This window comes from Chiroxiphia lanceolata, chromosome 14, assembly GCF_009829145.1.
Source record: "Chiroxiphia lanceolata isolate bChiLan1 chromosome 14, bChiLan1.pri, whole genome shotgun sequence".
In the NCBI taxonomy this organism is placed as follows: domain Eukaryota; kingdom Metazoa; phylum Chordata; class Aves; order Passeriformes; family Pipridae; genus Chiroxiphia; species Chiroxiphia lanceolata.
In genome coordinates, this window is record NC_045650.1 from 16428084 (window position 1) to 16500172 (window position 72089).

At 40.1% G+C, this 72089-nt stretch overlaps 1 protein-coding gene and 1 long non-coding RNA gene across 3 annotated transcripts in view; one reads left to right on the top strand and one right to left on the bottom strand.

The window, feature by feature from the left end:
• The window catches only part of SLITRK2 (SLIT and NTRK like family member 2), a 4524-nt gene extending 648 nt beyond the window's left edge, over positions 1–3876 (bottom strand). The window contains exons 1-2 of one of the 2 annotated variants that reach the window (XM_032701745.1): positions 3776–3876; positions 1–2802 (exon numbers count right to left, since the gene is read on the bottom strand). The exon at positions 1–2802 is cut by the window's left edge and continues 648 nt beyond it. In XM_032701745.1, coding sequence (XP_032557636.1) covers positions 186–2759 — 2574 coding nt within the window. In that variant the 5' untranslated portion in view covers positions 2760–2802; positions 3776–3876 and the 3' untranslated portion in view covers positions 1–185. Of the gene's footprint in view, positions 2803–3267; positions 3470–3775 lie in introns of those variants that run through there. The other variant, XM_032701744.1, reaches the window with a different exon arrangement.
• Positions 3877–20823: 16947 nt separating this feature from the next.
• LOC116793717 lies at positions 20824–52088 on the top strand. The gene is made up of 4 exons (XR_004359572.1): positions 20824–21379; positions 31763–32072; positions 39338–39424; positions 49855–52088. It is a non-coding gene; the product is annotated as an uncharacterized LOC116793717 (long non-coding RNA).
• The last annotated feature ends 20001 nt before the right edge of the window (positions 52089–72089 follow it).

Sequence of the window (72089 nt, forward strand, 5' to 3'; positions counted from 1 at the left end):
TTGCAAAAGCAACACCATATCCCTGCTATGCTGCAAGGGTTCCTTTTCTCTCTCTCTCCCCCTGTCTGATTTAAAAAAGTGGAAATGTTGGGAATGCGACAGATGATATCAGCACTGAGTTCAGACTCAACGAAATGTGATGTTGAGCTCATTTAAAAAATTTCCTTTGTCTCCCACCTCCCCCCTCACAGCTGACTGATTGCAGTTTGTTTTTCCAGAACTTCGAGGTAGTCTGGTTCTGTTTGTAGCTTTCCTTGGAGTAAAGGATGCTCGGGTTTAGACTGTTCTGCAAAATATTTCCTGGGAGTTCCATATAAAACAGTTTTATTTATCCTGTCCTGGTTTTGGCGTCTTGATTCATATGAAGGGGCAAACTGCCTTTTGGGTAAGGTACAAAAGTTATAATGAACTAATCCTCCAGTGGGCAGTTCCTTGACCCTTTCTGCAATATTTTGATACAGAAGCTCTGGTTCCCTCGGCGAGGATTGCTTTTCCAGCAATTCAGCTGCACTGATGGTAAATGCAAGACTGGTGGGGTCTTCCTTTTTGTGGTCAAGACTGCTATAGCTAAACTCATGGAGATTCCTGTAATAGGCAACTGGATCCCCTTCCTTTTGCATGTAAATTGGGTTTTGGCACATCTGTCCAACGGGAGGGGGAATGTAGTTATAAACGTGTCCTTCAGTTTTATCGTGGCTCTCAGTGTTGTAAGACCCATACTGGAGCTGAAAGGAACTTATATCTACGTTGTTGGCGCTGCTGGGCATGCTTTGCACCCCCTTCCGGCGCTTAAGGACGAAGACAAACAGGCCTGCCCCAAAACAAACTGACAAAATAAACACAACCAGCAATCCTAAAATTAAGACAGAGAGTGGAACTTCAGTGTGCAATTCTGGGTAGGAGCTGGGTGAGACACCGAGGAGATGGGGTGTATCTGTGTTCTGGTTCATGGAGAGGAGAGAAGAATCTGACAGGTTGGGGTTCTCTGGGCAGATGGCTTCTTTGCTCAGGAATTTCAGATGCTCTCCAGAGTGCTTGGTGGGAGACTCACATATGACTTCATTGATAACTACGGGGGGATTTGACTGCTGGTTGTTCTGGTCAGTGACTTTCTCTATCCAGTTCCTCAGCCCCAGGATGTCACACGTGCAGTCCCAAGGGTTCTCCTGGAGGTCTATCTGAATTAGAGCTGAGAGCTGGTCCAAGACTCCTCTCACAGGCAGGTGTGAGAAATGATTGTTTCTAAGGTTGAGTCTGGTGAGGGAAGTGCCGCCAAAGACATTGTCAGGCAAGGATCTGAGCAGGTTGTTGTTGAGAAACAACAGATGAAGATTACTCAGAGCATCAAATGTGCGTGGTAGGATCTCCTTAATGACATTGTACTCTAGGTAGAGATATTGCAGGCTGTGCAGCCCTTCGAACATGGACCGGTACAGGATCTCAAGGTAGTTGCCATTAAGATAAAGTCTACGTAAACTTGTGAGGTTTGTAAAGGCACCTTCTTGTATCACTGCAATTCTGTTATTTCCTAGATGTAGCAAATCCAGAGAGCTGTACTCTGTGAGATCGGTTCTATAAATGACTTGCAGATAGTTACTGGTAAGGTAAAGTTTCTTTGGACTGGTTGGCCTGGGGTGGAGATCGGAGATGTTACTTATCTTTTTCTCTTGGCAGTTAACATTTAAGCCATTGTCTGAGCTCTGTGATGTACAGATGCAGCCAGCTGGGCAGGTGATGGGCACTGGAGACTTTGTCTGGTAAACCATGATAGGTCCGAATATTTGTCTGTCTTTTGACACAGAGACACGGGGGGTGGGGCGGTTCCTGGTTTTGGGTGGCCGACTGGCTTTTGGGGCTCTGGTGGGATTCATGGCAGAGTTGGCTGTGGGTGATAGCCTGGAGATGTGCGGGTCTGAGAGGACAGGATGTTTTTCCCTCTGGTTCGAATCGCTGGAGCTTTTCCTAGGGCAGAGATCTTGCCTGGTGAGCTGGGTCACATCTTTTCCATGAAGCCTGAAGGGGGTTTCGCAGACTATCTCGCCCACAAACACGGTGATGGTGTCCAGCCAGGCCTTGAGTGGGAGCAAGTCACAGGTGCAGTTCCAAGGATTCTCCTCGAGCTGGATTTCCATGATGCCTCCAATGTGCTCCAGCACACCAGCGAAAGGCATCATCTTCAGCCGGTTCCCCCGCAGGTCCAGGTGAGTGAGGAGCACAAAGCGGAAGACATTGCTGGGCAGGGACAGCAGGAGGTTGTCATTTAGAATCAGCACCTTGAGTTTGTTTAGCTTGCTGAATGCCCCCGCTTCAATGGCACTGATGTAATTGTAATCAGCCTGCAGGTACTCCAGGCTCTCCAAGCCCAGGAACGTGTCTTCCTTCAGCACTTCCAGCTTGTTGTTATTGAGGTGCAGCCTCTTGAGGGTGCGAAGGCCGCTGAAGGCCCCTGTGCGGATCTCCTGCATGTCGTTGTTGCCCAAGTGGAGGGTCACGGCATTGGAATAGTTGACAAACTCATTGGGGAACAGGCGGGTCAGTGCGTTCCCATTGAGAAACAGCTGGTAGATCTTGGACGGTGGCGGTAGGAGGAGGCTGACGGTTGTAAATCCTTTGTTTTCACAATTAATGTTCAGCACGTTCTCCTTCTCCTCACAAGGGCAGCGGCTCTTGCTGCAAATGTCTTTGGCAGGTTTGCGACTCTCTGTCCGCGAGATCCCAGCCACTGTTAACAAACTGAGCAACCAAACACCCTTCAGCATCTTTATGCGCCGTGGATCCCCGCTTTGGTACCTACAGTCAAACCTTTTGAAACAGGTAAGGAGAGAAAGAAGAAATCCCCAGTGAAAACGGCCGGGACCAGAGGCGGCTCGGGGAGGGGGAAGCAGGTCGGAAGGTTGACGGGGTGGTGGAAGGAGAGCTGCAAGGCAGCGACTTGCAGAGTCCTCTGGAATCCCCCCTCCTCCTCCTTTCCTTCTGCTCTCGGAAAGCGCCTGCGGAGCTGCTGTGGGGGAAGCCCCGTCGGGGAGCTCCCCGAAAACCGGGGTCCAGGAGCTGCGCTTCTCCCCCGACCTCTCCGCCCGCCGCCGCCGCCTCCCGCCGGCACCGCGATCCCGTCCCCGCTGCCCGTCCCGATCCCGATCCCGGCTGCCCTGCTCCCGGTCACCGCCAGCATCTTAAACTGGGGCTGGGAGAACAAACGCCGGCAAACCCTCCCTAAGCCGCTCCCCGCCGCAGGGAGCCCCCGGCCCGCGCCCCCCGCGCTCGTACCTGCTCTCGGGGCGCCCGAGCGGGCAGCGGGGGCAGGGGCTGCCGCCGAGAGCCGCCGCGCCCCGGGAGCCAGGAGCCCGGCGGCGAGAGGCATCGCCCGCACAGCGCCTCAGGAGGAGCCCAGCGGGGCGCCGCCGTTCCCGTCCAGTCCCGTCCAGTCCCGTCCCGTCCCGGCGGGAAGTTGGGCCGGGCGGGGGCCGAGGCGGCGGCGGCGCCGCTGCGGGAGCGCGGGCTCAGCGCGGGATCTGCGCGGGGCGCGGCGGGCGCGGCGCTTTTGCGGGTGCCCCGCGCGGAGCCGCGCTGACGTCAGCCGGGGGCGGGGGGGACACGTTTTTCCCAGCCCACCCCCCCTCCATCCTCTGTCCCCGTCCCCCCCCTCCCTTCGCGGCTCTCGCAGCCGGCTCCGCTCCCGGCTCGGCTGCGCATCGCGGGAGCGCTCTGACAGCACCTGCAGGACAGCGCGGGCACTCGGAGCCGGGAAGGGGAATAAGGTAACGAGCGGATTTACCTGGGTCCGGAGAATTTTGTAGCCCCGGGTCCCTAAATCCGTGCCCTCAGAAACAGAGAGCAAGTCAAGCAGCTTCTTCGGCACAAGCCAGCCGGCGAGCGCGCCCGCCCCGCACACACGCTCACCGCACACACGCGTATCCCACCCAGGCACACGCACACCCCACACACGCACACCCCACACATGCACAATCTGGCTCTCGCAGCAGCGGTGCTGCAAATCCCGGGTCTGGCATCAGCATCGATCCCCCGCTCCGGCTGCAGCAATCCCCTTCCCAAACTGCCGTGCCGAGCTCTGCCCAGCGCGTTGGTGTTTTCTACACGTTCAGGGAAGTTCAACACCTTCCACCAAGCCGGGCTGGCAGGCAATGGCAGTCTCATGCCTGAATCCCTACACTCTCTGGAATGCTTCCCCGAGTGCTGAGCAGCCAAGAGCACATCTAACGCCATCATTCCCACTGGTTGGACTAGTCTCACTGCCCCATTGCAATATCGTGGTGTAGCGTTTGGCTTCCTTTATAAAGAACAGGATGGTGGATGTGGGTTATTGTGACTTCGCTTAAGCCCCGTGCCCCGGGCACAGATCTGATGGGAAAGGCTGGCTGCTCTTGATCTCTATCTGAAAGGTAAAACTTTGGGTTCACACTGGGAAAAAAAGGCAAAAGACACTCCACAATGAATTTTTAAAGTGCTAGTATGGCAGGGTGCATTATTGACAGATTCTTATCGGAAACTGTATGCACTTAGTCTTGAGAATGTAAAGGTTTGCTGCCAAAAGAGTGTTGGACTTGGCAAAAGTGGCACTGTCATCTCGTGGTGTTCTTTAGCCATTACGTATCAGAGCCTACATTTTAGGAGCAGCAGAAATGTGCTGTCTGTTCTTATCTCTCTTCTTGAGATTGGAAAAGGTAACATCCTGCAGCAGCCAGTACAGATGCCTTTGCAATGCTCCTGGGCAGGAATAGTGTTGGAGTTTGCATTTGGGATTGGAGCAGTTGCAGTTTTTCCTATCTAAAATTTGGAGAGCTTGTGGAAAGAGCAGGAGCATCCCACATTGGAGCATGCTTTTGCTGTGGTGCTGTGTGAATTTCAACAAGATTAGGATTCTGAAATGCGCTCAGAGCTCCTCCATTCTAACTCTCTTTATCCAGCTGAATTCAGGAGCACAAATTGCTAAGATCAGGAAAGATGTTTGTGGCAGATCTGTGGTTTTACAACACTAATACACCAGCAGACAGATTATTATTCAGTGAAATTTTTTGCTTGTTTTCAGCTTTAAACAGTAGGATATGGTGTTTGGGGAGCAGAATTGGACTAGTTACAGGATGTAGCAAATCCTGTTTTCAGCTTTTTCTGACACATTCTGGGGGCACGAGCCTAAAAAGAGGAGGTAAAAGTAGACCTAGGTTGATTTTTTTTGTTTTATCTCTTTCTGAAAGTAGCATGTTCACACACACCTGCCCAAACTGACACAATCACAGAGGCACACACACGTTCCTGTAACCTGCCTGAGCAGCCCTGCACGGTGTTGCCAGCACTCACAGGGCTCACTCCAACACACAGCAAAAATGAAGGCAGAAGGAAGTCCAGTGCATTTTCCCCTCATCTCACGCTGTACATTTGTTTCATGTCCATGAGTCTTCAGTCACGTGCAGCTTTCTGGAGAGCAAGGATCATGCCCTGGAACTGGCTTATGAGGCAACATGTACTGTCCCACTTGCTGGTGTTTACTAGTACGTAGGAAATGTGTTTGTGGTAACTGCTGATGCTGCCTTGGAAGGGAAAGTGTACGCATGGCATGGCTCAGCAGTAATTACCAGATTCATGTGGGATGGAAGGAACAGCATGTTAGGGGATTGCAACAGTAATAAGACACAGAGATGATACTGATTCTATTACACTGCAAATGCATGTATATAATAACCACTGTTGTAGGAGGAGGAACAAGGGTTTAAAAAAGAAATAATAGCTACAGCTTTTTATTTAGGAACAAAGTCATGATTTCTCAGCATGCCTGAAGTGTTTTATAATCCCTTCAATTAAAAACAGAGTATAAAGGAACAGCTTTGTTCCTCCACCTGTTTTACTGCCTTTTTATTTTGCATGTTGAATGCAGGAATGTTTTCAGGCTGTGAATATCTGGGAGCTTCCAGGAATGGAAGGCCAGGAGGCAGGTTGATACAGCAGCCCATGAGGGTTTGGGGAAACTCTGTTATGCCTGATTTATAAGCATTGTGAAGGTTTCCTTTTTACTAAACACTTTGCTGCATTCCCTCATTCCCCTTTCTATGCTATTATGAAGACTGAGTACAGACTCACAGATTATGAGGCTTAATAGAACCATTGTAGCTTTTGGGTCTTGCATAACCCAGGCCATCAGCTAAATTGAAATTAATTCCAGTTTAAACTAGATCATACTCACAGGAAGAAGGAAGAGAAAAACATAAAACTGAAACCCAATAACACATCCACGCATATTTTAGCAATTGCCTATGGCGAAAATCTGCCATAATGTTTGGTAAATTGTTCCAATGGGTTTCATTTCCCACGTGTAAAAAATTGTGCTTCCTCTACAACTCTGCATCTATGTACCTTCAGTTTGAAATGTTTATCCTTGTAATATCCTTGTCTGCTGGCTTAAGAGCCCTTAATTATCCCATACCTGATTCCCATGGGACACTTCCAGACTGCTGCAGAGCAAGTATGAACTGAATACTTGCCTGATACCAGCCTTATCCCACTTCAAGTAGTCTGTTAGTCCAGTTCTGCTACAGACACCAGAGCAGCTCTTGGCTCTGCATGGTCCTGAAGTCACAACTTTATTGATCTGCTGGCAGGGGAAAAAAAAAGCCAGACCGTGGCACGAAGCACAAGCACATAAAATTTGGCACAGATCATTACCCTTCCTGCCTAGTGCACATCTTGCTGTTGTCCTTCTGGGAGAGTAAACATCAAGAAACAGAAAAAGTCTGGAAGTGTGGGGATAATTTTCTTTCTCCACATTGTATTTGCAGGTGGATGCTAAACACTACTTACACATCTTTATATATAAGCTTGTCTGGTTTTGTTTCTCTGTATATAAATGAAGAAGGAACAAATACATCCACAAAGTCTCATGGAATAAAGAAAAGAAGGCAGAAAGAAAGGAAGTAAAAAATTTTGTGAATTGGATGGAGGGAAGGATTTAATTTTATTGATCATTAGAAACTATTAACATAGCCTGGGTGCTGCTAACAAGTAAAGAAGAGTTTATTCATATAACATAAACAGATGCCAATGTTTATTTCGGTGAACAAAACATCATTACTGATGTCGTAAAATAATGGGAATTTGTAAATTTAGGTATTTAGTGATCTAATGTGTTCCTTCTTCAGTAATCCTGAACTGCATGTGTGAGGTGCCTCCTCTGTGTCAGGTTTTAGGTTCTGAGACAATCATCACTGCTCTTCAAAAAGTACCCTGTGTTCTTGCTTTCTCTGTATGCCTCTGTGTATATGTGTGTCTATTTGGAGCTGGAGACATTCTCCCTCCATAACTACGTACATTTCTGGGATGTTTCCTATACTGTAAAGTGGGATATTTTTAAGCCTCACTTAAAAGTAATTGTTAAGGTAATAAACGGTTTCCAGATTTAGAAGTGAGCAGTATGCAAAATAATTGTTACTTGTAATCCAAGGTTTTATCTCATCCAGCAGCACTGGGAAGTATTCTGTAAGGGACAGGATGAAAGAGGAGTCTCTGGTTTTCACTTTCTTTGGGCAAGGAGCGAGCAGGGGATGGGTGAAGGAGTGTGAGCACACAGGACAGGGAGGGAGGAGCTGGCAGGCTCTGCCCACCATGGCCCTGGTTCCATCCCTGCTCACCCCTGCCCAGCAACAGCAAACTGGAGCAACGTGTGCCCGGGAGAGCCAGAGGAGGGACATGTTTGTGATGAAGTCTGTGTGGAAGGGGAGCTGGTGGATGAGCCAGTCTGTGGGCACAGAGGCGCTCCAGAGTATGTGGTGCCTGCTGAGTTGCCTTTTGCTGGCAATCAGTAACTGCCTTTGCCATCGACTGTAACAAATTTCTTTGTTTTCCAGATGAATTTTTTAGCTTCATTTCTCCCAACCATTTAAGCATATGGAGAACTGGCCTACTTCAGAATACTGTTTACTGACACATCATGACTACCTACCGTATAAATAAAAAAATTTAATGAACTATGACTTAAAATCAACAGGCTTTCTAACTCTTCTCTCAGTTTCTGCTTCCTCCTAGGAAGCAGTTTTGAGACCCATTATCTCACTGCAACATAATTTTTTTGCAAAGAGACTTTATCATCGTTTGTTTCAGTATATCTGGGATAATCTGTTTTGTAACAGCACAGTGTGATTCTACACTGGTGGTACGAACCACAGCAGTAGAACTATCAGTTTCTGGTGTTTTGTATCATTAATCCTAACTGTCTAAAGAAGAGAATTTTGTGTGTTATAATAGCAGTAATATTGGTTTCAGCAGGAAATATGATAGAGAAGCTGTGTGTCAGAAAGCACTCCAGGTAACCTGTGTTTTGGGGACACTGACAGACTCATGACTATGTAATTAAGACTGAACATTATTTTAGATTTAGCTTAATTTTTTTCTTTCTTATATAGAAAAATAAATCTCCATTCCCCTTCTACACTCACACCTTTTATCATAGGACCCAGCAAAGTACTACAAGACAGTTGATATTTATGGATGTCTTCATCCTATTCAGCAAAGTAGTATGTCTGATCCAAAGCCCTTTGGTGTCAGTGGAAGGACTCCTACTGATTTCAGTGGGATTTGGATCAGATCCCTGAACAAATGTTTAACTTCAAAGCCTGCACTTATGTTTTACTGAGTGGTTTAAATATTTTTGGAAGTGCTTTGTTTCATCGTGTCAATGGCTCTCTTTCTCTGATAGGAACAACGAGATGAATCTTTCTGATGATAGATATTCTGTGCTGGCATTTCTGAGCATCAAGAACAAAAAAAAAAGCCTGGGTTTTTGGTTTGTTTTTCTTTTTTTCCTCCCTTTAAAATGACAATGAGTTATCATTTATTGCATTCCAAGTGCCTGAATGTCTAGAGTAATATCTACCACTCCCATTTATAAGTGCAATTTTTCAGATTTCCTCAGAGTCATAATCTGTGTGTTACATCCTGTGAATGTTTTTAACTGGAAATGTCCCATCATGCAAGCACAAGTGCACACAAGTGTTTTTAGTGATTCAGAGAGCCTTGTTTAAATTATTGGGTCTTCTTGCTTTACTTCAATGGATGTGGGGCTCGTATTTGCATAATGCAGTTGATGTATGGGTATGATGAATATTCACTGCTGAAAGTCTGGTGAGTTGATGTGAGAGGTTTCTTCCCTTTATTTATTAGTAGTAAAAGAAACATAATGAAATCTCTCCATATCACTATTTTTATGGCAGTCATGTTGAAAGAACACAAATCCCACTGTGCTTATGGCATATCCAGCAATATGTGAGGAGCAGGAGCAATGGGTGAAATTCAGTCCTGGGCAGAAGGCCAGCCTAGAGTGATTCATCATGAAAGCCCCCAATTAAGACCTCAAAACAGGACTTAAGTGAGACTTCAGTGCCCTATGCCTTGAGCTGGCTTTCTGCAACAGTGGGAGAAAGTTCCTTCAAATGAATTATTCATCATAAATAATGCATTCTATTAGTTTAGCCTATTTTTCTTGATTCCTTGAATTTATTTAATTGAAATTACTCACCAAATAATTTCTATGAATAATCATGGCCTGAGGATTATTTCTGAGCAGTTCACGGTGAGCGTTTCATATTCCACATGCAGAGTGAGAGCTGTGTCATTGAGTTGTCATTCTGCACAGAGGTCACATAGTTCAGGTTTTGCTCTGGAAAAAAATGAGATGAGTAGAAAAAAACCTAGCATTTTTTTAAAACTCCATGTGTTCACAAAAGATCTTTCCACTAAGTTCATTCCATGAGATGTTTACGAACAGTTGCCGACTGAAGAAAAGTGTTGGGTTGTCACTGACTTTTGTGTTTTCCACCTGGTTTCTAACAGGAATTTAGTGATGTGTGTGCATGTCTGGCTGCCAGTCAAGGTCCCCTTCCTTCACAAAATTTTGAACCAGGTCTGATGAAAGCTGGTGCTACTAGAGATTTTATTTTCCCACTTCTTCAGCAGAAGTAAGTGACTGAGAATTGCCCCAAGCAGCTGAAAGCTTTCAGCCTGGCCTCATTGCGTTGGGTCTGGCCGAGATGGAATTCATTTTCCCCAGTGCAGCCCTCCCAGTGCTGTACTGGGTATTAGCACCTAGAAGGGGTTTGATGACACACCAGTGTTTTGGCTACTGCTGAGCAGTGTTCCCACAGCATCAAGGCTGTCTCTCCAACATTCCCCCCTCAACAGTAGGCTGGGGAGGAGCAAGGTCTTGGGAGAGCACAAAGCCAGGACAGCTGACTCCAAGTGGCCAAAAGGGTGTTTCAGACCATATGATGTCTGCTCAGTAATAAAAGCTAAGAGAAAGAAGGACATTTGTCACTAGGATGTTTGTTTTCTGGAGTAACTGCTAGTGAAGACCTACTTCCCTGGTATTGGCTGGACAACTCCTGCTGAGAATAAATCTTTTGTTTTCCTTTGCTTACACATGTGACCTTTGCTTTTGCTTTATTAAACTGCCCTTATCTTGACCCATTAAGGTTTTTTTCCATCTTAATTTCTCTCCTCTGCCCCATCCCATCCTGCTGAGCAGGGCAGTGGTAGAGTAGCTTGGTGGGTACCTGACATCCAGCCAAAGTCCACTCATCACACTTTCCCACTGCTGTCTATCAGAAAAATCCACAGCAGAGTTTGGCTCAAAATCTGTGGTTTGACTGCTCACCCAACTGACTGCCAGGAGCAGGGAGGGGGACGAGTTGCTCCTGCAATACTGAGTAATAATGGATTGGAGGAGCCCACTGGTTTGAAAATGTTTTCACTTCAGATCAGATACCATTGTTTGCAGGGCTGTTCCAAGGTTTCTGCATAGGCTCAGTGTGATAACTTCACCTTGTAAAGTCATGTAGGTGCAAAAGAACTTGTGGGCCCAAGATGGTGATTTCTGGTGTCAGAGGTGAAACCAGTTTATGGCTACTCACTCAACACAGTGCAGGCCAAGAAGCCACCTTGAGTTAATAGGGAAGAAGAGATTACACTGAAAAAGCAACCAGCTTACCTCTGAAATGGGGGTATAATAAATCAGGGAAAAAAACAAAAAAACAAAAAAACCCCAAAAAACCCCACAGTGATTAGCTTTTAGGAAGAAATAGTTTCTGTTTTGTTTTTGCAAGAATAGAAAAGTCAAGTTTCTGACAATTAAAGACTTCATTTTTTGACTAAGGAAAAATATTTCCTGCTCTCCTGCAGTCTTTTCCACATCACTCTAGCCAGAAACTTTGCTGTCTCTGAGCAGTAATCATTTACGTGAAAAATACCCTATAATATTTCTCTTTGTGGAGGTTGGTAGTACAGGTGCTGACTTTGAAGCGTGATGTATGACTCCAAGTGGCATGAAAAGAAATTGATGAGACAATTAGAACTTATGAGAATGGTGCTTGCATTAATATGTTGGGGAGAATCACCTAGAATAAAGTATTTCAAACTCCACAGAAGCCTTAGAATTTATTTGGCATCTCAAGTAGCTCCCTGAGTTGTTATTGCACAAAGCACAATACAAACATACATAAAATCCTGACCTAGACTTCAGCCACTGACTAATCTCCCTTTGAGAGGAGGGATCAGGATTCCAGCAGACTTCTACTCCAGGGAGTTACACAGAAACACAACAAATCTTGAGCATCTAGTATGACTTCTGCTTTATATTGTTGTCATTGTGGTCTAGGATGCTGAAGATATTTAGTCATCTCCCTTCTAACCTATATGCCAGGGTAGGCCAGGGAACACCCGAATCAACTGTCTTCTTTGGGTGTGACAGGCGTTGGGAGTTGTTGAACCCCTTCCCTGATCACCCAGCGCTGATTTTGCTTTTATCATATAATAAATTCTGATTGCAAATTGCCCGACTGGGTTTTCATTTCTCACATTTAGTCATCTCCCTTCTAACCTATATGCCAGGGTAGGCCAGGGAACACCCAAGTCTGGTGAGTACTCAGAGGATAAGTATGTACCTGACTGCTACACAGGGGGATCTTGTTCCTTGTGTGGTGTCTTTCTAGTCCGTGAGATTCCATGTGAGGTGGAACAGCTATGGCAAGAGGGCATGAATATTTGGCCTCAATATGAAGTGTCTTTATGCATTCCATAACACTTGTGGCATTTCTTTCCATTCCAAAGCATATAATTTTTTAATAACCACCCGTCCTTTACATGGCCTCTTCTTTTACCCTCTATCAGTCTACTTCCTGTAAAGCAATAAAAGCCTTTGCACAGCTGGAGATTTTTATGTCCACTCTGTGACTGAGCAGCAAGTAAAGCTGGGAGGAGAAGAGGACAGCTCAGTCAGCCTTGGTAATCAGCTCTGTCTTGGAACCTGGAAAACCCATCTGAGCACGCATTTGCTCCCGTGTTTTTGCTTTGCAACCACTACACTGGTTAGCATTTGAGATTTCTGACTAGAAATATTGTTCCTTTTGCAGATATAAGTGTTTAGCTTTATTGTTTCTAGCTGGTGTTACTGATGCACTTGGAATTAAATAGGGAGGAGGTCATTCCTTTATGGTTATTTAATTATGAACTGGCCGATGGTCCAGATCATGTCAAGTATAAGCATTCCAGTACCTTCATTTTTAGAGATGTTGTGTGTTTCTGAAGCCTTTCTTGCCTTATGACAGCTACTTTTTTACTTTTGATAATTATTTTTTTAATAATACACGTATCTTAAATATATTTTCTTTTAGCAGAATACTTTAACATCAACAAGTACACAGGTCTCATTTTGCAACCCACAGCTTACTCTGTACCTGTAGGAGAACTGGGCTTGAGGTAGGTGCATTGCACCTACAAATTTCTCCCTGGAAAATCAGATTTTTAGTTGTTATTTTTTATCCTTTCTGATATTAAAATTTGTACTCAGTATTATTGGTATTTTGATACTGGAGGAACATCTGATAACATGAGTCATGGACCAGCCTCATTGTTGTATTGTTAGCTGTTTTGCTTATCTCTTTCCTTCTTCTGTAGAGTGCAAGTATAGCTGTGAGAAGGGGGTCGTATAATTTTTGTTCCATACCTTGAGAGCTTTTGTAATATGAAGGTTTAGATCTAGAATTATAATTGTGTGGGATGCTGTTTGCACAAACAGAATGACAGCCCTTGCCAGGTAGTTCACAATGATGTGTTGAGAATTCTTTAAACTGAACGTGGACATGGAAGATGCACCTATCTCTGAAAGATAGGTACAATTAGATTGACAACTTGGATGTCAGGCTTCTTGTTGATGTCATTTAAAATAGTTGTTGCCACTCCCTCCCTCCCTCTATTCCCTGAAATGTGTCTTATACTGGAAATGCTGACAAGACCCTCATCATTTGCAATGGCACCGTGCACAGCTTTAAATACTGGTTATAAATGTTAATGTGTTATCTGAATGATATTTTTTCCACATGTAGGCAGCTCAGGATAGAGTCTCAGCAATAAATTTAATGAGTTCAGGGGGAAGACGCAGTATATGCTTATGTGAGTATTGTAATGATTGGCATTTTTGCAAACAGCATATGATAAGTGGCGCAATTTTATTTTCAAAGTTTAATCAATAGAGAGCTCTTTGATATTGCCATGTACTTCTCAAATAGATGCTTCCTAAGAATGACAGCAAAACAATTTCTCTATCATGCTGTGTATATGCTTGGGGTTTAATCAATCTGTTTTAGTGATTGTCATAAATTTTGATATTCCAAAAAATAAATAGAAGCTATAAAATAATTATGCTTTGGGGTGGCATCCTGTTGCTGCTTGCCTGGGTCATCTGGCTTCACAAATATTTAAAAGGATGCACAGTCCATCACTGTGCCAGTTACAAGAGCATGGGCTGTGTACCATTTTATTCCTATTTATTGTAAACCCACACCAGCTGTTGCACAGGAAATTGAGGTGGATCTTCAAGGACTTGAGAAGGAGTTTGTGAATGCCTTGTGTTAAACTTTTGGAAGTGAATTTGCTCTCAAATAAGAGGAGCCAGAAATTATCACCTCACTACACAGCAGCCTCCCCTGTAATTTTGATCCAGGTGGGGTCATCAGAAGTGGCTGAAGCTCCTTCTGTGTGAGCCAGAACATCCACCTAGACCAAACCCCCTGGGGTGGTCCCTTCAGTGGGTCCCAGCACCAGTACTGGTGCTCTTCTGGGAGTCTGAGAGGAGCAGTACATCCCTGACCTTTCTCTGGGATGTTTCAAGCCAGTAGAGAGGACTTTGGGGAGATGCCCAATGCTCTGGGTGAGTTTGTTCTTGCTGAGCAGAACCCAATTGCCTGTGTCTCTTTTGTTCTTGGAAACAACAGTAGCAGCTGAAAGCTGAACTTTGGAAGATCATTTCACAAGCATTTGAAGGCTGGCCATGTCCACACAGAACTGTGGTGCCAGCTCAGCTTGTCCTCCCTATTGCAGGAGCCTGCAGAAATTCATGCTGGCCCCACGAAACCAGTCCCAGGGAAGCTGCCTGGAACAGGCGGTGTCAACGATTTATTGGATGTGGCAGCAGAAGGACACACACGATGAGCTTGGAGATAACCTTTGGCAGGGAACTCTCTCTGTCACTTCCACTCTTTCTGATAAAAAAATATAGTAACTGGTAGGCATTTGGGAAACAGGGAAGCTGGAGCATTTCAGGTGATTTGACCTGAATGTAGCAGAGTGCCATGAGCACTGATGCAGAACCTCCAGAGATGTCAGCAGATCTGTACCAGGCACCACTGCAGGGTATAACCCGGTCGGCATCAGGATGGATCCTCATCTCAGCACAGGAATTCCTCCAGAGCCATGAGGGATTTTGGCAGGCTGACATCAGTGTAAGACCAGGGTTTAAGTGTGCTGTGCATACTAGATGAGTTGTTGTAGACACTCGTGAAAAAAAAAAAAATCATTGAAAATTTATTTATTTTTAGCACTTTTTACTTGCAGCAAGAAGATCCTGTGTCAACACCCAGATATTACAGCCTCAGCTGTAGCTCCACTTACTTTCATACAAAGATTCAAGAGGATGATCTAGAGGGAGCAAAGGGTTTTTACTCTTTTTTTTTTTTTATAATTTTGTTTTGTAATATACATGTGTGTATGTGAGCTCTGTATGGGTAAATATATACATGTAAGTATGGACAGCTGTTTGTTTAAATAACATGTGTTTTCCTTTGCTGTCCCTGACCAACATCAATTGCTGTGCTGCCTTGGTAAATATGCTGCAATGGCTGATTCTTTTGAATTCTTTGTGCTATCTTTGCTTATGCTGAATAGCAGCTGACACTTTAATTGGGATGACTGAGCTGAGTGCATTCGCCTTTGGAATTGGACACTTTTCAGTGCGAAGAGAGGGTACCACAGACTGACTTTTCTGTCTTTATCCTCAACCAAAACTCCATTAAATCAGACTTACAGTTTGTAGCAAAGGGACAATCTCCATTGCATTGAAACACATGGGAAAGGCTGGAGACTCGGTTTTGAAGGTTAATTAGATCCTGAAAAGAAGAATTAACTGAGTTCATTTCCCGTATTTTTTTTCCTCTATCTTTAAGAATCTTTTTAATTACTTTCATCTCTGTTGATGATGACCACTTTTCTCTTTATAGGAAAAATATAATGTACTTTGAGTTTATTAAAAAACTTTTTGATAGACAGATTCTAATTCTCATTTGAAACAAAAATAAGCATAGTGCTGGCACATTGTGTTAAAATTTAGGCATCAGAACTTACTCTATATTAGTATGAGCTAATCTTTATTTTTGTTTAACTGAGTGCTAACATTATTCAGACTTAGTCACTAATTGCAATTTTTTTTTTCAGTTGGCTACATTATCTTTGGAAAAGAAGGAATAGCTTAGGACATGACCATTCAAAAACTCTGGTGGGGGTGGAAGTTTCAGCAACCAGTTCTTTTTTTCAGGTTCCTGTTATGCAGCTGCTGTTGACCCTACTATTGATTCAGAAAGGTAAATATTCTCCTTTTCAACTCTCTCTGGAAGATTATCTTTGGCTGCATGAAAACATGCTTCTTGTATTGTTATAGCAACAATAGTTAAGTGACCTGCTCGTGAGCCAGGAGAAAAATCACTTTTGTGCCCCTAAAGAGGGCTCTCAAAACCTAAGAGTTCCAGCAAAGACAGTCTCCTTGTGGAAGACCATGAAAGGTTTGAGGTAGGAGAAAACTGTTGGTTGGAGTCAATCTTATAACTTTCTTCTTTATGTGGCTGAAAATAGAGCTATTTATCATGCTTACCCTTTGGTGTCAGTATACATGAAGAATGGAATGTGTTGTAGGAGGGAGACATCATCTTGTTCTTTTACTCAATTTTAGTTGAATTGATTTTGCAGAGGAGTAAAGTTGTATTTTTAGTCCTCCTCCCCATTCCAGGTTTCCTTGTGTTACATTCACCTCCAGCCCTTTCCCCCACATCCCTTCAGAAAGTACTGTGTATTCAGTTCCCTTAACCCTTAGCAATAATCCATGCAGGTGGTGGTTTTAGCAAGTTCAAGGAAGGCACTATAATTTCAGCAGTAATAATATGGCTCTTCTCATTCTAATGGTGTTCCTTGCTCCATGTTCTGCTTTAATTACAACAGACTTCAGTCATGAAAGACTGATGTTCTCGATGGATTGGAGGATTTTCTTCTTGATCCTTTTTTTCTGTTCTTGTGATCTCAGCTCTAGGTTTTAGATCTGTTGTACTGAATGTAAAAGGCCTGGAAAAAGCAAGACTGGACAGAGACTGACAAGATAGACTTCCTATCAGTTGTGTTACAAATTAAAAAAAGTAGCCAAAGTGGAAGAAGCACAGAGGAGGGACTGCTGTGGGAATGCAAAAGAAAAATGGGGTAAACTGAATTTTTAGAGCATGATTTAGGGATCCTGGGGTGATCAGAAGTAATCAAATGTTGGAACTGGAAGCCATGACCATGTAAAACAGTGCTGAAACTAATTGTCCTGGTGTGATGCTGAGGTGAGGTGATATGGTGTTTATGAACCAGTGCATGCTGCAGTTTGCTTTGTCTCTTGGAGTGGATTGAGGCTCTCTGCAGCATATGGTAGCAGGGCAGCCACAGCTTGTTCTCTCTTTTCTGTATATTGGTTATTGAAAAGCAAGAGATACCAACACTTCTGTAGCTCTGCCCCTCTGTCCCTAGAGGCAGTGTGAGCCAGTCTTCTGCTATGATTAAGACCCATGCACTCTCCTGTTGCAGACCCCTGAAGCCAGTGTGGTGATTCCCAAGTGGGCCAAGGCAAGCATGCAGGAGCTACTGTAAGAACACCTGTCCCTGAGTTTCTCTTGGTGTTCTAGTACTCTGTTTACATGACCACACATTGGTTTCAGCACTAATGACCTGCTTGAGGTGCTGAAGGAATACAGTCACACAGTCAGTCAGGCTTAGCTTCAGAAATTATTGGGACCATTACTAGATCTTGGAGTTTTACTTTTCCATTCTGGCTGTGTTTCATTCACACTTAGGCATTTCACACCTGCTGTCACGGAAGAGTTTTTCAACACAGCCCCATTTCACACATCCTCAGGCATCCAGGAACATCTGGAAAGTGACTGACTTCATCTGGCTTACAGCACATTCTCAAGTCTTGGCATTCTTGCTTTCATGGCTTTGGGGTTTTGCAATGTAAAATCAAACAGGCATCAGTTGACATAAGTGGATACAAACAGATTAACTGGAGGTACAAAGCAGGGAGGTGGGGGGGTTCACAATTAACTAGTGTTGTCTAATGGAAGCTGTGTCATGGATTCCCTCTGTGGCTTTGAAACTGCTGGTAAAACAAAGTCCAGGCTTATTTGACACTGAACCCAGTACTACAGCTGGTATCTGTGCAGTGCCCAGGAACCTTAACTATGGTTCAGAAGCCCCTTGCTCTGGATAATGGAAAACACAGAACAAGATGGTCACTGCCCCAAGTGTAACTATCATGTGAAACAGAGATTCCTTAATGCCATCAGTATCAAAAGCCTACAGAAAGCACAAAACCAATCTCCTTTGAAAGATAGACTTGGTTTTGCTGATGTTAGAACACAAGTTGTTTGGATTCCATACAAGGGAGCATCTGATGATGGGTTGCTTTTATACAGAGCAAGTCAAGATGCTTTATGTAATTGCTTAGTGTCAGAACAAAGCTGTATTAACAGAGCTTAGCAAGTTAGGGACCCAAAGCCATCCTTTTTTGGCACCTCCTGAAAGTAGTATATTACTTTGCTCACAGGCAAAGTGCTGTCTGAGCAGAGGAGCTGATGTAGGCAGACAAATACCATGGCCAGGTTCATCTAATGTTTGTTGAGGTCAAACCTCCTGGAAGGCAGTGCAACAGAGGTGCTCTGTCCTGAGCTTCTGAGGCTGTCACCTGCTAATTGGATAGACTGCCTCTGCCTTAGTGCTGATCAGAGTTAATGCCCAAGATCAAAAGATAGCTCAATGAAGATAAATTTGCAGCATGAGAGAATTCATCATGTATTTAAAGTTACTGAAATGTGGAATAAGCAAAGCACTGATATTATGGAGGTGTACGTAAGAATGTAGCAAGGCAAGATCCTGAGGCACTCACTGAATCTGAAGAGTTTACCATGGAGTTTAAAGAATATTAAGAGTCCTAATTTGTGTTTGAAGTCATAGACTCTTCCCAATATTAAAATATATTAAAATTCCTCCCTCAGATTCTCTAGAAATGGTCCCACATTTCTAGAATACACCACAGGACTTTCTGTTTGCTGTCTTATCTTTTTACCATTATATGAGTGTGTAAAACTGAGGCAAAACTTGCTCTGCCTGCCATATTTCTGTGATATAGGGGACTCTGACTACAACAAAGGCAGAGAAATTCCTGCCACGCAGATGTAAGAATGGGGAAGCACTGCGTTGGGGATACTATTCTTTCCCGTTAAGCTTCAGCCTTGTCTTTCATCACCAATGAAAATTTTTTGTCTTACAGCTGAGTACCACTTACCTCTATCCTGAAGAGCCTCAATAAAGGTGAGAACTCAGGCATTATGTAAACTGCTGAAACACCCGTTACAGTAATTTTTCATTTTACTGAAATCTGTAAAGTTTTTCCGATCGCCTTTTGTTCTATTCAGACACTTTGGGATATATGGCAGGTGAAGGCTTTTGAAATAGAGTGAAATCTAACCTGGAAACGTGGGGGAGCTTTTTTTAAAGCAGGTGTACATACACACACTTCCTACACAAACAACCTCCTTTTTGCCCATGTAGAAAGAGATGTGTTCTCAAAATTTGCAGCCAGTACATTGTGTTTACGTGTGTTACACTTCCAGGGCATCAAACAGTGATCAGCAGCGTAAGGCTGGAGAGGACAGAACCTTTCTTTCTGCTGCAGAACATTCTGGTGGGGTGTAAGACAGCAAGGAAACATGGGGACTGCTGAGGAGGTCTGTGCTGTACAGGTAGAACTCACCATCCTCTGACCATCAGCAGAATGCTAATACAGAGGATGAAAAGCACTGTTTAAGGCAGATGGAGCCAAGTTAGGATCTACCAGGAGCATATTGGGGTGTGTGTGTTCTGCTACCTCATTAGCAGCACTCAGTGTTCCTTCAGTGCTCTGATCCTTGATGGCCTTTGAGCATGAGACTGCTTCCAGTAATTTGCCTCATCTACTTCTTCCTTATCAGGTGGCCTGTAGCAGACACCCACCATAATGTCACTCAGTGTGGGCTGCCCTCTGGTCCTGACCCATATGCTGCCAGCTGTCTTGTCCCCTGTCCCAAGGCACAGACAGCTCCAGGTGTCCCAGTTGCTCTCTCACATAAAGGGCAGCTCTCCCTCCTTGATGTCCTGGCCTGTCCTCCCTGAAGAGCTGGATCCATCCATAGCAGCCCTCCATGGTAGCTGACCACCCCCCTCCTGATCCTACCAAGCTAGTGCATCACATGTCTGTGGTGCCAGTGAGATCATACCCCATCCCAGCACCTTTACTGCCTTCTGTTTGTCCCCTGTAGTGTACAGACACTTACTGGGGACCATTATAAACCACTATGAGCCAGCATTGAGACTTTACACCCTGTTCCAGCAGCAGGCAGGTGCAGGGGAGGTCAACCAACCCCTGAAGGATTTCTTTACTTACACAGCACTTTCCAGCTCCAATGAGCCACTTGACATCAAGGGGCAGACATCTCACCAGTGGCTCACACACCTGCCCCAGCACCCTGGTTACACTGCCCTGCACTTGTGTGAGCCCAGCTGCCTGTTGGTGTGGCATTTACAGGTGTACCAAGTACACAGAATTTAGCAAAACTGTGACCTGAGCCCTCTGCACAGCACTCATTAGCAGCAGGCTCAGCCCTCAGCAGTGCCTGGTGCATACTAACAACTTGTTTTCATGGTTGCAGGGCATGGGAACCGCCTCTGTGTGCCGACGTCCTCAGCCTTTCCTCCCGTGGCTGCTCGGGGTGCTGGGGCAGCCCTCGGGAGTTTGGGAGGTCACAGGTGATCACATTTACAAGAGGAAAAAAAGGAAACTATCACTTGTTGAGAAGACTCTTCACAGGATTTGTGATAAGTAAGAGTTTGCCTCTTTTTTTTTTTCCTTAGTTTGCAGACACTTTTTCTGTAACTTCTCTTTTGCACTGGGTTGAGACAAGATGCCCTCTACTCTGCCAGTATGATGCTATGGATATGACAGTCTTTCTTTTTCACAGCCCCACGCTGATTGCAGGGCAAGCAGGCAGGGCAAAAATAAATCTGAAGAGGAAAAAGGTGGTGCCATTCTGTTTTCCTTTCCCCCTTTTCTGCCTGCTCTTTTCCTCAGGTGGTTCTCCCTGGTACAAATGCAGGTAAAACCCTCCGAGTCCCAACTAGCAAAATGCAGAGAGCCATGGGCTCAGTCAGTATGTATCTACTCCAATTTCTCTTTTATTTCTCCTTGTAATCCAGACAAGTCTTGCATGTTTTCTGCTCCATTCTTTGGGTCAAGAACACACTGGTTAATAGCCAATTATTTCATGCCCTAAGGAAGTTTTGGGGAGAAGTTCCTGGGAAGAGTCAACTTGTTTTGGGAAATGAGACTAATATTAAGTGAGATATTTCCCTTTGCTCTCCTTTTTAATACTGTCCCATCGCAGCACAAGGCTGAATTTATTGCTATAATAGCTGTGATTAAGATAAAGCATAATAGTTTCCCTGAATTGGTTGTTGTTTTTTTTTTTTTTTCTTCTTCACAAAAATTGAAGGTTTAGCCAGGGCTTCGTAGCAAAATTTGTTAGGTAATTAAATTCTGCTTACTGAAAATCCCCCCGTTTTTAGAATCTATCCCAGAATACAGCTTCCTTTTCCTTTGAGCACTTTTAAAGGACTAATTCATTTTAAATTCACAGCTCTCCAAATTCTGAAGCCTGCTGAAATTTTCCTTGACAGCCTAAACCAGAATGTGCAGCTCCGCCTGAGGCATCTAAAGGTACATTTTTGCATGCTTAATTGTTGTTGTCTGTATTCTTGTTTAGATACAAATCATTTAGACTCAACCTATGGCTAGAAGAGGTAAACAAAATTATTAGCACGGGAAAAGCAAGCACTACTTAAAACTATATTTTTAGTGACAAGAAACGCAGACCATGAATAAATTCAATTTGTGTTTCAAGGGCTGTTTTGCACGTGCAAAAGTCCAGTAATGAAAAAATAGGCTGAAAGATAATCTGAGGGGTGCAGTCTGGAACAGCAATCCAGAAGAGATGATCCACAGTAAAAATTACTGCAATTTATTTTTTTTTTAATTTACTTCTGCTACTTTAATTTATTATTGTTTATTCATTTGATAGATGGCATTTAATTTCAGTTTGAGAGCTTCAGGATGAGTGTTTGATGCTAATGGTTGGAATTTAGTCCTGGGCAGAAAGCCAACATGCCACAGCCATGTTCCACTTATGCCCTCCAAGCTGTATTTAAGTGGCCTTCTGTTGCCTTTGGGGTATGTTTTACACAGGAAGCTTAAAGCCTATTGCAGGCCTGCAGCTCACTTGCTGGAGCAAGGGAAAGATGACTTTCCCTCTCTTCTGTTCTCTTCAGCAAGAAAATCAAATTATTGGATTACTGGCCCTTTGATTGTGCTCAGCACAGATAGTTCAAAATCCCATTTTATTGGACCTCTGAGATGAAACGTAAATGGATGAAGAAAAAAAAATGCATTAAATTGGTCTAATATGTCAATAGTATGCTAATACCTGACTAGGTGGAATGGCTGTGACTGTTCTTCTAAACAACCTAATGTATGTAACATTTCTGCTGCTAGACTGGCCATGTGAAAAATAAAAACAGTAAACCAAAAAAAGCCACCCATAGGACCCTATTAGAGGGATAAATTAATGCAGATTTTCTTTCCTTGTTTATTTTTATTTCTGGAAAAGAAAATCAAAGCAAACAGATTGATCCTTTGCAGGGTCAAAGTTGCAATTAACCAAGGATTTATGCAGCACATGAAATATTGGGGGTAATAGATTAGAACCTGACTGCTTTGTTCTACATATACCTTCATATACATTGACTTGAACTTTGAATTTACTACTCTCTGTCATTTTTTGTTTCTTGCACATATGTTTTACGTGTTTATTTAGGGCTAAATTCTATTTGTTACCTTGTGTTTTTAAGACATAATACCAGCAGACACTGGGAGAAGCACTGTAATAGATTTTAAGCTACTTTATTATTGTCATCATTGTGCATATTGACACATAAGTATCATGGTCCAAATTATTTTGAGGCAAATCATTAAATTGTGCAAAATAAATAAGTCCATATGCAAGTGCAGCTGAAATGAATCCCTGTACTTTACAAAGTGGAGAAGACTTCTTTAATAACCAAGGATTTGATTCTTCCATTTTATATTAGACTGGTTTCTCTACATGTTTCTTGTTAAAATTGTTATCTCGCTGTCCTTTTGTACTGAAGTGTCTCTAGAGCAATAAATAGCTATTGAAATGCAGCTGTCACTGTGACTGTGTGTGAATTCCTTTCACTGCCCAGTTTTGATGAATGCAGTCTGGACAGGAAGCAGAGGCTGCACCTTTGGATGATGGGAGCAGGTACCTCTTGTGTTCAAGTGAATTTTTTGCTGGCCAAATATCTGAGTAGATATTTTAAAGAGCTGGGTTTAGAAGAGAGCCTCTAAAACTGACTAATAGAATCCACATTAAATTAGAAGCTGAGACATATTTTTGTAGCTTGCTGAGATTCTAGCACACATTGGTATTAGTAAGATAATAAATGCATAATGGATGTGACGCTTACCCACCTGAATATTTCTGAGTTAAAAAAAAAGATTGATAGGCAACGCATTCCATTAATTCTCTCTTTTACAACTAATAAACTTCCAGTTCATTAAGTTATTACATGCCATTCCTCATCTCACAAATAGAACCCATAATTCAGTTTTTCCCAGAGCTGCACATTCTTTAAGTCTACAGACTAAATTGCCAGAGCACATTTTGTCAATAAAGCTTCTGTTTGGTTGGAGAAGGAAGGGGCAGTTAAGTAAAGTAATATGAAATGCAACCCATTTTTTGTGTCAGAGGTCATGTATTTGCTTCAATATTGCTTTTATTCTATTAATAAGTTCACTGAATGATGATCATTATGGAAAGTTGGTGGTTATTCACTGCATTATATTTAAAATTTTCTACATTTTGTTTCAGGCTTTTACACTTGTGAATCTTTAGCATTATCTTGAGAAGTAAACTGTCCTTTTGCAGTGAATCCCTGACAACGTATTAGTTCAGCTGTGCATTTACTGAGGGATAAAATCTTTCTTCTGTGAGCAGTGGGAAAGCCAGAGAGGCAAACAAAAATCAGCCATGTTCTGCAGCCCTGGACCAAAAGACTTGTCGTTTCCTGAGCCAGCACAGATGCAGGTAGCCAGTGACACCTTCAGCATGGAAAGTTATATGGGACTAATTTGCGTCCTAGACCAAGTTTCCGACACTGCTCTTCTCACCAGGGCTTTAAGAGGGATTACTGTGCTCTGTGTTGAGTCTAATATATAGTATCTATCTGTGAAAAATACAACCTGAGATAAAATGCTTGCCTAGGGAGTGGGATAGAGTGGTCCAGGCTCTTCACAGCTTGCAATGATTTAATACCATTTTTGCTGTCCATAGAAACAGGCAATTGTGATGAGATTAAAAATAAAAACAGTCTGCCCTTTGCTCTACCAGCCCTGGTATCTGGGTAGATGCTCAGATAAGGCTGCCAGTAGGTTGTAGCTGATCTGCCCCATGAGACAGCACTCTGTGAGGAGGGAGTGAAGTGAGGGCAAGGAAGGGGAACAGGGCAAAACAGCCACGCTGCAGCAGGTTTAGCTCTATTTTGGGAGGTGGCAGGGGTAGACCCCGGGAAGCATCGCAGTGCCTGCCTTGGGGAGAAGTTGCTCTAACCCTGGGAGGCTCAGAGCCTGTCTTTTCCCTTGTCTCACCCTCTTCTGATTAAAGCCTGCTTGCTGTTTTCTTCTCAGTGGAAATCAGCAGCTGTGAGCAGTCAGCATTTTCACCAGAAGGAGAAGGAGCCGTTCCCTACCCAAACTTTCTGAGGGGTGTGTGGTTCAGTTTGCTGCGTGTCAGCAAATTAACATCACCTCTATAGGTGAATGGGCCCTGAGTCAGGGTTAGTCTGGCAAGGAGAGGAATGAGAAAGGTTAGCACTGACCAGGAGTATTCAAGCCTGCACACTATTGGGAGGAGGTGTTGAGTAACATTTTAGCTTGTCTGGATCTGTCCAAAATGCTATCACACTGTATTATGTTTCTTTAATATCAGCTAGTAATTTTTCTCATGATATTTGTAGTTAGCAAATACACATGTGATTGTTGTCAATTGAAGCAATAATGGTGTAGTTGGAAAACATTTTTTTGAAACGAAAAGTTGTAAAATGGTACTAAGACAACAGTATAATGGGATTACTTTCATGAAAATTACAGACTGTGAATTATAAATAAGAGAACAATAGAAACCTTTTCTATTATTATTTTATTTTTAGTGGAAAATGTAATAAATGCAAAGGAGGCCAAAACTTTCTCATTGATCCTTTTCCCAGAGATCACTCAGGGAACCTCTCATGCAGAACAGGCTATCTTTGAAGAAAATGCAGTTTGTGTATGTTCAGTCTCTGCAAGTCCCTCACAGCTACAACACAGTGTGTACCTGTGGATCCATATTGTTATGTGCTCTTGGGCTTATCTCCATCTGGACTTGAAACCCTGCTTAGAATATACCCTGCCTTCACACTATGGAATCGTGCTGCCCAGGCTATATTAGTGTCCCAAGCTAACCTCTGAAATGCTGGCTGGACCATCATGGAGTTGAGTCAATAATGTTTTGCCTTATCAAAGCATTTCTAAAATCTGATTTTTCTAGATAGCTAGCTTGTGTAAGATTCAGTATTCTAATGGAGTTTCTTAATCTACCATCATCTTTACTGTGATGTTGGCCCATGTAATTTGATTAGCCATTCATAACTTTAGTACCTAATATATAAAAAATGGCAGTGAGCTGAGAACACTGGAAATATTCACAAGAACTAGAAAAGCAGACTGGGAACTGTGAGCCTTCTATAACTGCTGACATGTACTGAGAGGCCCTTACACTGAATTTGTCCAGTACTTTTGAGCTCTTGCTTTATGTTAAAATAAATAAATAAAGCTCTTATCTTTAGGCTTGTTGCGTTTTTATCAAGGGAAGTTTTAATGAGAAAGTTTAACTCATCAATGTTAAGTTTTCTACTAATTACATGAAAGTGATTTTTCCCCTGCAGGCAGGTTCTGTTATCTGACACTCCTGAACCCGTGGGTAGCATCCACAGATGGTGCTATCCTACTTTAGTCTTTAAAAAAAAAAAAAAAAATTCTAAGAAGTTATTGATTAGTTAAATAGACACTTCAGAGCTGCATGTTGTTTCTGTAATTCCAGAATTGGATAGATATGCTCAGTCTTTCTGCTATAATATATGCTGCTTCAGTGGCAAGATGCTTTATGATTCAAAATAATATATCTGATGACATAAGTGAGGCGTCTAGGTCACACCTAGTAACTTAAGCATGTGGTTTTGCTCATTGTTATATAAAAAAACAAACCAAAACAAATTTAGTTAGGAGATCAGCATTCACTCCTGGCACACTGGCTATTTTTGCATGCTGGCTGTTTTTCATTTTACAGGCCTATCATGAGCTGAGATTGAAGTCACTTTTTTTCCCTACCAAGCGAATAAATTACAAGTCCTGGAGCAGCTCACAGTGGGCTGTAATTCTTGGCTATAACATCTATGAGATATGTTTAAACTGAATGATCCACTGCTCAGAGGAGTGATGGTTCCTTTTATAGCCCTCTTGTTCTTGTAGACAGTAAACCACTGAAACAGACCATGAACACAAGGGTAGGTTCACCACATTGTCATCTTTTCTGGAGTCTTGCGTGTACTTTTGTCTGCTTTGTGGAGCTCCTTACACCTCACACATTCAGGACTAACTAGTAGCAGTATTTTTTCTTCAGTCTATATTTTGAATATTAAAACTGATAATTACTAGCCAAGTTTGTGCACCTCTTTGAAGAAGATACAAGTATGTTATCTGCTTCAAACTCATGTTACCTGTACGTATCAAACCCTTTTTTATACATATTATTGTTCCTTCCAGTAGGTCTTTCTCCATCTACCCACAAAATGTTTTTCTGCTTCCAGACAGACTCTACACTTCCTATCTCCTATTTACTCAGTCATCCTGTAAATGCAGAGCATTATTGTGTAGAGACAGCGCAGCTTTCTCACTGACTCTATGACTGAAAATTGCACTTATTGTAATTTTTCTTCTTTCCTGTCCTTGAAAGACCCAGAAATATGATTTTATCCATTATGTGACTTTCTTACTTGACATTCCTTTGTCATTGCTCTAATGCCAGGCAGAAAGAACTGAAAAAGGCTGGGATATATGGGAAAGGGGAGGCCAGGATTGCTCCACATAGATCACAAAACAGATGTGCCAGGGAAGGTCTGGTCTGTAATGCTGCATTAAAGGCAATTGCATTGCTTGTCTCTTTAAATGCTAAAGAATAACACTCATGCTCACAGCTTCTTCATTTGTTAAACTATGATATCCACAGAAGCAAGGCAACATTTACCATTTTTTTGTACTCATGCTGGCTATTTTGATTGAAAACCCCCACCCCAGACTTTACTGGGTTTCTACTAGTGAGTAGTATGCTTTATAAGTTTGTGTGATAAACTGTTTTCATGTACTAAATATAATGTCTATCTAAGTACTGATTTTATACTCCTATTTAATTTATTCTCCAGATTCTCTGGCCTTCAGTCAATGCACTGGTTGATTAAATTATTATCCCAATAATGAGATTTGACACAATCTATGCCAGTTACCTGTGTGACCTGCTAAGTAGGTTAATTGGCAACCCTGAATAATTATCAGCCACCTCATCTTGCTGGTTGAGAGTCTGCCAATAAATGAAACATAAAAATGCCGAAAAAGACACACAGTTTTTAATTTCAACTTCTGAATTTTTTTCAAAGAAACATTTTAGCTATTAGCTTACTAATAAGATACAGCAATTTAAAAAATACCTCGTGAACATGCTGGTTTTATTGGTATGGTTTGCTCTTGTGCATCATCACAACTTCCTAGGAGAAAAAGGACTCAGTGACATATTAGATAAACAGGTCCTTCTATTCTGCAAATTGCTTGTATGAGTGAATAGTTGCATCCTCAGAGAGCCAGCTCAAAAGTGAGGAAAATTCAAGAACTCAAAGTGATATTTGTGGTGACATTGCAAGACTTATGTTTTAATGCCTTTCTGTGAAACCTTGAGAACTAGAAATTAACTTTATTGTTCAATGAAAGCTGTGATTTTTCTATTCCCATTTCTCAGGAAACAAAGTTAAGAAAAATAAATATGGTGCCTAGTGACTCTGACATGTATTGGGTGTATCTAATCTTTTCTACTTTGTTCATTTCTGAAAAGCCAGTATGGTATTTTTTTCTTCCCTAGAAAATGTAAGATTGGAACTTAGAGAGGACTACTAGAGATGAGAAGACGGGGGAAAAATATGTGAGATTTAAACTTGTGGTCTTTTCACAAGGTAATGAGCCCACATTAATGGTTCAGAACCATGGACTTAATCAGATTTCTTCTAGAATCATTCCTCTTCTCTGGCCAGAAATCCCACCAAAACTGGGGGTAGAAAGAACAATCAAAGAATCCATTTCTTGTTATCAGCTGTTAATGGCTGCAATATAAAGGGTGTTCACAGAGGCACTTTGGAGACCCCCACTTGTGCTCTGCCCTGTCCTTGGGCATGTTTGTGGCACAGCTGGTGGTCCTGGGCTGGTCCTTCTCCGCTGTGACCCCGCAGCCTGTGAGCACAGGCGCCACTGATAGAACCACACAAATAAGTATTAAGTGCAGAGTAATTTTGGCCCAGTTAAATCTGATTATCACGTACCATCTCTTAGAACATTTTAGCACAGTTTTCCAGCAATTAAAGGCTTGTACAGTGCTCTGATCCATCCCCTCTGGTTGCCACTGACATCCCTCTACTTCAGCCTCTGTGTATGTTTCCATGTTTAAGCTCATGCCCTAATGGAAAGCAGAGTGTGCACTTTTCTGTGTGCAAAAATAGGTCCTTCAAGAAGATACCCAATCCAAAGCCACTCAGTCTTTCAGTTTGTTGGCCTATGGGCTTTAAGGTGGGCTGATATAGTTCAAGAGAGAATTCTGATGAAATCACATAAACCTGAGCCTGAGCAAGTCAGCAGAGCTCAGATGTTGAGGGAGTGACTCACATATTAACACCAAACATATGCTCAAGCCTTTTTCTGGATCATGGCCATATTGAACTATAATGACCTAAATGGATTTACTCCCCAGACAAATTCACCCTTCACTTTCCTCTCACCCACACATACATTTGCACCTCAATCAACCACTTATGTCTCCTTCTATTTCCTATATCCTACTTTTATTAAAAACTTTATGGCTTGTTTAATCTCTTCTAAGCATGGCTTTATTTCCTCTCTTGGTTTCCTCTATGATTCATCATCAGGGCTTTTTTTGCCCCTACCTAAAGGTTTTCAATTTCTCTGCACAAATTTAATAAAAGCAAAATTGTTAAGGCTTATTAAAGAAGCTGTCCTGTCTTTTTGTGCTCCTTCATCTCACCCCCCTCCTTCCTCATAAAAAGATGAAGAAGGTGTTGAAGTTGCACATCAGGTGAAACTACTGTCTACAAATGGAAAAAATAATATCTTTCAGCTCTCTTCCTGTGGATTTTTTTTTTTCTGGTATGTGGTCTTGATGTCTAAAATTATAGGCATTTAGATGTCAGGTAGCAGAAGAGAAAAAAAAAAAATTAAAATAAAGGAGGTATTGTGGCAAAATATCAAAGAACTGATGTGTTGGTGGTAGTTATAAGGTCTTTTATTCCTCAAGAATAGCACAGCTTTATAAAGTTTTTATCATACCTGATAGAAAATTAAGGGCTGCTGATATTTTGCAGCTCATTACTCATTGCTTGTTGATTACATAAGTGTTTTTGAATGAGGGAGCACTGTAAGGTCCTGTGAGAAGCTAAGCTGACATGACTTCTGTCTTTCCTTTTTATTACAACAGTCAATAGCTCAGTTGTAAGGAACAGAATTGCTCTTTGTGACATTCTTTTGGGAGAGCTAGCTAAAATTTGAGAGCAGAAAAGCATTTCTGGAAAAAAACCAACCCAGCATGCCAGACAAATCAATAAGTGGACGGAGCCGAGTCTGAGACTTTTGGGTTGGGTTAAAACCTAAATCAAGATAGTATTGACTCTGCAAAGCCTGTATTTTTGGGGGTGGGTATATCAGAATCAATAGTGCCTTTTCGCTTTATTGGAAAACTTCTATGTATCTGGGCAATCAAATCCATTGTACAATTGTATTTATTTTCTTGAGCTGAAGTTTTCTATTTGGTGTGTGTGACCTGTGTGTTGTGGCTCTATGGAAATAACAAAAGGTGGATTGTATGTGGTATCTGTCACCAGTGTTCTCTACTGATGACATTTGTAAAGGAAATGAAATATTCTTTGATGAATAAATTATGTACAACTCATATATGTAAGTTCTCTACCACTTGTTCACCATTACCTCAGAAATAATTATTTTATTTTCTGGGAAAAAGATACAGGCATAAATTGATCATTGGGATGTGAAAGCATAAACTGTGGGCTTTAGTGATCTAATGCTTTGCATCTGTGAAATTTCTCATCCAAGATCATCTTATTGTATCAAATATATATACAACATTACATTACTTAAATGTATCACATCTTTGTGAAAGCTAGATGTTCGTAGTCCCATTTTGCAGATAAAGCTGCAAGGACAATGCAAATTTTACCTGTTTGTGCTCTAAGTTAGACAAGAATCTTGTGATCCTACACTTGGGCAAAAGCACTTGGGCTGATCCTGACTGTTAGGAAAGCTCAGCTGGGCTTAGTAGTTTAAACTGAGTTATGTTGCTCTTGTTCAGAACTAGTTTGTGTTGACCACCTCAGAGTGCACTCAGGGAAAGCCTGTCTCTTTGTTCACCTGCCTATATAGACTTGCCTTAAATAAATCTGAAAATGAGACTTAGGTATCTTTGAACATTTAGAATGGAGTTGATCCAGTATTAGCTTGCTATAAAGCCACTGAAAAATGTGAGCCTAATCTCCACAGTTAAACCATCAAGCACACCATAACCAGGCCCCTGTCTTCTGCAGGTTTTAGGAATAAAAAACATTGCTAAAATTTTAATTAACTGTTTTGTAAAGCAAACCCACTGCATTCCCAGTGAGCTCATTATGGTAGAAAAATGAATCTAACACAATTAACATTTCCTAACTCCTGATGCCTCTGATTTTTGCTTGTGCTACCAGCCTTCCCTTATCTTCCTCATAAGTACTCTGAGTGTGGTACTTATGAAATAATATGCAGGTATGGTATTTAATCTCTTAGCAGGAAAGAAAAAAACACAATGCACTTAGCAATTCCTTCTGAATAATGGTCTGGTGATCCGATTTCCTCCTTCTGGATACAACCAAGTTATTACTTCAGCAGAACTGCCTGCAGTGCCAACACACACACAGATGAAGTCATAATAACAGTTCATTTTACACATACACATGCACATCCTCCAAATGGTATTCCTAAGAATAGAGCTTAGAAAACCTACTTGATAACATGAGTATGAAAGAGGGGTTTGTGCAATCGATATACACGTTCTGCTTGGTGCTTGATATTGATTGCATCTGCTTCTACAGGATGTAAAATAAGTGTGTTAAATGCTAGAACTGTGGTTACAATAAAATAAAAATTCTGAATTATTAGCTGTATTTTCCATTATTTTTTTTTGTTACATTTAACGTCTCGGAGTTCATATTAAAATTCTTCCTGAGTCAGAAGAAATAAATTTAGTCTTCTGGGTGAAACAATCCCTGCAGAGCTGATGAAATTCAAGCTTTAAATTTGTCTGTATTGTAACTATGGTTCACTGCAGAATGACAAAAAGTTTAAGAAAATATAGGTGTAATATTTAAGAAAATATAGGTGTAATATGTGAATGCTTGAGAGACTGGAGATTCAAAAATGTGTGGTTTTAATTACAGTTTAGGTAAATTGTAAAAGTAGGAAAAAATTAAATGGTTTATAGCTATATAATAATGATGTTCAATAATGAAGCATTCATTGCAGGTAGAGATTGGAAATGTAATGACCACATCTTTTCTGATGGAGTTCTTTAAAAACCTTTCTGAGATGATGTCATATCGTGGTGTGTTTCCACAGGCTACTGAAAGTGCAGGAACTCTTCATAAAGGAAAACCTGCATGGGCAGTCACCCTGGTTTCCCTACAGCTTTTCCCTAAGACTAAAATTTGCTTAAGGAAAGTTTCAATAAGAAGACAGATTCGATGGCTGAGTCCCACAGAACAAGGGGCTGGGAAGAAAGAGCTCTTCAGCTTCTTCTGCGCCACTCTGGACACCAGTTACTGCCCCTGTGCCATGTCTGCATTTTGTGGGGTCATTTATGAGGCAGATCAATGGATTGATCCCCGCTAAGAGTAACCAGTCAGGAAGATCAATTAACACACTGAAAGTAAGTAATTTCATAAAATAAATCAATTTGCACCACCAAAGGAACTATTAAAAACTGATGGGCAATCTCACCCTTTGGGCTTGAAAAGAACAGACCTGTTCTGATACAAAACAGCAATTAAGTAACAACAATCAATTGCTAAATTTTTTTGCAGTTTAGGAATTCTTTTTGTTCCTGAGAATGCAAAAGAAACCCAATAGCTAGTGAAGCACCTTTACTGTGCTTTGCATATATGTAAACTGTCTGGAGTGAGTAGGGCACTGTCTAGCTTTAGGTAACAACTGCTGAGAGTAGAAAATAGCTGTAATAACACCTTTTGACTACAATTGATTTCTTCTTGTGAGGTCTTCATGACCGATGAAGAGCAAATTACTGGTACATGTAACAACTTGAGAAGCAAATAAGTCCCATTAAAATATTTTGCTGGTGTTCATAAACCAGTGCTTCCCAGAAATCCATCCCTGTCAAATAAATAACTTTTTGTTTCTCATGAAATACAGAGAGTGCAGGTTACTATGGTGATCAAGAGAACACAGAATAAACTCTGATTCATCATAACTGCCACATGCTAGAGGAAAAAAAAAAACCCGAACATCATCTTGTGGTTTTGAGCTGGATCTCTGAAAAATATTTTGAGAAAACAAAACAACTGTATGATGTCCAAATAACACTGGGTGAAGTAGCACAAAAATGAAGTGTTGCAGTAGTATGCCACTTCAAATAAAAATGTTTCAAGTTTGAAACATTTTAAAAGTCATGATCACAAACCTTAGTTTTTTTAATTTAATCAATGAAATGTATAGAACTGTGATGAGAATACTTTAGGCCACATGGTTGTACATCTTCATCTGGGTCAGGGACACCCTGGCCTTTGCCTGTCATGTACTTTCAGTGCCCAGTTGTTAAATCCTCCTTGCTCTGTGTTTTATGTTCAAAGGGCTGAATCATTGACATTGGGCAGCTACTGAGCAGGGACAGCTTTGATGCCAGTTTTGGAGGCTTCACTCTTTTGATAAATATGACTCCCATGTTTTTAGTTGCATTTATTTGCACTCACTGTTGACTTTTCACTATTGAGGTTTAAGAAAGTCATGAAGTAGCATTTACATCTGCTTTCTCAGTAATCTATCTAACATTTGTAATCAGCACACTAGTTTTTCAAATGCATACAGTGAATTCCACAGCACAAAATGCAATGCTATAGTTATTTCTAGTAATCCCCAAGTTTAGTTTAAAGTAATGAAACACAACTTTGATTAATGCAGTTTTATCACAGTGCAAGTCAGACCTTTCTGTTGGTCTTCACAGTGACATTGAAATGGTCTAGAAGCAAGCAAGGCAGTCTAGAGCTAACACAACTGTGTGGACCTAGAAAACAGCCACTTGCTGCCTGGCTTTAGATTGTATGCCATTTGTTTTTACATATTTCAGCTTCTAGCCTCAGCACTACATCAGATCTACAAAACATCCAAATTAATTAAAACAGAAAGATCACCCAGTAGCTTGTATGCTGACCTTCAGAACTCAACTCTGCCAGGTCACCAAAGTCTCCATTCACATTCATTAAGACCTGAAGAGCAGCATTGAGATGGATGTCTGCTTTTTCCTGCTCTATCCATTCCTGCTCTATCTACTAAGTAAACTGCTACCCTGATATGCTTTTGAAAGGGATAATAACCAACTTTTTAATTCTAAGGCCGCACGAGGGACCTGGTGAAAGTGATTAAAAAAGTTCTGGTCCGTTGTAAGATGCTTCTAACTACTGCCCACTCTGGAGGTTTGAAGCCCTACACAGTTATTATCCAGCTGGTGTCTTTGTACCAGTTTTATCTCTAGTCCCAAGCCTTCTCTCCCCAGACATTCCTGGTAGTGAATTTAAGTCACGCAAACCCTGTGCAGCATGAAAGTCGTCTGCAGCCTCCACGGTTCAAAAGGACGTGCCTGTGGGTTCACAATTATACCAAGTCTTTCCATCAAAAGGATTGAAAGCAGGAGATTCAAAGGCTGGCAAAATCCAGGGCCTGTGGCTTTCATCATTTGATGATGTTACAGAGGATGTTTTCTTCCCAGCCGAATCATGCTCACCACTCCCCCTTCTCAGATGGGGTAGCTCCCCTTCGACACCCCTGAGAGAACAGCAGACTCTTGCTGACATGGTGTGTTTTCCATACATTTAAGGTGAGGAGGGGAAGGGAGAGAGGGAGACAGAGGAGTAGAAATAATATCTTTCACATTTCATATTAGTGGCAGCCATTTCTGAATTTCTTAAGGACTTCAGAACTTAGTAAGAATAAAGATGAGGGGTTTTTTTGTAGAAACTTGCTGTAATTCAAACAAAAATCAGATCGGCAAAAACATCTGATTTATGCCTTAGATCAGACTTTATAATGCAGATGTATAATCTAGATTATAAAGTCAGCCTGGTCACTCAGAAGGTAACAAGCATCCTTGTTATTCTTCACATGTACATTACAAAGTAACTCTTATTTCCCAACCCTTGACTAATTGGTGTCACCCTGGTGTCATCACTTCTCCCTAGCATGGGTGCCTTTTGTCTTCAAAATGTCATATTAAATATCATCAGCATTTGCAGTCTTCTGAATAGAACATTTAAAATTAAAATGGTTGGGGTCAATATATATAGACACTAAAATGGAACTTATTCAGTAAAAATCTATATGGATGGACAATTGCTGCAGTACCAGCACTTCTCTAACCCAAATGTCATTCAATATTATGGCCTGGCTGGAATGACTGCATCACAACTGAACCATGAATTCTAAAAGCACCAGCCATTTCAACTGCACCTTTCTTAAAAAATAAAAAATCTCCAAAACTTAGTTGCTCACTAATATCTTTTAATAAAGGGCACTGTATTTTATGTGTATGACTAATATCCCTGTATGCTTAATAAATTCTGTGACAACTGTATAATCATTCCCAGCAACTGTGGGTTTTGAATGGAAGAAGCACCTGGATAATGGAGATCTGAAGAAGCACTGAGGTTAAATCTCCTCTTGTGGCTCATGAGCAGTAGCCTTTTATGGGATGAGTATGCCCCAAACTCGTGTAGATACAAATGCCTGTGTCATGCTGTGCCTCCCTAAGCAATATTCTGCATAAATATTTATGCCTTTCTAATTTTACCTAGTATGATCATGGAAAGCAAGTGTAGTGAGTATATGCACATACCCACAAATTACTCAGTTTTCATCACAGAAAACAACTTAGTAATTTTTCCCATGTTAGTCCAATATTAGTAGAAGTTCAAGTAATCAACAACTGTCATGTTTACCAAATTATAGGCAGAATACACACTTAAAACCCTGGATTAAATTTTAAATCCATTTCTTAGTTTTGCTGCTGTTTTGTTCTCTGTGAATTTGATCGAGAGATTTGTTCTTCCAACTCCACTACTCTGCACAGATATGAGATTTCCCAGCTGGACAGGCAGCAGAGACTACACACATGAATGACAGGAAGGCAATCAGGCACAATGGGGAGTCAGGTGAGAGGGCCATTAGCAAAAATCTGGCTCAGTTTGACCACACTGTCTTCAGGGGCTGCTGTTATTAATTTTTCTCCTAAATTATGTTCCCCAGTATAAATTAGAGGGGAAGAAAATCATAAAGAATACTACTAAAGAGCATTTGATGAGGCAAGTTGGTACCCTCGTGAGAGATTTCAATAAAAGTGATTTTATTGAAAATAAAACCAAGGATAAGCTTCAAAGCAAAGGCTGTGCACACTGTTTCGGGTGGAGAAACCGACACTTTTTGGAAAGAACAAAAATTTACCAGCTGCTGAGACTTGAGCTCGAGGTGGGTTTGCTATGAATGAAGATAAAGACAGGCACACCAAAGTTTTTAAGCAAACCCTCTCAGCCTTTGTAACTTTCCATGTCAAAGCAGGTACTTACACAGGTCCAGGATGAAAATGTTTTAACAATGACTTTCCATTCAGGAACTGCAGCTTAAAAGTCATGCTCACACCCAGCTAACTGTGAAGATAAAATGCAGATGCTGGTGCATGAGACTGTGGGGTTTAGCTGTTCTACCCAGAGTGCTGGATGTGCTCAGCATCACAATGCCCTTGGGCAAGGATGGGAAGTACCTGTTCTTGCAGTGCCCTGGCTCTGCAGGCCAGCAGAGACTGTTTACTTCTCTTTTTCCTTCTGACATACAAATAACTGTTGTTATATTTCACATTATTTTGACCAAGAATGAAAGTAATTCTCTAAAACGCAATTAAACGCAATTAGAGATAAATGTTATCAAAAATCCTATTAAAAATGGTGGAAGCTCCAATTTTACATTGCCAATTTTAGAATGATTAAATAAAAAAAGGTGAGAAACCTGCACCCAATGAAATTACATTTAAACAGTGGAACTAATAATATACCTATTTAGCTTTAAACATTAATTCACTGAGGATGAATTTCACCCTGAGTAAAATATTCCACAATGGTAGTATTTTATATTAAACTCCAGTGAATACCTTCTTCCTGCTTTGTAACAACTGATGTTGGTGCAGAAGAAGGGAAGAAAAAAAAGTTACAGACATTTTCTTGAATGATCTGTCTATATGGAAAGCTGCATTTAATTATTTGGAAACTCATTTATTACTGGGCTCCTATAACACTTTTAATAGGATTGTGGGGAACATTCCAATAGACACTCTATTGCTCTTGAAGCAGGAAATAATTAGCTTTCAGTTTGCTTCAGTTCTGACCAAAATAAAGTAAACCAGTCCTGCTAGAAGGAGAGCCTGAATTTCTGCTTCCAAACACCATTATATGCTTAACAAAAACTTTTTTAAAAAAAGAGAGGTGGATGGGCTCAAATCTTGAGAGCTCCTCAAACTGTGCATGAACAGACTTTTGAGGATGATTCATTGCAGTTCCTTGAGCAGAAGGTCTAAACAGGAGGTCCAGAGCTCAGCTGTGTGTGCTGACAAGGTGCTGAGTATCCGTATGATTATCCATATCCCTTATGGTCCTGGATAGTTGGGCCTCACTGCTGGAGCCCCCGGGAGCAGGGAAGCAGCCATCCCAACTCCCTCTCCTGGCCTGACTGGCATGGACTGAGATATATTTTCATTGTTTTCCCACATTCCTTGTCAAATACCTTGGAAGTCATCCCTGAGCAGCACAAAAGTGCCAGTTCTATTGCCTCCTGCCTAAAAGCAAAGGTAAGTCTTAGACCATGGGTCTCAAACTAGTTTCAGCCTTACTCTGCTTCTCTCCTAGGCAAGAGAGTAGAATTATATCCAGGATTATTTTTAATGAAAATTGCACAGGAGATGATTGATCTATAATAAAGATTATGAATTCTGTGATATCAAGCAAAGTAATCTATATGAAGATGTCCATTTTATATGCAATTGTCACATATCTGTGACAATTTATTTATCCAGTCCTGTAAGATAGACAAGAGTCTACATTAAAGTGCAAATCCATATAAGAGAAGAGATAGTCAATAACTATCAATAGTGTCACTGTCATTAATCAGAAAAATGGCAATTTTTTTAAAAAAATTCCTACTGGTTTTGACATATTTTCCATTTGATAAGGAAGTAAAGAAGTTCCAAAACAAGTCCAAACCAACATATTTCCTAAGAGTTGCTTTTCTTCAATACCTGTCTTGGTTTTATGATGTGCTATATCATCTCAGGACAGCTGGGTTGCAGCAGTGCAGTTCCACAGCCCCGTGCTGGATCAGCCTGGTGTGTGGCACACACTTGGCTGTAGCTCATCCCTGTGACATTCTGACTCAGCCCCACAGGATTTAGTGCTTCGAGAACCCTGTTGGAGAAGGGATATTTATGCCCAGAGGAGAGGGAGAGTTGTAGATGAGAAGGTTTCTATTGCATGGCTTTCACCCACAACCCCAATCCATTTGGATTTAGTGTCCTTGTGTGGAAATGTTCTGGTGAAGGCATCTCCTTTCCCCTGAGGGCAAATGAACGTGTTATAACAGTGCTGGAATTAATCTGAGCAGATAGAAGGTCAGGAGAGAGGTCTTCATTTCAGAAGGGAAATATGATTATACTCCTCATTGGACAAGTCCTTTGATTTGTTCACAGTACCTGTGGGAGGTCCCTGATGCCAGGATCCTTCAGGGACCTTCATCTCAGCAATGTCACTTAGATGACAAGGCAACTTGGAAGTAACAATTACTCTTTTGACCAAAGCATTCACCCACACATTCAGGATTTTGCAGAGTTTTCTGCTTAGAGGAAATATGTGTGGAAGACCAGTAGCTTTTTGAAGAAGACCTATTATTATTATTTTCAGAGAACACAGACCTATTTCCCTGAATGCTGAAGGAGTAAAACAAGAAGCAGCATTGTCTTTGCTCACAACTTCTACCTCTATATACTGGCCTGCTAGGCTGAATAGTGCTCTCATGTGCTTTTTATTCCTCTCCAGCTTTTCTCAAGTCTTCATTACAGAGAGGTAAAGGTGGTATAGTAAGGAACATGGCTACTTGAGGCTTTGCTGGGTCGCTGAAAAAAATTTGGAGGTAAATATATTTTTATTAATCTGCAAGGGTTTGTTTTACAGTGTTTCTGTGCTATACAATGTTCTTAATACCATGGCCCCAGCTTCACAGGTTGAAGCAGCATATTTTCAATGGTGGTAGTGCAGTATATTTTTTGTTTCTTAAATCTGTGTTTGAAGGAAACGCTATAAAAAGGTGCTTCTGCTCATGGTAGAGCATGGCCAATTTAGTTGGAAACAAAGGCTATTTAAACCTGCAGTTTCTGAGCTCTCATACAGAAGCTTGAATCTGTTATACAAAAATCCTCTCAACACCACTTTCTAACTTACCTAATTTTTATATGCAGCTGTGGTAAAAATGTGTTCTTTTCGATGAAAGAGGATGAACATATTTATACCACTGCTGCCCTCCCAAAAGATTATACCAGTCTATGGGACAGCTATTTCTGTATTCTCCTCTGAGGAAAGCACTGAAAGAAGCTATAACTTCCTGTGGCAATCTCAGCTCACCTGCTTTCCTGGCTTTCTCTAAGGCAGTGGAGTTCTGGTGGGATCACAGCTCCAGGGCCACCTCCTGCATAAATGAGATTTCAACAGACACCATTCTTTAGAGTATAACTCAGCACCTCCAGGCATCTAACATCGAATGGACAAGACAGAATCAAGAATTTGAAGGGGAAATATGGACTTTTTGTTCAAGAGTTTAAATAAGAAGTGTCTGATTTGGCAATAAATCTGCTAACTAGTCTTTTTACTTCGCTAGGACTTCTAAATTTAATCGCTCTGACCCCAGACTATCCCAAGCAGTCTTTGCATGGCTGGCAGTACAGAAGGAATGGATTTGCCATAGGTTAGTAGTTAAGGTTTTGTTTCTCATCAAGAAAACTCAATTTTTGCAGAGGTATGCCTCTTCCCAGACAGCAAAAATACTGGGCATACTGAAAAGCAGCCTGACTTTAGCTTGAACTAAGAGGTCTCAAAAGAGCAGCAGTGCCAAGGGTTGGCTGTAAATAGCTGCAGAAATCTTTACATCTGGCAGTGGCACTTGGCTGAAAATGCCACCTTCCAATTTTTTTTTCCAGTTCTCACTTAATTTCCTCTGAAAACTCAGTGCAGACGTACTTAACCTAGTGTATAGTGCTGAGATCATGAAATTAATGAGAAATCATGCATTCTGGGTAAAATTGTGCATTAGAAACTCTCACACTAATGAGGTTTTAAGGGTCTTTCCCTATCGTTCCCCTTCCCAGGAATTTCTAAGCATCCTACCATGGCTCCTCTTTTTCAGGCTGCCAAGCAGCTGCCAAGGCTTGGATATGTCCAAGAGAGTTGGTCTCTCTTTGGGTCCCTCCAGGGTGGGGTAGTGCTCCCTCTACTCTGCCCTTTCTTTTCCTCTGAACTTCCAGAGAAGGAGTTGTAGTGGCAACAACTGTTTCTTCCATGGCTCGTCCATACATAGGGAATGCAGGGAGCCAGGTGCCAGTGTTTCCATGGGATTTAGTGTGCGTGTGCCAGGAAGATTTCCCTTTGCAGCAAAACCACTGGCAGAATGGAAGAGTGAGGTAGGATTAGTATTCGTGACCTGCACTTGTGTAGAGATGGAATAATTCTTTATAAAATAGAAAGGATGGGATTTAGTGGACAGTTGAGGGTATATCTTAATTAATCTCTTTGCCAATTAAAAGATGGAAGTTCTAATTAAGGTGACCTCAAAGCAATTATTCAGACTTGTGTATTTACATTAATTAGACTACCAAAGCATTAAGAGTAAGATTATGACTTTGCAGATGGCACAAAGTCGATTTTCCATGTTGAAGTACCTCACTACCTAATTTGTAATGAGGGAAGTTGTCACAATTGCACCATTTCTACTACACAGTTATTTTGTCTCCCAGGATTTAAGGTCTAAAACAAAATTAAGAGGAGGATGCTTGTGTTGAAGATTTAGGTCACAGCTTCCTTCCTGATGATGGGGAGATTGATGCTGAAATGTTTATTTGTCACATGCAGTGGAAGTCTTCTCACAGGAGACAACTGCTTCTTTTCACTCCCACTTAAGTGTTCACCAAATTAACACCTAATCAAGTATGATATCACTACTTCTATTTAGCACATGCATTTGGGCTTTATTCTTTTCTAGAGCAAATCTAATCTGCTCATAAAATACTTAATTACCATGATGATGAAGCAGTGGATGTTAAGACCATAAATACTGTTAAAAAAACCCAAACCAAAAAACCAAACACAAAAGAAAAAACGAAACCCAAAAACAAACCACAAAAAGCCACAAAACAAACAAACAAACAAAAACCCCAAAAATCATGCCAGTGGCTATGAGCCCCTTCTGAGAATTTGGGACTCGGACTTATTTCGTGTTTCCATAAGTAATCAGTGACACTAATTGCCATCCTGCCAACTATATGGATTCATCATGAATCTATCACGAATCCTGATTTAGGATCCTGCTGACTGTACCAATTTGTTGTGAATGGGTGATTTAGATTGCTTAAAGAACCACCATCAAAAGTATTAACAAAGTTCCATGGCGAGGCTCACTCTGTTGCTGCACTGCACAGTCATTTAGGCAGTGATTCAAAGCTGCAAAAATCAAAATCACCAAGACAAAAATCAAAGTTATCATGCAAGGTTATGCACAATATCAGTCACTTACCAGAATTTGCTGTTGGTGAAATGCCTCTCTGCCTCGAGGAGATCCCTTGAGAGGTGCCCAACTCAAGAGGAGACCACCACCGTGTAGTCAGGCTGCTTGATAGGGAAGGCTGAAGGAAGGCTCACTTAGGCTCCCACATTTATGGAATAAAGTGGTTGTCTTGTATTCAAATAACATGCAATGGAAAAGGTAGGCATGACACTCCTTGTACCCACGACTTTGTTCCTTGATAAATGAGTCCTGGAAAATCCACCTGCAATTGAAGCGTTAATCTCATGATCGGTGTTCCAAGCTCATACATGTCGAGGCTCACTGGGTCACTCTGCTTCTCTCTGGGTTTTCAGAGAATAGATTGGAACTAGACAAGTTTTTGGTCCAGTTGCAGCTTCTTTGGTTGAGGAGTTGACTACATCCATCACAGTGCCAAGGTCCACTGACAGAAATAATCAGGACCACATATTTCCATATCAGACAGAATCTGTCATTTTAAAAAAATGAGGCTACTTTTATGCAGATGAACATTTCTGAGCTGTCAAATACCTTGAAAATCTTTCAGAGTATTAGAAGTTATTGCCTATTAATTGATAACAGCATGAAACTGTATGCCTTTAAAATGTTTTTTGCCTGTCAAATTTATATTTCACCTGCTATAATGCTATCAGTGTTTTAGCAGAAAAACAACCAAAATTAAATTATTGTGGGAAAGAAAAAATAAAAGTAAAATTTTCTACAGAGCCACCTGAGACAACACCATCTGACATTTAAGTATTTTTAAGACTGTATTATTGCTCTTGTGGAAGAACCAGATGAAAATCAGGAAGGGCTTGGAGCTCTGGGTAGGTCCACTGGCATTTTTGCACTCATGAATGTCCATCTGATGTCCAGGGAGGAAAGTGGGAAGGAATCACATAGATATTTCTCCTTGAAAAAGTGGAATCTACCTTAGCTGCAAGCTCCACACAAATACCAATCTGCCTTTGCTTCACACACCCCTTAAAGTCTCTGTTATTTAAATTTTCTTCTGAAAATTTAATCAGCTAATACAAAACCATGCCCATTTTTTATCTTCCAGTCACTCCAAGCACTCGTATACATTCTCTTTTCTGTTTACCCCCAGTCCTGACCTAAAAAGTTGACTTAGAATAGGGTAAAATAGAAGTAACTGGAGATTGGAATAGACTTACTGATTAATCTCTGTGTGGTTCACTATAAACTGTTCTGAAAAACACAATGTAAATCACATTTAAAATGTCAGAATTGGACTACGTTCAAGATAGTATTAGACTAGAAAAAGACACTATTTTAGCTGGAGAATGCCTGGAAGGATATGGACTGATCTCTTTTGACCCAAGTAGCAGAATCAATATTTAATGGTTTGGGGAATTTGCTGGTTCAACAGGGAAAAAAATGGTAGAATTGTTGCATTTCTGTTTATTAAAAATGTACAAAATTCCACCTTCTTGAGTAGAGAATCCAGTGAGACTTGCTTTAATGTTTACAGCTCCAAACTTTATTCAGCTACCACATTAACTCAAAAACCTACTTTTTGAATCTGTTGTCGAGGTCAAATCCAGGTGTTGCTCAGGCTGTACAAAAACATTTGCTGCCTCACTCTTCCATGTGAACAGCCTGTCATCCACACCAACACATTCACTCATAACCCATCACAAAACAGTGCAATACATGGAAAAAAATCCTCAAACAAGAAATATCGAATTTTTTATGACATCCCACAGTTTTCTTTGGCTGTGGAAAGGACTGCATATATCTTATGAGTGTTTTAAGTGAAAGTTAAACCCAAACATTTTAAAAGCTTTAGTCCAACCTTTAAATACAGGACAGACAAGAGCAGGAGAAGAAGATTTCCTCTGCAGGCCAGTAAGTTATTTGTCAAAAACAAAGCCAGAATAAAATTCTCTTCTAAAGAGTTAGATTGTCAAAGTTGGATACTAAATTCAGTCTGAATTCACTAAAGTGTGAAGAAAATGGAATTTTAGTACTGCTTTAACTGTATGTTTCAACCAAACAACCATCTTTAACTGTGGCATCTCTTCTGACATCTCCATAATGTGTAAGCATGTGCATAAGTGTATATACAAACTAGGTTTATTATTGAGTCTAGACAGTGGAAAAAAAATGCTCTACTGTCATGAAATTCAGTTGCATAATGGAAAATTCCACAAACAGCTGGGATTTGCTCTTTAAAAAAATCCCACACACTGTATTCAAAGACACTTAATCCATTTTCAAAGATAATTTTTCAGTTTTCTTATTTCACACTTTGCTAAGATACATGAACATCTTTGGCTTTTTCCCCTCCTCCCTCCTATTGTAAAGTTCTGGTGCTACATTCAACTTCTTACCTTCCTTTCCTGGAGGTGATGCTTCCACCCTGGGCATCTCTGAGTAATGCCAAAGAGAGAATTACCAGGGCTGCATAATATAGGGACAAACTATTTCACAGTTGAATAGATCTAAGCTCTCCAGGTAAGAAGATAATGGAAGTTATGGCTATGAGGTGTCTGGGTTACTCCTTGGGGGGCAAAAAAATCCGTCTTTACCCAAAGGCGAAGGAAAATATAGCAAACTATGGCAGAATACAATTGTATATATAACCCTCTCATGCAACTTTTACTCCTGTGATGAAGGGAAGAGCAGAAGGAGAGAGAGACACAGTGAAAAGAAATGTGTCTTACTAGATCATACATTATTTGATCTGCTATGGTGATCTTCCAAGAAAGAAGTGAAAAATCGGGTTTACAGTAATTCACTATAGAAAAGAAAATTGCCTTTATCTCCTTGCTAATTTACTTACCAAAATTAATGCACAGACACTCTAATTTTATAGCATGAAATACCTTAGAGCACACTGGTAAGGTCTACCCATAGTTTTTTTTACAGTTTGCATACAAAGGCTGTCAATGGCCTTATGAAAAAGGTAAATTGGAACAAACATTCTGTACAGAGAGCCCTGCAGCAATAAAGCAAGATTTATTCACCAAGATTTTGTTTCTAGTAAATTAATGTAAGTCTGATTTTAATTCAGTTGTGTTGTAATATATCAAATGAGTCTGTCCAGGTATGGTAAAGAGGTTCAGGGCTGCTGAGCCTCTGGAAGGGCTGTTACCCTTGTATTAGCATCCAGAGACAGGAGACTGAAAACAAGTCAAGGGTCAGATGAAAGGCTGGGCACAGCAGTCAAAAATTTCTATTTTAAAGAAGCTACTGAGCCACTAAGACACTGTCTTGAATAGAGATAGCTGCCCTAAAGAGAACTCTTTGAACAAGAACAAGGCAACCCATGCCTGGCATTGCAGGCCCCTGGAAAGAGCTTACCTGTTCTTCATGTCCCAGGGACCACTGTCCAAATGCACCAGCAATGGGGTCTAACCCAGCACTTGCTCAGAGGTCTTTTTATATTGTGGCATTTTCACCTTTAAAGGAAAACAAAAGGAAGGAAATATTAGACATTCTCCTTCCCCCCAGCTCCATCCCTCTCACCCCCCAGTAATGTCATGAGTATTTTCAACAAGCAAAAAGCACCCAAACGGACCTGTGTGTTCCACTCACAGCTAATCATCATCACAGGAACTACAGTGCATTTGTCATTTTTCTTGAAGCTTGCAGCACATAAGTATCATTTATATCCCTGGTCTTTCATATACCAGCCCTCAAACCACCACTCACCACTGAGATATTCCATTAGTGTCATGCTGGGAATGGAATATGTTTCTGGGTTTTATAACCTGGCTTTGAACCAGAGCCTCATAACTAGTCTTGCTCTCAAGATTACAGTTCATCTTACAGTGGGAAGGAAAAGTGGATGTGATGCATTTGAGCACTTCCCTGCCTGTGCAGTTAAGGAAGCTGCTGGCTGACACACGGCTGCTCTGGCCCTGAGTGAGCAGTGAAATAGGGGATGCAGTCAGACCACGGGACAAACTGTGACTCAGTCAGTGTTTTTTCCTGCTCCTTGCTTGCATAAGGAGTGAGTAAGTTTGCACTTGCTTGTCAAATAGCTTACTCCCTGTCTGGAGTGCAAAAAAGGGAATTATCCAACTCTTTGTGTCTTTGACCTGCCTCCTCTCTGAACCCATCTGTATCTGGTGGGCTTAGTGACACTGTGCCTGAGCAGCAGTCTAAGGAAAGGCAGTTTATCTCCCAGAAACACCTCTTTGTTCAGCCAAATAGCTAATAACAGCACAATACCAAATGACTATCAAGTGGCTGTAATAATCATTATTTGAATCTTTACCTGTTCTTATTTGGAACATAATATTTTCAAATACTGAAAGCAGAGAAGTGTAGGATTGATAGTGGTGTCAGCTCTAAAGTTCTCTACTTCGCTTTCAGAGCTCATCTGGCATTTTCAGAGACTTTGGTGAAGTGTAGGACTACTAATCTCAGATCAAAAGGGTGAGAGTCAGATCAGAACCTGGATTTCAGACTCATTTCTTAATTTTAACATGTGGAAGATGTTGCACTGCTCTGTGCATTCATTGCTCCGTGGTCAGTCTTAGAGGAGAATGATGATTCTGCACCTTTTGATTAAGGCCCCAGTTGTTAAAGCTTTACAGATCAACATTTATCTCATTCTCCATACAGCTTACAGTTTTTGAACTTTGTGTTGTTTTTTTTTTTTTTTTTTTTTTTTTTTAATTTTCAGTAGAATCTTCTTTCAGGAGTGGGGAAATTAGCTTCAAAGGGACTGACTGTGGAAGGCAGGGATTGACTGTTCAGGAATGGGAGGATTTAGCTGGGATGGAGACAAGGAGAACAGTGGGGCCGTGGGGCTGTGATGTGATGCAGGGGAAAGATGAACTGACTGCTGATAGCAGGAAGAAGAAACAGATGCTCATTAAAGCACTTAGTAAAACTGTGCTGATGACCTGAGTAGGATGTAGCAATGCCTTTATCAACTTTTTTCTTTCTTAAACATGCACTTATTTGCTCTCATTCACACACCAGTATAATAGATGTCAAGTGCCAGGACTGAAAGGAAAAGCACTAAAGGCTTTCTTTAGCAGCATTGTTTCCAAAAGCTTTGTGTGTATCCTGGTGAGCAACAGAGCAAGCTGCCAGCTACCAGAAATGAAAGATGACAACTCAGAAATCCTCAGTCATATCAGACAGCATTCTGCAATGAGCTTCACTGACCTTATGTGAGAGGAAGGTGTTATTCTAGGGTTAACATTAGCAGAATGAAGTCCACAGTAAATCAGAAGGCAGTCTATATTCTTATAAATAATGAGAAGTAAATACGTATCTAGAGTTTGTGCCAAGTTTATCTGATGCATCCATGACAGTGGAGGGTAAGCCATGCTACAATACAGCATTCCTTCCATGTTGCTGCAGAGCAGCTGCTCTTGCTCACCATTGAGACCTACATCTCATCCCCTTCCCTTGTCCTGTACGTGTCTACCAAAGTGAGAGTAAAAATCTATGAAATTCAAAATGCAGGCCTATATAGCCTCTTTGCATCACTGGAAATCATTACACAGAATAAAAGCAAGGTTGAGTTGGGTCCAAATTAACTAAGAAAACATTGTCAAAACATATTCTGCAGTAATAAGTACAGAGAAAGAAAAAAGGACTTTTTGTTAGTTCCCATTTATTTAATGATGATATGAACTCCGAGCCAGCTATTTTGTGTGTCAGGAAGTAATCGTGCATGACCAATTTTTGCTCTTGTAAGAATTTTACCTTGTGGCTACATTCTGTTTGAGATGATTTCAAGGAATATTTTGATCACCTGCAGGCTTTTCAAAGGTTTGTTCACTTATTGAACAAGGTAGGGGAAAAAAGAGACTTTGTTTGACTAAAGTAACCTTCCAAGGAAATCAGGATTCATACAGAACATTTAAAGGCTTTGTAGTCTTTTCCAGTCACTGTGATGGCATCCCATGCTTCCCAGTAATCAGGTGAAGAGTTCCCAATCTCCTGAAAGGCACTTCTGCCTCACAGAAACTTTCATTATTAGTTTTCAAAACAACTCATGCAGCCAAGTGGAAATACAGCCACCACCTTTTACATATCCCAGAGAAACGGATTGGAGCGGCCTAGACATGTTTACATGGACTATCAAACACAAAAGCACAAAAAGTCTAATCTTAGGAATGTTCAGCTCAAACAGGCTAAGTTAAGACCAAACAGTCCTATATTTAAGGTGGCTCCCAACAGTTTCTACTGAACTAATTTTGTTATTTTTATGCATCTGCTGGACACTGTATTTGATCTTCAGTTCTGAAAAGGTGGTCATTTTTGCCTTGCACTGTGCTAGTTACTGAAGTTCATGATATTGAAAGTGACAACAATCAAGAACTTGTTTAAAACTTTTACAAGCTTAGATTATCTCTAATTGCACAGGCTGCTCAGGCCTGAACAGCAGAGGTGAGGCACTAGTTTATTTTCAACTGCATAAACATTTTCAGGGCAAAATTATACAACAGATTAAGGTTTTTTTGCATACTTGAGACTGATTTTATTAATCATCATGGCATCATATGTAATTAGTATTAATCCTCACAATATCATATGTAATACTCAATGTAAACAATGGAGTTAAGTGTCATTCCCAGTAATAATCAAGAACAACATTTGTGAGGCATTCAAGCCCAGGAGGTGCTACTTTAAAAAAATTCATTTGTAAGAGAATTTGCTAACACATGACTTTCTCATTATCCATGTTACTAGCACTCAGATATCACAATGTGCTCTCTTTGCAGCACAGAAGGCCATGCAATCCTTAGAATGTAAAAACCAGGGCAGAGTGATAACCATGTTGAGCAAAATTACAGAAAAATTACCCAGGATTTTAAATAATACAGTAAGTACCTGGCAGGCTTTCAATTACTGAAGGCAATTACCAGACAATTACAAATACCTCCTGTTCATGACAGACAGCAATGAGGCAATTTTGTCTTTTTTTTTTTGCTCCTGCCACTCAAAAATACCCTAATATTTGAAATATCTTGAGATTTAAAAAGAAAATATGAAATTTCAACTGTGCTGTACTGCATTGATGGGAATTTTAGATACTTAGTAAAACTAATAGTCCCAGGTATGTTCTATGCTTTATACTATCACTACCATGTTACTTCACATATGACTAAATGGTTGAGACTGTGTTTAGGAGTTTTAAATATCACTTGGAAGCTCAACAGCTTTCTAAAAATGGAGTTCTCATTAAAACTGTTTGAAAATAAGCCTGTAAATTGCTTATAATTGACTACTTTATTCCCATTCCTTTTCCAGAAATTAATCAGAAAAGAGAAGTAGAACACATATAAACACATAGACCATATATAAAGGGAAAGGTGATATAACTCAAAATAAATGAAACCTATAAATTTATCTTTTCACCAAAATTACTGGTATATTTTGCGAACCATTTATAGAGGCTAAAAAATTGAGTTCATATGAAGATATAAAAAAAGAATAACCTTTTTAAAATAGGTTTTAACTTTTTTGGTAGTTGTAACTGGGGAGCAAAAGAACTGAGAACTTACAAAGGGAGGAAGGGATGCTGTGGGTTTCCATGGCTCCTGCTGCTGGGTGTAGCACAACTTCTTGCCTTTGCCTCTTCTCTCTTCTTCTCCATGAGTCCTGAGGGTGCTTCAAGCTGCCATTTATTTTTTTGGAAACTAAGAGAGCTGACCACAATTTCTGTTTTTAGCTCACCTTCAGCCTCTGCCAAGGAGAAATAGGAAGAGAACAAATCCTTTCTATTCTAATGTAAAAATATTTGTATATCTATAGATAGATGTATAGACAGATAGATGATTGATAGCGATAAGTATATAAATTGAAATGTAAACATATGGAAATCCTTGTTTTGTCAACATATTTTCACATCTTGTATTGACTGATGTCACCTCTGACAAAAGCCAGTGAGTAGGAAAGGATTTAGAAACCCCTTTGAATAATATTCCTCACGGAACTTCAATAAGATGATGCAAAACAAACTGAAACAGAATTCAGGTGAACAGGGCACATACCTCAGAGGGTTTTTTTCCATGTGGCTGTAAAAATCCTTTGAAGTTGACCATTAGGAGATGCTTCTTTCAGCAATTTGGAGCATTTCTCAGAGGAAATATAATTGTCTTTTTACCTGATATTTTTCTATGAGACCCAAGAAATTGCTCTAAGATATTTCCTTTCCTACAGACAAATGGGAAGTTAATATTTTATATGAAGATGAGCACAGTCCTCTCATGCAGCTTAATGTATTTTTTGTGATTCAAATGCCATTGTACTACCAGCACAATGGGTCAAATTTGCCCAAGGGGAGTTCATGCTAATAAAGTGACAGTAGGGTTGTGGCAGGCTCAGAGTAAGGTAAATATGTTGAACATATTTAACTTGGGAATGGCTTCTCCAGAGGAACTGAACACATCTCAGAGCCTCCTTCAATATTTTAATGTTTAGTCTCTGTTAGCAAGTGGTGAAATCAGATATGAATTGTATGACACACATTTAATGTGGGGACAATGACAAGCAAAGTTTAAAGAATCTGAGCCTGGCTGACTACACAAGTGACCCTCTTTCATGCTCTTGTCCATACCTGCCAATGGAGTCAGCTGCATTTCTTTTCCCTTTTATATTTGCAGCCAGTTCAATCCAGGAACAGCAAGTGAATGAGAAGACACCAGGAAAGTGTACAGAGGAAGCAAAAATACAAAGGACAAGCACATACCATTTTCTGTCTTCCAGAACCAAACCTTAAAAATCCCTGAGGCTTTCTGGTGTGAGAAGATGTATGTAGGTGGTGACAAGGGGTTTCAAGGCCATGGTTGCCATGGAAAATGGAGGTGATCTCTTGACTCTTTGTGTGATGGATGACTGAAAGATGTGGGACTGGCTCAGATCAGCCACTTTGGGCCTCATGGTTTTAATAAGATGATTCTAGACCCAAGTAACCAAGAGGTATGAGGAGCAAAACTTAGGTATAATTCAGGCTGGCTGAATCTGAAAACACATTGTTTTCTTCTACTGTTAACAGGCAGCTTTTTTCTCTGCTGTTGGAACAGTAAGCAGCACTTCAATCTCACTCAACACCCAAGTATGAACACTTTCCAGGTGAGAAAAGGGTGAAAGAGTAGCTACTATTTGCTCTGCTTGCTTATTAGAAGGTGACATATGTGTTGGGTGCTGGATCATCAACTGCCTTATGATATGTGTTGCAGTCAGCCAAAGCAGATGTTAAAAATAGCATCTCATTCAGCTGGGAGAGTGTAAACTGTGCATTCATACACTTTGCTGAATGTATATGAATATGCAAGGTGCTGAGCAACAGTGAATTCTTCCTGAAATCTTTAATCTGCATACCTATGGTATTTAGGGTGTATAGAAGGCAAATTAGATCTGGGCAGAGACAGAAGTTAACCATTTCCCCAAATTCTGATTTCTGTTTGACTGATTCCTTCCAATCTATCCCCTATGAGAGGATAGTACCTTATTATGACTTTGAAGCCTGACTTTTTCAGTAGGGTTATGTGTTTTAAATGATAATTTATTTCATTCCAGGGAATTCCATGATTTGATAACCACAGTGAAGAAAGTGTAAGAACCATTTGGGTTGAAAGGACATGAGTTTAGAGCAATCACAACACCTTTTTCCTCAGTACTATAATTGTGTAAATATGGATTTGTAGAAACATACAGCTGAGGTGTGGAGGTGGGAAAGACGATGTTCTTGCCCAGGGGAAGATATAAACATGTGATATAAACATTTTTCTCATGAATACACCTATTCCTGTACTGTTGTGTCATATTTATCCTTTTAAATGTATGCATGCTTTGGAAACCGAAGTAAAGGCTACACCTCAATTGTCTGAGCGAAATATTAACTCCTTAGTATTTTATTTGTATTTGGAAATCTGAAATAAGAGAGTGCTGTGTTAGTACACTGGTGTTTAAAAGCTGTTTTACAACCAGCTTTTCATTCAACTTAAGCAATAACAATTATGCATGTTATTAATCTATATTTTCTTCACAATATGAAGTTAAAGTTTTAATTTTAAATTTATAATTTCTAGTCAGATGAAGATGCAGGGGTGGAAGATTAAAATTTCTGGGCTGGACAATGAAATGCCTGAGGAGTCTCAGACATTTTTGGTCAAGGGCCATTCCTGTGAATTGTAGGCACATGGTCCTACCCCCACAGCCTTGTGAGTAGTCTTGGTCCAGCAGTCACATGGTGGAGGAAATCATCCAGCCTCTGCCCCATAAACTACCCAAATAATGAGGGTAAAATGTTTTGTTTGTCTAAATCAGTTCTTGCTCTGTGGCAGTGGGAATAAGGCTGCTCAGCCAGAGAGGAGCTGTGAGGCTGGAGAGGTTCTCCGAGGACTGTCTATGTACTTAGCTAGATGAATAGTGAGTCAGTGGGGCATGGGAAAACAGCTGCCACATTTATCTTCCTCACACTAGCAACTGAGAGTCATTACCAGGATCCTAATACACCAAAGGATACTTTGAACACAGATGATCCTCATTTATTTGTCTACACATACTTAAAATGTTGCTTTGTGATGTAAGTTACTGGCACAGGAGGAAGTGTTTGGGCTGAAGTTATTTTAGGGACCATTTAAGTGCAAGAGTTTAAAGCTGATTTGTTCTTTTCCGATATCCTCTTTCTCATTGTACCATAGGGAACCTGTTTTTGTGAGCCAATCATCATTTTTCTTAAACATATAGAGAAATTATGAAGGATAATTAAATCTCAGGGGCACCTTAATTGCCCCAATTACTTGGCCAGTTTTGACAGCCAGATCTGATGAAGAGAGGGAGGAAGGGAGATCTGTAGATACAAGACAACATTTCAGGTGGTACTTGGACAATACTCGTGGTACAGCTATAATAATCAAAGTATCAGTGTTTAAAAGTATACTGCATGCAATATAAAACTGGAGTAGAAAAAGAACTTTGGTGAATTATAAGAAATACTTTACCCAGTCAGCCTTCTGCTTGAGATATCCAGCATTAGCACTAAATCAATTATAATTAAGTTGCACGTAACTAAAATTGGCAAATTCAATTTCTGCAACTTTTCGTTATAGCTTAGCTCCTGTAATGGCAGATTGAATTACAACACCTTCCACAATATCTTCCAGGTATAGTCATTATCAAACATAATTCTACTTTTTACTTCTTTTTAGTATGAAAATTAAACAATATATAATTGTCCTGGATCAATGATGAGGTTACTTCTTCTGGTACAATAGACAATATAAAATCCCTGACATCATAGGAGGGTGCACAGATGCTAAAGAGCCATTTCAGGGTTTTTTAGGCATAATGGACTTTTTTTGGTGTTAGAAGATGAAAGCCAAATATTTGAACTCACAGTGATAATGCTAGCTTGAATAAAAAAAAAAAAGAAAAAAAAACAAAGAAAGAGCAGAAATGTCCACTCTCTACAACTTCTGAAAATGATATAATCATCCTCTTTGTTGGAAGACTTTGGTGTTACTATGATTTGAAGAACATGGTTAATGTTGAACACACCCTCGTAATCTGTCTTGTAGAGGTGCTTTCTTGAACTGAGGTCATGATTAAGTGTATAAATATAAAGAGAGGCCTTCCTCTTCTTCTGTCTCAAATGTTGTTACACAGAACAAGGTTTTAACATCTTGCTCAAATGAGCAAAATGTTATTCTCATCATTAAACTGGCACTTACACAAAGGCAATTGGATCAGATATGAAATGGATGCTCTTCCACGAGGTTATTCTTCGGGGTAATCAGGGAGCAGGCAACTGTAAATTATAGCAAAACTTCATTCCCTGGTCCCTAAATCTCCAAATCAGTTATCTAAAAAATTCAGCTTTTTACAAGAAAGGTAGAGGAGAAGCTAGGAAAAATATCTATGTTTAAAATGCACATATTTTGAATAGCTCTGTGAGACAGAAACATCCAGTTTCTTCAGCTCAGGGTTCTCAGTAAGAAGTAACAAGAAAAAAAAAAACAGGTTAGATTTGATAAAAATAGGGAGCAGTTTTCAGAGTCTCTGAAATCATCAGGGATGTATTTATGCCTGCATTGGAATGCAACACAAAACACATCTCCATGATGAACTACTAGTACCAGGCATATCCATAGCCCCTGTTCCTAATAAAATTTATTCATCATGTGAAATAAACATGGTGATACAGTGAAAAGCTCACTGCTGAGCCATTCTTACCAGTGCTCACATCATCTATCACACTGAGACCCACTGGCAGGTTGACTCCTGAAGAAAAGATCATCTTCATGCAAACCTTAATATTGCCATAAGCCACTCTAGGCAAGCAGTGGGGTGCCTGTCCAATCCTCTTCCAACAGACTTGTTTTACTGGAAAACAAAAATTACTGAAAGCAAGGAATATAACAATCAGCTTCAAGGTTCAGCTCACCCCTGTTTACTGCTCTGATTCCAGAGATTAGCCTCTTTATTTCCTACAGAGAGATTAGCAATCAAAGCTAAATTATATTTTCATTGGATAAATCATTTACAAGTAATTTGGGTCTTTGGTCTTAAAGCTTCAGCATGACTGAAAAAGCTCTGCTCTCATTTCAAGTGTATTCAAGTAGAATCTATGTGTAAACTGGTCCTGTCACCTGGAAATTCCAGGTTCCATTGGAAATTATCACAAACAGATGTAAAAACCATTATCAGCCAGAGAGCTGAACATAATCCTTAGGGAAAGTGACATATTTTATAGTTTCTTTGGACTCAGGCTACATGGCTACTACATGGGAGACTGTATCACAAAAAAATTATAGGACCAAAGTACTTAGCAAATGCAAAAATGTCAAATAATCTTGATCTTGCAGGCTGCATGCTTCATATAGCTAAAATCCACTGGATATATATCATACATCTGAAGGATAAATGAACTGGAAAATTCATAGGCAAAGCCTGAGAGCCACAATTCATAGAATCATAAAATATGAGGTTGGAAGGAGACCTCAGTTCGTCTGTTTGTGACACATATGTGCTCTGACAGCCAAAAGCTAGTCATTATTTTGCAAACACAAAGAAAATCAGATCCTCATACCTACAGTGTTCAAACACCTTTCCCAGTTTTCTCTAGCCTAGCCTTAGTATCAAGGCTGTTGTTATTTAGGCTTGCAAACAATGCATTCTGTCCAAAGAGACTTACAATTACTTAGCGGCATTAATCTTATTTTCTGTGTGTCATTAGGATTCATGTTCATCATACTCTTGGTGGAGGACAATGGATCAAAGGTAGAACATATGTGCTTGTGCCAGAGCACAAATCCATTTTAACTTTCACCAAAGATTGAAACCTGCACTCTTTAAATCCTGTAGATGTCAGCCAAGCATACATCTTTTCGAGGATGAAATAGTAGTCCAGATATTAATTCTGCTCTCCTCAGTTTGCTTCCTAAATACAATACTTTTTCCAGCATAAAGAAAATCTTTCAAACAGATATAAACAACAAGTGACCCTGGACTCCACTCCAACTATGAAAATAGTGGACAGCATCTAGACTGCTGTTTCTTCTTGCAAACATACAGACAGCACTTCCTGTTCCAGCAGAAGTGACTCATGGAGCTCTGCAGAGCTCACTCTGGCACCTCACTGGGTGTTGGGACTGAAAGCACACGTAGGTGATGTTGATATTCCCACCCAGGGATGGTTGCTGCAGCCAGCCCACTGCAAATGGACAGTTCTTTAATGAGCTCTTTACTGCTGCCCCTCGGGGGAACTGTAAGTGTGATTTAACTCTGCTGCACATTTCAGAGATAGAACAGAGCACATGTCCCAGCCTCAAGTGCTCAGCTACCTTGGGCCATCAGTTTTCTAATTCACATTAGTTAGCACTTAATGCCAGTGACAGTGATGTTTCAACTATTGATCCACATACACAGATAGTATTTAATTTTCAGTGGTACCCAGGACATCTCAGATAGTAGGTGGCATAATTTAGTAGTCTGGCAAATTGATGAGAATGTTACTGCTTTCATCAATGTGTATTAGAGTACAATTGATCAAGTATCCTTATCACATTCTGCTAATAGGATTGAAAGTCCCAAAGATAATTTCACTGTAATGCTTGCCTTGCATTGGCAAAGTACACATGGAAATTTCATAGCCTTGCTGATTTTTAATCATTATGAGCAAAATTAATCCATTTCCAGAGAACCTAACAGAAATTTGTCAGCCTATTAAGTTAAAAAAGGACTTAAAGAGGGCTGATCAATAAGGTTGGATTTCACCCAAGGTTGCTGTGATTTCATGTATGTCTGTAGAAGTCAAATAAGCCATACAAATGTCAGATTGTTAGTTTTTAATCTATACTTTAACATGTACTCTGGGTGTCTGAATAGATTATTGATGGTCCCTGGAAGCAAAGGTGGGTAATGCTGAACCCAGGAAAAAAAAGAGTGTTATTAAAATAAGGACAGTTTATTAAGCAAAACTTAAGTACTGCCATCATTAAATATGTTTTTTATGTCTCCACCCCTTCTATAGAACCTATTTCATATATTAACTATATTTTAACTGTACTTTTCTTACCCCTTCCTTTTAGTTTCCATTTCCCTTCCCATCCATCCCCTCAGGTAGCAATAAAGATAAGCTGTACTTCTGTCTCACTTGTTTCTGTTTCTAAGGTCATTCACAAATAAAAATGTACAGCTTATCTTAATAAGACTTTAGAAATAATGACTTAGGTTTCTGTTCAATAGAATCTGTGTTAAACAACAAGAATAAACAACAAGACAGCAAATAGGGCAGGTAAATCTACTTACTTAAAAAACTCTGGCAAATAAATGTCAGTATTTTGGAAAATTTACCTGTTGAACATCAACTTTATCACTGTTATCACTATTAATTTTCTCTCTGAAAGCAGGCAATGGTATTGGGCACTTCCTGCTAGATACTGGATGAACATATACCAAACAAAGTTAGTTTAAGACTTTATCCTGTAAGATGAGAGAAAATAGACAAATACAGTGCAGAAAGCAGAAAAACATGCTAAGAGCAGCTAAAACTTATCTGCCAGAAAATATTCTCAAAGGAAATTTAAGGTTTTGAAAAACTATTGTTTTAAATTAATAATACATTTTTATTAGAAAACAATTGAATTTGAAATTGCCCTAAAATAAAGAGGGGTCAGAAGCAGTTTAGAAGCAGATTCAACTTCCCAGAAACATCATCTGAAAGCAAACAAAACCTACCTTGCTTTTGTCAATCTTGTGATTGCTTTGCCAAAGTGATATTTCTAAAAGATTGATCAGAAAAAAAACCTGTGTAGTAGCTGGAAGACTTTAGGAGTCGTTTCCCTGCTAACGAGTCAACTCATGCAAATACAGCTGCAGAAAAATTGAGCAGCTCAAATCACTGATAAAACAACACCACAAAACTAATTGATTTTAAGCAAATGAGTCAGCTCAGAGACTGGCAGGATGGCCTGCTGTGAGAAGGCACTTCTGGAGACCATCCAGCCCAAGCCCAGCTCAGAGCAGGAGCAGCTGGAACAGGCTTCCTATGGACATGAGTAGTTTGATTTTCAGTGTCTCTGATGGTGGAGACTCCACAGCCTCTGTGGAGCCTCCTGTTCCAAAGTGTGGGCATCCTCACACTGAGAAAGTGTTTTCTTTGGATGGAATTTCCTCACTTTGTGCTCATTGCCTCTCATCCTCTCACTATGCAACACTGAAAGAAGTCTGGTTCCATCTTCTTTTCTTCCTCCATCAGTTATTTATGACAAGGAGAAGATCTCTATGAGCCTCCTCTTCCGCAGGCTGAACAGTCCCAGCTCTCTCAGCCTCTCCTTCTATGACAGATGCTCCAAGACCTTAATCATCTTAATGGCTCTTTGATACTCTGTGATATCCACTGTTAAATTTAAAATCAATCAATTTTCTCCATCATGTTTATCAGGTTTTTAAAGTTCAGTTATACCCAAGAGTGAACAAAGGCTGTCCCTATTGGCACTTTCACTGCCATCACCTACTCTTTTGCCTCCTTTTATTCCCACATTCCCAATTTCTCAGTTTTGATTGCATCAGGCTCCCTGTTTTCAGGATCACCAATGAATAGGGCTGAAAACTGTTTCAGTTGCTTAAAAATAATGGAGGAAAGATATTTCTTTCCCTTTATTTTAATAGCAGTAAAATTTAGACTGCTCCTTTGTAATATTTTCAGGATATAAAGTGTGACTGAGCGGCTATCTCAGAGTGATTGCTCTTGGTATGTTTGATCATGTGAAGATGTTGGTTTTTACTTTTCCAAGTAGCCACTCTCAGAACATGAATGCAACGGAGCATAATGGTGCACTGAAAACTATGCAAGCAATTAGGCAAAAATATTGAAAGAAAAGAATTCATTAATAAGTCTCTTGAGATTTAATGCCCATATGGGCCTGTAGACTTCTTTCAGAATAAATACTTTGATGAGATGGTGATGTTTGTTCCTTATTTTAATATCTTTATATTTAATCTTATCATTGAAATTCAATTCCTTTCTCCTGGGTTTGCAGGAGTTCTGATACCCTGTAAATTATGCAATCCACTGGGAACTTTCTTTACTTATACTTTTGCATATGGGTAGCTTGAGGGAGGATGTCTTTCCTTCTAAGCCATTGCCTTAAGTCTGGAGATCTATTCATTCAATTGAATATACCTGTGGAGTATTACTACCACAGGAGTATTACTACTGTCTATCTGTCTTTGTCTGCCTTTTGATCTTCACCTGAGTTGGGAAAGCTACTCCAGAAATGTCTTTGCTCCATGGATTTGGGGAGCAGACTACTGGTGACTGGGCAGTGTTGGATAAATGAGGAAAAACATGTTTTTGCAGCATCATGTCACAACAACAACAGTTCTAGTCACAGTTTAGAAATCCACTGTGGGGAGTACAGCTCATCCAGAGAAAAAACCCTGTGTCATGGCCTTTTATGATACTTCATGACAACAGTATAAGAAAGGAAGTATAGATGGATATAAATTCAGCACATCTGTGACTGATTATGATGGAAGTTGGCAAACAAAAAGGGTTGGAAGGAGGATTTGGGGAACTGTAGTTCACATGGAAATTACTCAGTAACTCGTGTTCTGTCTCATCAGACATCATATAGAAAGATGAAACCAATTGAACTGCAGGCTGCAAAACAGAAGGGATAAAAATAAACAATAAATGGAAAAAATAATATATGCAAATTAGATGTAAGTTCTCTGATCTATTAGATCTTTCTATCAGCAGTCATTGCTTTGCTTTCTTGCAGATTAGGAAAAATACATGTCCATGCAATAAAGGTCAGCCTTTCTCAATCAAATATAAATGTTAATTTTTAAAATGTGTATTTTCTGGTTGTCTCTTTGCCCTGTTCTATGCAGGGTAAATGTTTTTGTCTGTCTTGCTTCTATCTGTTTTTTTCTTCTTACTGTGGAGACAAATGCGAATGACATCTGCATTTTTGCTGAGTTATGAAAGTAAAAAAAACTTAATACAAAATGGTGATGGTAATGAAAGAATTGATGACATTTCAAGCTAACACTTTAGTAACATTTACTAGTGTTTTAACTTAAAAATGTATTGAATAAAGATTTTTCAGAATTGGGTCCAATCTCAAAAAGTCTGAGACTATTTATACTGATTTTAACTAAGTATAACTTACCTTAGTTTCTAGAGTAAATGACCAGAGACCAGTTCCTAGACAGCATTTCTCAAAGTGTGGCTTAGAGCTCTTTAGTGATCATAAATGAGTCATGAAAATCACACTACCTCAGTGCTGCTGAGCCCAGCTCAGTCCTCCAACACTGGCCTCAGCAATTTCAATTAGTTCTCACCCCTGGTCCCCAAATGAGCAGAGCTGCTGCCAGGAATAAAAGGTGTAGGTGATGCAGGGATTTTCAGAGTGGGAAAGAGGGAGAGGAAAAGCTGGTTATGGGAAGAGACTGGAGCCCTGACTGCTCACAGCAGTTCAAGAAATATTGCTGCAAAGAAAAGAAAATACTTTGTTTTTTGCTGCATTAGTGCAAGCATTGATTGAAAGTTTCCCACTTACAGCATCTGTACTGCAAGAAAGTGGAATAATAGTAGGAGCTGAGATCATAAATGATACAGAACAACAGCAGCCTAATTCAGCTCTGGAAAAATACTGCTATTGTGGTTTAACCCCAGTCAGCAACTCAGCCCCAGACAGCCACTGGTTCATTCTCCTCCCGTGGGGATGGTACAGATGATTGAAAGGTTAAAAGTAAGAGAATTTGTGGGTTGAGACCAAAACAGTTTAATAATTGAAATAAAATATATTAATAATTAATAATAAATATAAAAAAGTTGAAAACAAAAACAAAGGAGAGAAATAAAACCCAAGAAAAAGAAGTGATGCACTGTGCAATTGCTCACCACCAGTGGATTGATGCCCAGGCTGTTCCCAAGCAGCGACCCCTGGCCAGCTTTCCCCCTAATTTATAAGCTGAGCATTATGTCCTATGGTCTGGAATGACCCTTTTGCCAGCTGGGATCAACTGTCCTGGATGTGTCCCTTCCCACTCCATGTGCAGCCCAGGCCTGCTCACGAACAGGGCAGCATGAAAAGCTGAAAAGTCCTTGAGTTGGTGCAAACACTGCTCAGCAACAACCAAAACATCAGTGTATTTTTAACAGTATTCTCAACTTAAATCAAGCACAGTGCTATAGCAGGTACTGGGGAGGAAATTATTTCAGCTGAAAGCAGGACAACTGCCCAGTGTTATACTTTTCAAGCAGGTGGGGAAGCTAAGTAAAGTTTTGATACAAGATTAGAATCTCTGTGGCTGCATGCAGGTAAAGGTTGGATTCTGCAGCTCAAATCCACAGGCACTGAAGAATGACACTCTCACCTGAAGGTGCAGGAGGCAGACACTGAGTGTCAATGCTGACTGCCCACAGATCTTCAGCTCAGTTCAGGGTCTTGGTCCTGATCTTTGTGGGCTCCATTGCTCCCAGTCTTCACAGATTCTGGACTGTTTTCAGCCCCTTTGCAGAATGACATGACATTACAAAGCAAGGAAAGCGCAGCCATGACAAAAGAAGTCATATGAGAGCAGAGGTGAAATTCTCCCTGAAGCTCAGTTCCTCACAAACCTCTTTGCTTGAACTGCTCCGTGCATTTCATTAATGTGGCTTTCTCTAAAATAAATGCATTATAGCAGATAAATTAAAATGTGCTCAATCACTGCTACCTCTCCAAAAAAAAAAAAAAAGAAAAAATTGAAAAGAGACTGAGTAAACCAAGTATGATAGATTTCATTAGTGATACATGTCAGGGTGAAACTCTAATCTTATTGCAATGTTTTGCCATAGCAATTCACATGGAACAGAAACAATGTTTTCCAGCTGACTCTAGAATATAACTGCCTGAGTACACAATATTTACCTACCTAGATCTTCATTTTTCATATAAGAGACATAAAATTACCTCTGCTTCAGCCACTACCACCTCTAATATCTGCCCTATAAAATAAAAGTCCATATGTAATATAAATGAAGTATGAATGCTCTGCAGAACTTGTTACAGTACCCAAAGTATTCTGTGCCCTCATCCAAAGCCTTTGGAGACAGAGATCCAGCTAGACAGAGTTTCTATCACAGAAAAACATATACCTGAGGTTTTTCAGAGGTCCCCAAACCACTGAAATCAGGTCAGCAATGTGGAGCAGAAAAGCTTGGTAGAAATCTAAATCCAAACAAAAATATTTTCAGAATCAGAGCTCAGAAAAATTCTGGGGATAACTATAAAGAGAATATATGAACAATCTTTTATAGTTAGTTGTATTTTTTTTCCTTTCTACTTTACCTCAAAACTGACTCTCTGTAGGCTCCAGATAGCAGAAGCCTGCAGAGAAAGCGATCCCAGTTCCACCCCCACCCTCTCTAATCTACTTTTATTATAATTAAAGAATAAATCACACAAATTAAATTTTCACAAAAGCCTCTATTGTTTTACATTTACTTCCATTTTTATTCTGACATTGCAAAGGTGTTGTTTTCTTATTTATCATCAGAGATGTTGTTAAAATGTGGGAAGTGGCCGACAGGGGAAATGTATGAAGGAACAAAACCCAAATCTTTTGCCTGGCTGGTATTAGTGACTATGATCTGATAGCCTTCCTCTAATAAATCCATGAAAGAGAAGGCACAGTTTAGAAAAGTTTTCAATATCCTGCTCCGTGCTGCCTACAAAATCTTTGTGGACAATTGCAGTTAAAGCAATGATAACCATGGGGAGGGTGCAATTGGATAATTACAATCACTTGATGTTAGCAGGTTATAAACAGTGTTTCAACCTTCAATTTTAGAACCATTTCAACTAGAATATGAAAATATTTTAATTACAAACTGAGTTAAAAATCATCTCAAAAAGAATAAATGAAAATTTCAATTTGTTTTTGAGAAAAATATTTTTGGAGGGAACATTTCCAAAGGGTTGTTTGGATCAGACACTGAACTGAAAAGTCCATAAATAATACAATGTTGTTCTTTGTGCTGTAACATTGAAATTATTACTAATTCCATTTCATATAATATGCTTTGCATAACTAGCAGTTATTTCAGACAATGTTTTTCTCTTACTTGCTTTCACAATACTGGAGACGTGATCCTTGCCCATGCCTGGCTGTGATTACATTTTAGAAATAATTAATTTCACAGGAAGAAATGGAGTCTTGAGTTCCTAACTGCAGTTCACAGCCATTGTAAAGATTCTCTGAGATATAACGTTTTACTGTGGGAGGAAATGTTTACCTGCTGGAATGGCCATTTCCAATCAACAAACCACTCCCTTTTGCATATTTTCTGTAAAAGAGGAGAAAGAAAAAAACTCTGAGAGTTTGCACACAGCATGTTCATGTCTGTTAGTACCTGTCAAAAGACTCCTCTCAAATTAAATAACTAAGACCCACTGACTGCAGTCTGTTGATGTTACAGCATTCCCAGTCCCACCTCACAGTTGCAGATTAGTTTGTTTTGAGAAACATGGAAACTTTCTAATTTGCCTTCTCTCAGACACAACTACAACATGCATGAAACAGAGGAGACGAATTTGTCAGCATTATTACAGTAGCAAGATAAGAGATCCTTAGAAGTGACTTTTCTTTCTCAGGTGTATAAATATTAAAGCGTGATTGAGGCTGAAATTACCTCTGAAGGTCATCTTGTTCAATTGCCTTTTACAATAGGTAAAAATAACTCTGTTGCATTTGAAGGGAACAGATTCTTTCTATACTCTGATCTGAGATGTTATGAATGTTTATATATTGTCAGATTTATATTCAGGAGACAATTTTTTTTTTTTTTAAATCTAACCGCAGAACTTGGGTCTTCAGAGACTCAATTCAAAGTTTCTAATTAGCTCTTTTACCTATATATCCACTTTCTGCATATTACCATGAAATAGAAATTGGCCATGAGGGAGAAGGCTGCTGATAAAGAACAGAACATTCAAAGATATGTGCTGAGATACCAACTGGCAACTAGGCAGAAGCTGAAAACACATAATTTGGAAGAATGCAGGGAAGGGCAAAGAGCAGCCCGGGCTAGTGGTTGTACATGAAGTGGTACAGGGGCATGAGGACTCCTGAGCTGATGAAACCAAGGTGCAGAGTATGCAGAGCAGGACAATTGAGGTGGCATTTTTGGATAAGTAGCTCTTAAACCTATGTTGATTTGCACACACACACTTGGCCACTGATCCACGACTTGGGATGTACTCTCAGAGCTCAGTGGTTTATTTTCCCTTTCTGTTTGACAGCCTTTGTGTTCGCCTTTGAAAAAGTATTTTTGCTGCCCAGTGAGACAGAAGCAAAGAGAGAGGGTTGTAAATAGGCTATCTGCACCACCATGACAATCTCCTTGGGAGACAGCACGGGGGTTCAGCCAGCGTGGCTCTGTCGTGCAGCCAAGCCACTTTTCAAGCAGCTTGTCCAGAACCAGAGGCTTTTCCAGCAGCCTGCATGCTGCAGAAGGACACATGATTATTCTGCTAGAGAGGGGGAACCTGCCGAGCCAGAACTCTGTCACTTTATTAAGTAAGAGTTTGTGAGGAAGTCGTGTGAATTAATCAGGGAGTCAGACAGCAACTTGACTAAATCACTGAGGAGGAGTCCTGCAGTAGTAATGAGTTATTGTGTCCCCTGCCTGGGGGAAAAGGAACACATGTGTCAGGAGCTATGCTCACTGTATAAAATGACCTGGACAAATTACTTGAGGATTTTTCCCAGAACTGGCGAAAAAAATTGTGTATAAGTCTTTTTTCCCCAGAGAACTATTGTCACATAACAATGCTTGGGTGTTTATTTCTCCCTCAGCTGAAAATCCAAGGATAAACCCAGGATATTTCAATTGCTTCTATCCATTATACAGAGAGCAACAGGATTAGGCAGAAAGGAATATATTGCCTTCTAAAAATCGTGGCTTTGATAGAGAAAACTGATTTGGAACTGTGAAAAGCTCAAGCTGTTTTGTTCTGCAAGTGGCAGACTTATGCTGCCAATGGAGATTGGACAAAGCCTGCCTGGAGACTCTGGCATGTAACAGGACAAATAGAAAAATGGATTTACTCAAGCTTGGGTATTTAATGGTTATTAATGGGGAATTTATGGTACAGCATGTTGCTTATTAAGATATGTACCATATTTTTGTATTGCACATCCACAACAGTGGTTCACTCAACACCCTTATATGCAGGAAGACCACAGTTAGATATTTAAAAGTGTAATATTCACAAAAGCACCCAAGGAGACCTTATAAAAAAGACATCAGCAGAAATAATTAGGAAATTTGAGTCAAAACCTTTAGAGGATTCGCCTAATTACTTTCACTTTTGTAAATATAAGTAGTCTAATTTTTAGGTACCTATATATGTTTGGTTCAAGATAATTAGCACTGTGCAGACCACCCCAGAAGACAAAATGGGAGTGGGGAGGGATGAAATAAGGATTGTCATCACATAAAGCACAATCATATAACACTCATTTATTGTCACATTAATGTAACAACCAAGCCTCCCCACCTTCCACTGAGGCTGCATCAGTCAGTGCTGTGAACCACAAGCTGCACTACCAGAGGTGTCACCATTTTACGAGGGTGAAAAACACAGAGGAAAAGTTATATGACTTGTAGTAAAGTGAGAAGGCTCACTTTGCAAGATGTAGAGATATATAAACACTGATAAAAGTCAGGCATATTCTGATCTACCACTTTTGAGTATTTACAAGGAAGAGACTGTTACAAGAGTTCTCCCTAAAATAAACAGTATACAGATTGCTATCTCTGACACAAACATCTAAATCTGCATTTAACGAGAACAAAATACATTGGGGAAACAAAAAAAAACCAATCAAAAGATACTCAAGAGTACTTGCTTCTTGATTGTTCCACAGAATCTCAGATTTATCTTCAATTATTGCACAACTACCAGCAGTTCTAAGGGTGAATCATTGTCTCTATAAAACCTAAGGAATTTGAGAATACTGCTGCATATATTCATCAGATATGGGGAACTAGAGCTACAACTTTAACCTATAAGAACTTCAGGGAGAACTGAAGCTTTATTTCTGTTTTGTTATAGATGTCACCACATAAGCAATTCCAGAGGAGAACCTTCCAGTAATCTTCCTGAGAGAATTAGAAAGTTTATGAAAACTATAATCTTGTGCTTCTCTATTAGTGATAAAGAGTGGAGTACAGGGCTTTGGGGATTTTTAAATCTTTGTGCGTCTCATAATTTTTTCTTGTTTGTCCCATCTGCAATATGCTCCTCACAACATCTCTGAGTATGTTCCTGTGAAAGAGATGGTTTTAACCCCATCTGGCAAACATGACACTGAGACACAGTGGCACTTGCTTGTGTTTCATAGCAACTGCCCAGAATGACAGGTTAAAAAGAGAGTCTGTAGCAGGGAGTGGGGCTGGCCTGTTCTCCTAAAATTCACAGGGGGGTTAACCAGATCCAGGCAGACACCTAGAAGGACATAAAGTAGCTCCAGTGACTATTTCTACAAGAAGAGGATTGTTATTAATTAGGCTAGTTTAATCTCCCAGGCTCTGGTTCAAGACCCTGGTCCACAAAGTATCCAGCTGTGTTCCCAAGATAATCCATATTTCACACCGAATGTAGCATACTAGTTCATCAAGCTGAATTAGGTCCTGCCACATTCTCTGGTGCTTTGACTTCCTTTAAACCTTATTCTGTATTAGCTGACTCATTGCAGCACACAGTTTCAGCTAAAAGACAGAGCTTGAGCAAATCTATAGTTAAAATAGCATTGTGATCTTCATTTGTGTGGGGTAGCAGTTCTCTCCCTTAACACAGGAGATAAACTGCTGCTTGAGGAATGTGGCAGCCTTTAACAGTTATTTGCCTTCCTGGACTTCCAGCAAAATTTCAAGAAAGAAACAACCATCACCCATCACCAATCCCTTTTTCCCACTGAAATCTCTTCCCTCAGAATGCGTCCCCCAATTCTCGTTAGGGGGTTATTGTCTGTACTCAAGGGTTGAAAAAGGCAAATACAAACCCCCATTGCTAGGCTAAGAAAGTATTCCCTTCCTGAGTGTAAAAATGTTAAGGGGATAAAATAAAAGGCAGTGCTAATGGCTGATTGAAACCCAAAAGCCCAGAGACATTTGCATTCAGTACATTCACCCAAGGAAGCTTCTCTGCTGAAGGAGGGGAGATGACGCAGTTTTAGGCAACAAACATGATGCTTAACATCAACTGACTGAGTCAAGTGCAAAAAAACAACTCTAGCTTGCTTTCCTGATTTTTAACAGCCCTTTATTTTTACCTGGTGGCACTGTTTGTTCTTTAATGTAATCTTCCTCTGAATGGTTGTGGTTTCTACAACAGGAATGTAACAACACACAGGGAGCTCCCTCCTTAGAATCAGCCTGACCTGAGTGGAAGCCAGAAAGATTACTGGGTTATAATAATCCTGTGAAAATTTTTATTGTTTGTTTTTTTTTTTTTTTCCACATGAAAATCAAGGTGGTTTAGCAGGTCTGGCACTGCACATCATGCCTTCTCAGTCCTGGCCTCAAAGAATTCATCAGCTACCTAACCTTTGGTATGGACCGTGAAGAAGGGTGTACAGAGTCTGCACTCAGTTTATTTTATCATTGCCACCATTCAGATTTATCCCCCATCTCCCAGCGAGTAACATGCTTGCAGGGGTCTGGCAAGCAGGGCAGACAGAGGGCTGATCTGAATTCAGACTTCTATTTTTGGCATTCTACCTTGATAGCTGGTGTATTTCTTCATTACTACTCCATATGTAACCTTCAAGTGATAAGTGCAGGAAATAACCCCAATAAGAGTAATGGAAAAACAGGTTTCCTTTGCAGACAGTGATAAAAAAAAGTCTAATTTCCATTCCAGCTGGCACACAGACAGCCCAGGCCAGGTTTATCTGACAGTGCATCTGAGCTATGTTCTTCCACATCATTTGCCACTCTGAATTTTAACCAAGGAAAGTGTATTGACAAGGGAATTTGTTAAGAACTTTTCTTTATCTTGTCTATGCTATTGCCACATCTTCAACTTCATTGAAAATGATAGGCAGTATAGCAAAGCTGAAAAATATAATTTACCTTTATTTCCACGAGCTTTGAGCCAGGGCTTCCCAGATGCTCCCAAAGGTCACACACAGCCTGCAAAAGAGTTGCAAAAGAAGCCCTTGCTTGAGATGTTGCATTTGATTTAGGCAATGCATTGAAGATCGATTTTGTTATATAGCATTCCTAACCTGATTACTCATGTTTAAGCAACTGTTTGTGAACTGAACTTGGAAGCCTCTGCTCAAGATTTTCTAAATCTCAACTCTGATTTAAAAGAAAATTATCAGTGTTCAATTCTGTTAAAAGGTAACATTTTGAGGAAATTTTGAGCAAAACACTCTGAGGGCTTTGATTTATGAAAGAGTGTAAACCCCATATATTCTGGTGTCCATTTCAATAAATGAGTACCTCTTACTGTATAGAACCTGGCATTACCATTACAGTGCTTGTTATGATTACAAAGATAAAAATCCCCCTCCAATAGCATTAGTGAGAGGGTAAGACTGATGGATCCTGGGGTCACGTTTTAAAGCTAAGAAAGAGTGATTTCTGTGAATATTTATGAGGAAAACTACATAGAATTGATATTGGAAAGGAGTCCAGTAGTGTATATGCTGCATTAATTAAAACGATACTTTCCAAAACTTTTTGTTACACACACTACTCACCTTTTGATCAAACCTTAAAAAATTAATAGTACCATATTGAAACATAGAAAAAAATAAAATACCACATAGACTTAAATTTGTAATGGGGGAAAGAGAAAGTTGAAGGGAATAGACAGCAACAAGGAAAGCATATCCAGACCAGGAACTGCAGTTTTTACATTACATTATAATTTTATCTAAAATTTGTTTTAATCCTTGTGTAATCCCCAGCCCAGGTGAAGAACTGCATGTTGAGAGCAGGATTATTGCTGCACAAGTATTTTTGCTAAGAGTTTCACCTTGGAGGAAGTGAGTCCTGGCAGAGCCAATAAATTTTAAAATTTTGACAGTGTGGTGGAAAATTTTAAAATGCGAAGCTGCCATCAAACCTTGGCACAAACTGTGCCTTCAGTCACAGGTATTCCTTTCAGAAAAACTCGTGGCTTGGGCAAATCAAATAAGATCAAGCAGTACTCTGATAATACAAAAATCCCCAAGCTGGTCTAGGAACTGCCTGTTTGTTTCCTTGTACATTAGAACAAACCATATTTGTTCTTTCCCACCTCTCCCCCAAGATTCCCAGGTAAGTTTGCTTAACTTCTTAGTCTTGTTGTTTCTTTTTCTGGTTGCCGTGAAGGAATTTCAGCTTGCAGCACGAAACCAGCCCGGTTTGTTCCTCCTCACAGCACTTGCCAAGAGCAGTGCTTTGACTTTGCAGGAGGGAAAATGGATTTTTTAGACACCTCACTGATAACCCCCAACATCCTGCAGCCCAGCATGTACGGGCAGGGAAAGTCCTACAGATCCTGCACAAAGCACTGACTCCAGGGCTGCAGAGCAACAGCTGAATTTCTGTACAATTTCTGACACCAAAGATCTGCCCATGCTGTGCTGTAGGAGTTCTATTGTCCTTTTAGCTGACAGGAGGACTCCAGATGCTTTCACATCATCTTTGAATACTGAGTTTGAACAACCTGGGTATAATCACCGGGAGCTTTTTCTCTGAGAGATTAAATATGTAATATTTTATAACCCAGTTTAAACGTGTCCCATGCAAAATTCAGGATTGGATTTTCAATACGTAATTTTCTTTTAATTTTTAAATGAGCTCTTGCAATGCTTTTTATTTTATTACCTGTACCTATGGAATGATGAGCAAATCAAAAATATTAAAATCAACAGATAATTTGATATTTAATCATTAATTTAGTCTTGTAAAATGAAATTTTAATCAATAATAAATTTAGATTTAATCAGAACTGTATCTGTCACTATATCATTAGATTGCTGAGTTGTCAAATAACTGAAATCCATTACCCTTACATAAACTTCTAGTTTCCAAGGCAATTTAGTCTCTAAGCTCTGAAGAGCTGCCAGTTAAATAACTATGGTTTCTTTTAAGCATAAGGTAGAGAAAACTAAAATCCAAAATAAAGGGAAAAAAGAGAATTATAGAACAGTAACAAAATGAAATTACATCAAAACATTTTTAATATAAACATAAATTCTCTACAAAAATAATAAAAAATGATTATTTGGAAGAAATCTTAAATTATATTAGTAAACACTACTGATTAAGACACTTAAATCCAATGCTTTTTATCATTAATTAATGGAGTCCATTAAATGAGTCTCCAGATAATTTATTTCATTTTTTGCAAATCTACTCACATCAAGGTTTAGAAATAATGCAAAAAGAAGCCTACATGAAAAGAAAATTAAAATTATAACTGATTTGGTGGGAAGGGAAATGGACAACCATCATTTGCTCTTAAAGGAAATCTATGCCATTGACCCAGCTTTTAGAGCAAGGCAAAAAGAGTAAAACTATATAGATTATAGATCTGCAAATGGAGGGCTCGTTTTAAACTGCATTGACTTTCAACTTGTGGAATAGGTTGTGAATAAACCCAAACAAACAACCTCCCTCCAAATAAAGTTATGTGTGGCTTTTATTTATTGAGGTTTTTTGTTCCACATTATAAAGAAAAATAAAACCCAAACAAACCCCAAACCAAATACCTCCTGTTAAAATACCCAAACAACCAAACAAAAAAAACCACCAGAAAACCCAGGAAAAAGGGGTAAATATTCCTGTTTCTTTTTTTCTCATTCCAGTGCAAGGGAAACTACCATCTACTTACTATTACTCTTTTGCTGGACTTTTCCAAATTTTCTATTTTTAGAATTTCTATTTTTAGAATTTCTATTCCCTCTGCTCTCTAACATCTTTTCTTTCTTCGAATCTGAATCTGGGATGCTTTGCAAGATGCTTGATTATGAGAGAATATTACAAGGAATACGAAACCATATTTTTGTGTGTGCATATATCAACTCCTCTGACTGTGGGAGAGTCTCAGGAAACTGCAGCTTACTGGGATTCTTCCCTCCAAGGGTGAATACAGACCATGCCATGGTTCAAGAGAGCTTAAGGCAACAGTGTGTCTACAAAAAAAAAAAAATAGAGATTTAGTTAATTTGGAAGTTTGGGTCACAAAAATTTGTCTCTTCCATAACAGATCTTAATGTCACTGTTCCTCACCAGTGAGTTTATTAGTCAGTATGGATTGTTGTTGTTGTATCCATCTGTTCTTCTCTCTCATCCTCTTATCCAGTCCAGTGCTGTCTTTGCCTTTTTTGACTGCAGGTGGCTGTTAAAATTCTGCCCTAACTGCTTCTTGTCAAGGGATTTGGTGGCTTGGGGGTTTCTGAAGGGGGGGAAAGGCATGTATTCTTGCTGTGCTGCTGCTGTGCCCCTCACTTCTTCTGTTCATCCCATCCACAATTCAGACAGCTGAAACTCAGAAAAGATCCAGTGTAAGAGAATTGGAGCCAGGAGGTGGCTGTGTTGTGCAGACACTGATGTGAGCACTGCTGGGCAAAAGTCTGGGGGACTGGCTACTGGGATTACCTTTTTCCCCCAAAATGAAGTAATTGGTAAGCAGGATTCCAGTAGGTTGTTACTTGGCCTGCTGTATCCACCCCCTTCTGTGTCATGGGCTTTCAGACAGACCAAGAGTTATTCATGTGGCAAACATCTGGATTTACATAGCAGCCAGGAGGGTTAATCAGTTCTGGCACAGAGAAGGGACGTGCAGAATAAAGCCAACAATCCTAAATCAGAACCTGGTCAGGAGCAGTCCAGTACTACTACACTGTCCATCCAGCTGGAAAAGTAGAATTCAGGAAGAGGATTACAAAGAATTACAAAGATTTCAGAGGAAGGATTATTTTGGCTGCTCGGTGGCACATGGACAATATCTAGCACCTTCACAGAAGCTTATTGTCTAAAACCATAATAATGTGTGTTCTGTTCCTAGGGTTGATTTATCAGGAAGGCAATGAAATCAATCAACATAAACTCCAAAACAGAAGAGCTACATCTGACAGGGCTTACAGGAAAGCAAACAAGAAGCTTACAGCAGTGCTAACGCACCCTTACATATTAACACTTACATATGGGCCAGCAGAAATTGTTTGTCACCATCCAGAGGCAGGAACAACAAATTGTACTCAAGCCTGTGGGAAACCATAGTTAGAATTCATCTAACACAAGCAATGGTTAGATCAAAGAAACTTTTAATCTAGGACTAAAAGGGAGGTAAAACTGCAAGAGAACTCAGATTCTGCTAGGTTTTCATATATTGTTGTGCATTTATTTGCTCATTTAGATACACAGGGAATCAGTAAGAAAATAGATTTTCCACAAAGGTGTTTAGTAAAGAAGAGGGATGAACTCTTTGCAAGCATGTGACATCATCCCTTTCCCCATGATACATGCCAGGCTCAGGAGAATATTCTTAAAATGTCTGTAAACATATGTCACAATCTTGCTTCTTTCAGGATACAGAACTGTTTTCTGGGTATTTAATTTGCTTTTGGTTTTACTGGAGGAACCAGAGATTGGCAAAATGTGTTGTACAAAAGATGGAATAACCACAAATTGCCATTTGAGAGTCAAAATCTTATGAAGGCAAGTGAGCTACCTGAAGGCACATGACTGCAGGATTTGATTTCATTGGGAATCCAATATTTGCATCTGCCTGTGAGAGGGGTAGGGTTAGGGTAGAAAGTAGAAGTGATAAGCCAAACATATCTTTTCCCATACTAGATGTTGATTAGATGAAGAATGTCTGTTGAGGTTGCATAAACAACAGTTGTTTCTGGCTTTTGTTCCCTGAAGCTGGAAAAAGTTGATAGCTAAACAGTAACAACATGTTATGAACCATTTCTGTAGTTTTAGTAATGTCTTCGTTTGACTTTAGCTCTAAAAATATTAATATAAAATGCTGAAAGAGCTAATGAGACAGTGGTACTTCAATGTTTCTCTCACTGATGTCACAGAAGGGTTTATTGAGTCTATTTAACTTCTAATTGGCTCACATTATTAAATTACCATCATTCAGGTTAGAAATCAGTTTAAATGATCAATCAACAAAAAATAAGGTCAAGATTATTAGTGACAGAGTGGATAGGCAGATAAATAGATCAATAGAAAGAAATAAAGATAGATCAAGCAGAAGTTTAGACCAAACGGAAAAAGTAGGTCGACCTTTTCCTCTTTCTTAATTACATACCCACTGGCTTTTTCTGTGGGGACTTGAAATCTTGAAGTCTATTTCTTCACTGCATAATTAGAATT